At 35.9% G+C, this 72,089-nt stretch overlaps 2 protein-coding genes across 2 annotated transcripts; both read right to left on the bottom strand.

Moving 5' to 3' along the window:
- Positions 1–18,714: 18,714 nt before the first annotated feature.
- On the bottom strand, positions 18,715–32,513 carry LOC131077232 (protein HOTHEAD-like). The gene is made up of 4 exons (XM_058014687.2): positions 32,168–32,513; positions 19,727–20,076; positions 19,156–19,637; positions 18,715–18,797 (listed from the first exon to the last, which is right to left on the bottom strand). The coding sequence occupies exons 1-4, from the start codon at positions 32,511–32,513 to the stop codon at positions 18,743–18,745; spliced, it is 1,233 nt and encodes a 410-aa protein (XP_057870670.2). The 3' UTR covers positions 18,715–18,742.
- A 16,164-nt stretch (positions 32,514–48,677) lies between these two features.
- Positions 48,678–55,388, bottom strand: LOC131077255 (protein HOTHEAD-like). The gene is made up of 6 exons (XM_059210015.1): positions 55,302–55,388; positions 54,822–55,084; positions 53,138–53,528; positions 49,976–50,325; positions 49,405–49,886; positions 48,678–49,080 (listed from the first exon to the last, which is right to left on the bottom strand). Exons 1-6 carry the CDS (start codon positions 55,369–55,371, stop codon positions 49,026–49,028), a joined length of 1,611 nt encoding a protein of 536 aa, XP_059065998.1. The 5' UTR covers positions 55,372–55,388; the 3' UTR covers positions 48,678–49,025.
- Positions 55,389–72,089: the final 16,701 nt, after the last annotated feature.

Genomic DNA, 72,089 nt, shown 5'->3' on the forward strand with positions numbered 1-72,089 from the left:
TTCATTAGGGGGGGTCAACTGACTTCTCCTTCCTCTCTTATGAGGGGGACTTTTTCCTCTTTGAGGTTTTGTCCTTCTTCTTTGAGAGTCTCTTTGTACATCTATCTCTCTTTTGGGGGGGGAGTTTTTTCCCATTGGGTTTTCTCCCTTTCTCCATTTGTGAGAGGTTGCATTGCATAGGTTTGCTTGCATTTCCATATTGTACATGGTTACCTATCATGGCCTTGTAGCCGAGACCCATCTTGCATTGTTGACTTGAGTCTTCATTCCCCTAACTTGCACTTAAGGGGGGTGTTGGTGTAATTATTTATTCTTATAGGATATAATTACACTTTACTTAAGTTGACTTAGGATAATGCATCTCATTGTAGTTTGGATATGTGGCACTTAGGGAAGTGTGCACATAGGGATGTAGCTTGCAGGAGAAATTCCAACTTTTGTGGTCTTATCTTTCTTTTACATTCCACATTCGGTGGGTCATCCACCTCTTGTGGAATATTATATTATTTCTCCTACCTACCCCTACTTTTTCTTACCTACCCTTGTTTCTCATTGAGCCACATGTCATGATTGTGTACTCACATATCCATTTGGCCTTGCCTATATAAGCAGGCCCATATTCATTATATTGGTTAATCTAGTTGATCATTTGTATATTGATGAGAATACAGTTTGTTCTTGTTATACTATTGTCACTCTTTTATGTGCTTTTCATTGTGCTCTTGATCTTGGCAAAATCTCACAATTAATTAGAATGATGCAGAAGTTTGGACAATTAATAATGATTTGAATTGATTAGAAGAATAGGTTAGTTTAATTAAATAGACGAATAATTAGTGTAAGATCGATGAGGCATTTTTAAGTGTCTACACATATCACGATCAATGCATTGGGAAGATTCTTATAGGGCAACCTTTCAAAACATAGTGTAGGTCATGAATACGAGATGATGGGAATCTCAATTAAATATATATTTAACATATAAAATTTAAATTAATTATATAAAAAAAATAAAAATTGCGTGTTAACTTTACTATAGATTCAAATATTTAACATATCCATATGAATTATAATTAAAGTTGATGATTGTTATAAATGTAAATAAATAAATTTAATAAAATTAAAATGGTAAATAATTATATTATAAATAATGGAGAATTTTTATAATAGATGTCACAAAAAAGAATTATTTTTTGATAAATTTTAAAAGAAAACAACATATTTTAAAAATCGATTATTTGTCATATTGAATCACCTATGCAATTTCAAATTTGATTTCTAAGACCAATGCGATATTTTATTGGAGTGAAAGGGAAATAACAATAAAAAGATAATTATTTCTCAAATTCAATCTATAATAGATTTATTAGAGAAGTTTAGAATAAAGATATGCATGATAGTGTCAACTCATTCAACACTTGTTGAAATATTGACTATGAAATATACATGTACCATGATAGATGCTACTTTGTATAAAAAGTTGATTAGAAGTCTAATTATGTATCTCATGACCCAATATTATATATGGAATGGATGTAATCTCTTAATTGATGCAAGATCTAAGATCTACATAAGTCTCATTTTAGTGCCAACAAAAAATAGTATTACAGTACATGTAATTGATATACAAAACTTTAAGGTAAATTATTTTGACAAAAAATATAAACTAATAGATTACCTAGACTTTGATTGGGATGATTTATTTAGATATGAAATTGTACCTTGACTAGTAGGAAACCAAACAATAATGACTCTTACTACTACAAACAAAAGTAAATAAATTTTTTATTATAATCTTACTAATGCTTAATTATATCTTATAGATTTTATAAAACTATTATTTTTCTCTAACAAAATAATTTTCTAATAAAGATAAACCTCATACTATATATATATATATATATATATATAAAAGTTAAAGTATTGTTGAAGAACAAGAAATACAATAACTAACAACATTTCCTTATTTTTTATGTTTATTTCTAAGCATTCATCTTTTTTGTTATATTTCAGTAAAGTTTAAGTGTTGTTTATTATTCTTTTCTTTCAAATTTCACCATAACAAGTATATGAACATATACAAATACACATTTATTTGAAAAAAATCTATTTATATATATAAAAATGAACTATGGAAGTATATCTCACTTACAGGTGACTGAAACATTGAAATCATGTATTATGTTCAAGAAGTAATGAAGAGAGACCATGAAACTGTTGAGCTATTGGAAAAACACAAATATCTGGATATGACAAGAGAGTTATAAAATTAGTCCGATGATTTGATTCTCTATATTAAAGAAAAAACAAAAATAAATTTGTCATGTTATAGGGTGTTATAGATCAAATCTTTAAAGTTTAAAAAAAACATATTGTATCTGATGCTCTGCAAACTGGACAACGTTAGACAAAAGCCTGTGGTTGTATAACACAAAACACAAGAAGAAAAGATAAACGTTAGTGTTAATCAACCAAAAACTAGTCTAAGCAGGCATATAAAAAGAGACACTAAAAACATGATAAGATATTTAACTATGGAAGTAAATACAACAAGGCATCTCCAAATGCCTTCTAACATGCTTTTAGCTCTTTCTCCCTTTTTCCTCTCCTCTCCAAGTTCCAAATTAGAGTAGCTCTCAGCAACGTTTTGCACTATGGATGCCTTATGGAGGTTCAAGATTGTAGATGATTATGAAAAGTATGCAAATGCAAGCTTAATAACCAAAGAAAGATGAGTTATCTAAATGCTATTTGTTAATTTTAACCAAAAGAGTGAATATGACTAAAATATGCTAAATGCTCTCTAAAATTCTCTATAACTTAGATGCATACAAGTTTTCAGGATCTGGATTATGAAGAAATGGGCTCTATTTATAGGAAAAATTGAGCAATGGATGGTTGAGATTGAGTAATCTCAACAAGGGCCAGGATTGAATGATATTCAATCCATGTAAGAGCTTTCAAACCAATCTCAGGATGACAAGTGTCAACATAAGAGGGGTTGAGAGGAGAGGGAATAAGCATTAAATGCTTGACATGACTTGAGAGTTAACTTGGGAGTTAAGGTCAAGGTTGGGTTGAGTAAATAAGTTCTTTATTTAAAGAATAAAGCTTTTATCCAATGGATAAACTCTTGTGCAAAGGTTAAAGGGATAACCGTGCTCAAAGCAATAGATGCTTGAGGAGACACATGAGTCACATGAGGGTTGAGTTAGGGGTTAACCATAAATGGTCATGTAAGAGCCATAAGTGGTTTGGAAGACTTTAGAGGTTAATTTGTTGAACACACAAAACATTTAATGCTTTTCAAAGACTTTGAAGTCTTTGAGAAGTGACTCCAAGTTGCTTAGGAATGTGACAATAATTAGGGGTTGGATTAGGCTAATTAGGAAGGGGTTAGAAGAATATAGAAGGGGGTTTAGGAGTGCAAGTGGATTTGGTGGGTGAGGGAAAATAAGATTTTAATTAAAATAAAATTAATTTATTACAACAAATAGGTGCAAGTTGCATTTGTAGGAAAATGCAAGTGGGGGGGAATAAATGATTTAAATAAATGTTTTATTTAATTTATTTAAAAGAAGAAAGGGGATTAAATGAACTAAATAGAATTTATTCATTTAAATGATTGTGAATTTGGTTTAATGAATTAATTAAAATAAATTGAATAATTTATTTAATTAATAGGAGAATGTTTGAAGATAAATTAATTAAATATTAATTTAATTAACTGATGGCTAGTGGGTTTTTAATCAAATAAATAGCAAATATTCATTTAATTAAAAAGGATAGATTTATGTGACTACATTTGCCCCTCTTTGAGACGATGCGGTTTATCGCATCGTTTCAAAGAAAGAGAAATAGGTGTGAAGAAATATGCCCCATAAATATTAATTTAATGGGTGGCATGCCCCCTCAAGAGATGGGCCGAATTTTTTTGAAAAATCGGGCGATTTCTTGAAAAAGAACGAGAAGTGGAGGGGAGGTAGAATAGAAGAAACGAGCAATAAGGGTGAAAGAATGGAAGAAATTGGAGTGAATATGGAGAAACAACAAGCCAGTGAGTACCCTTAGGTCATGCAGGAGATACAGTGAAAATGTGGTGTGTGCTTTTGATTGATACTATACAATTGATTAAAATTGGTTGAACAATATGGTGCAATTGGTTTAATTGCCCCGATCGAGTCAAAGCGTGACAGTTGATGTCAGTTGGTCGCTTGGACATGATAAAGTCTGAGTAAGTGAATCAAAGTGACCTAATGTGACTTAGACAATTGATGTAATTGTCCAATGAAGTCAAGGTATATGAAGCAAAATACTCGTTGAGACTTAGACAATTGGTGTAATTGTCTGTTGGATTATGTTTGATTGGTTGATCAATTGATAGTGTGTGCGTGTGATGGATGGTTGTGGTGAATCATAGCAGCCCCGTTGAGACTAGGTCATTATGATAAATGCCTGTTGTAGTCTAGGATTACCATGATCGATTACCTGTTGAGACCCAAAGATACTTGATCAGAGTATCTGTTGATAGTCTAGGTGTGCGTGTGTCGATGTACTTATGCAGATAGAATAACTTGATTGATTGGCTTGACTTAGGATGGGAAACACAGTCCATCCTATTTAGAGATGGATGGTTATGAATGTGGCTTGATTGGGTTGATGGGAAATGATGAAGGGATTATGATGATGACCAAGATAGGGAGGGTGAGGGGGGGATTCAGTGTTAGATAGAAGATATGGAGGACCTAGGACCGAGTCTTATGGAAGAAGATGAGTAAAATAGAGTATGCATTGTTATGACTATGTATGCATGATATGCAGCTATTGTGAATGTATGGATGGGTGGAATGCAATATATACAGATGAGATGAAATGATGATCCATAGTGCTTTATTTTCATCATTGAGCTTTAAAATGTTGTAAGAAAATACAAGCAACTTGACATAATGATTCAAGATGACCTGAGTATTCCTTACATGGATTTTGATATAGCAAGTTAATACAAGCAACTTGATATAATGGATCAAGTTGACCTGAGTAGTGCTTGCATAACAGACAAGGATTATCTCCTTTCATGCATGACTTGGAATGTCCTCCTTGATCTTTTGCCAATCATAGCCTGAGACAAGTTCATACCGTAGTAAGAGATAAACCATTATCGAGATTGGATGAGGCAGTAGGAACCAAAGATGGAGCATTGTACCTGCAAGCAAACAACATATATAAAGAATTAAGAATATGGACCCTCGATAATGGTTCATGCTGATATGGTCGAGGTATACGCTGTAGTCAGCAAGCCATAGTGATCTATGACTGTAGTTTGCATATGATCACGTAACTTAGTGAACTTCCCACGTAGACACCATTAGTACATGCCCCATTACTTCATTGGAATTATTCGAAGAAATCATACAAACAATGTTGTAGGAACCATCTCGACCACTCTAGTCACTTGTGGATATCCTGGAGTAGCATAGGAATCTGATATATATAAATGAATGAATAACCTACAAATCAACCAAGTATTTGATATCTTAAACAGAATTTTCTTGTCAAAGAAAATGTCATCTTGTCTTTGTTTTGGTAAGGAAGGATGCATCCTTGTTTAGACAGTTTGCGTGTTTGATGTTGATTGTTTGGTTGATCAGATAAGTGGCCATTGTTTGAGTATTTCACAATGTTTGTTTGGTATCTGCTTTGAAAAAAAACGTATGTACAATGCGTTGCCATGTTTTTGATTGATTTTGATTTTTTCAAAATGTTTTTGGATTTTGTGAGATAGTCTTCCTATGTTTTTGGTATTTTGATGATTGTTTTGAATGTTTTTGGAATTTTGTGAGACAATTTTCTGAATGTTTTTGGTATTTTGTGAGATAGTTTTCCAATGTTTTTGGATTTTGATGATTGTTTTGAATGTTTTTGGATTTTGTGAGACAGTTTTGAATGAAGAACTCAATGAATTACAAGTAATGCATAATCCACTTCCATCAAATAGATTAAGGGCATTGCCCCCAGTTTATACATGACTATGAAAAAGTGGGATGCAAGACGCATGAAGTACTATCCTTGATTGCAGATCAATAACAAGCCATGGTTTGGACAGATGGATGAATGGATGAAATGAATGTGATCGCAACAAGTCTGAAAGACAATGGAGCCATAGCCTTTACGAGTGGTGCCTGTTTGCCAGGTTTTCACCATCGCACTTACCCAAGGTGCCACCGGAGTGGTTATTCACCGTTTGGATGCATGATTTTTCTTTACTATTTTGATGTTTTTGTATTTTCTTTAGGACATTTATCTGAATGTTTTTTTGGTGTTTTTCCGGTATGAATGGGAGCCTGATGCTCTGTGCAGCTTATGTATTAAACCGTTTGAGGTGCATGTTGTTGATCGGATCTGCTAGTGGTTCTCCTTCGGACGTAGCCAACTGATATGCCCCAAACCCAAATACAGCAGTGATAACATATGGACCCAGCTAGTTTGATTCAAACTTTCCCTGATGTTTTTTGTTTGGTTGGTTACAGGGATTCTCTCAAAGAACAAGATCACCTACCTCAAATGTACTAGGTCTAACCCGATGATTATAGCTTATGCTCATGCGTTGCTGATAGGCTTTGAGGTGGTTGTATGTAGCTTGTTGTTGCTCATCAAGTAGCTCTAAATCTTGGAGACATGAGACTCTGTAGGCTTCATCGTCAGCAGCTCAATTCTGATCTCGGGGTATCTGCTCAATGGTGATAGTAGTGAATGATGCCTTTAATTTGTTCACCATTTGTTTGTACGGCATGAGTTTGTCATCCTTCGTCTGATATTCATCTGTTGCTTGTCAAATGACCAGTTGGGAGTTGCCATATACTTGTAGTTCTTGTAACTTCCATTGTATGGCTAGTCTGAGTCCTATGATCAGGGTTTCATATTCATCTATGTTGTTTGTGCATGGAAATGTGAGCCTATAAGACTTCAGGATGATGTCACCTTGAGGTGTGATAAACAGAATGCCTTCCCCCGAGCCATGCCTAGTGTATGAACCATCAAAGTATAGTTTCCATGGTTGTGTTGCTGTGATCATGAATATCTCTTCATCTGGAAAATTGGAAATGAGAGGATGATCGCCTATGAGTGGTGCATCGACCAACTGATTTGCAATGACTTGTCCTTTGATAGCCTTACGGTCCACATACTCGATGTCAAGTTCACTTAGAATCATCACCCATTTGGCCAAGCGGCCTGTCAATGCTGCTTTGCTGAGTAAGTATTTGAGTGGATCAATCTTTGCAATTAGCTATACTTTATGTGTCAACAGATAGTGCCTCACTTTAGTGGCTGCCAAGATTACTGCTAGGCAAGATCGCACAATAGGGGTGTAATTGAGGTCATAGCCAACAGTGTGCGAGAGATGTAGTAAACAACACACTCTTTCCCTTCTGCATTATGTTGTGCCAGTAGTACACCCAATGCTGTACTTGTTGCTGAAATATAGAGTAATAGAGGCTTACTCGGATCTGGTGGGATCAGTAATGGTGTATTCATGAGATAGTCTTTAAGCATCTGGAATGCTTGCTGACATCTGGTATCCCATTGAAAGCGGATGTTTTTGTGTAATAGGTGTGTAAAGGGGTGACACTTATCTTCCAGTTGTGCAATGAATCTTCAGATGGATTGAAGCCATCCTTGTAATATCCTTAGCTGACTGATGTTCTTTGGAGGTGGCATGTCCATGATTGCTTTGACCTTTGCAGGATTGACCTTAAAGCCTTTTCTTGAGACAATGTATCCTAGAAGCTTCCCTGAGGTTACTCCAAAGACACATTTCTTTGGGTTGAGTCGAACATGATATTGTTCTAGTCTGTCAAAAATTTGCTCTAATATGTCTAGATGACCTTCTCTTGTGAGTGATTTTGCCAATAAGTCATCAACATAATCTTCCATTATGGTATGCATCATGTCATGAAAGATGGTGGTCATTTCTCTTTGATAGGTCGCTCCTGCATTCTTTAGACCAAAAGGCATTACATTCCAACAGTATGTGCCTCATGGACATGTGAAGGCCATCTTATGTTGATCCTCTGGTGCAATCTTTATCTGATTGTACCCTGAAAAGCCATCCATGAGTGAAAGCATGGCATGTCCTGCTGTTAGGTCCACTATTATGTCGATGTTTGGTAGGGGGAAGTCATCTTTAGGACATGCTTTGTTCATATCTCTGAATTCAATACATATACAGATGCCCCCATTTGGTTTGCCGATAGGCACAATGTTGGATATCCAATTTGCATAATCAATTGGTCTAATAAAACCAAAATCTAGAAGTTTCTTAAGTTCTGCTTTAACTAGTACCGCGATCTGAGGATGCATCTTATGAAGCTTCTGCTTGACAGGCTTAGCTCCTTCTGCTATGGCAAGATGATGCATGAATAAATCAGGATCAAGACCAGGCATGTCTGCATAGGACCATGCAAAGTTGATCTGGTGTTGTTTAAAGAATTTGATAAACTTAGGTTGTTCCTCTGGAGTTAATAGAGATGCCAGATGTATGTGGTGAGGAGTTTTAGGAGTCCCCATGTTGTATTCTTTTGTTTCATCCATAAGGATTGTTGACTGTTCCTGTTGTGTATTAGAGCAGAGAATGTCAAACCTTTCATCCTTAGGCGCCTTAGAGAGGTTTTCACCATTGGATACGCTCTTTCTTTTTACTTTTGTGGGATCAAACAGTGCCATAGTGTGGTTTTCACTGGAAGATCCATGTTTTATTGTTATATTTTTGCAACTGAAAGCTTTGGCATCCACCCTAAAGTATGTTGCGCTATTAAGTTCAATGGCGAATCCAGCTTTGTGATCCCCGCTTGGTATGTTATCCCGTAGTTCCAAAAAGTCAATGATCGCCTCATCATTTTGGAAGTGGTCAAGGCATGGGGGATTAGGTTTGTTCCATTCGATGAGTTTAGGATGGATAATGGGAATTACCTCATTGATTAGGTTAAGTTCGTTAGATGTGTCAGTGAGGGTTAAGACGTTGTGGTGAAGGTCGTTGATGGTACTTTCCCTGTCAAAATCAGGCATAGGATGTGACGTAGGGTCTGTGGAAGAAGTTTCCAACTCAGGAACCCAAGAGGTCTTTATCTGTGCTTCTCCGTAAACAGGGATGTCTTTGTGAGGTGGAGGTAGTGATGTGTCTTCCTCATCTGAAGTATTAAGCTGAACGGAATCAAATTCCCACTCATGCGAGTCGGTCTCTGAGTCGCTTTCCAGTATCCGATTACTATACCATACTGGGATATCCTTTGAGTTAAAAACTGCAGGTGTGATCGGTTGATGTACCATTGTAGATGAAATGATCAGTGTTGCAGGAAGATTTATGGGAATCAAAGAATCCAATATAGGGATTATTGGTAGTGTTGAATTTGTTGCTTCTGCTGGAATTACCAGTGTTGTCGATACTATTGGGAATTGTGATATAGTTGCCACTGCTAAGGGTGCTATTGATGTTATTGCTGCTGCTGATGGGGTTGTTGGTTTGATTGGGGGGATGATTGGTGCTGCAGATGGTTTTGTTACGATTTTTAGCCTCGATGGGGCAGTTGCTATGGTGTTTGATGCTGCTTTTATAATCAAAGGTGGCCTCTTTGTAGTCGGTTGATATAGAGGTTTGCTGGGTTTCCCTTTAAATCTGAGCTTAGGAAGGATCTCCTTTTGAAAGCCTAGGCCAGTGTTATCTTTGGGCTTTAATTCCGGCTGCAGCGGTTCATGTCTTCCTTACTTGCAAGGTCCCAAAGCACTTTGACCATCATAACCCATTCTTTGCATAATGAGAAGGCCTTTTCCATATTGATCTGTGGGAAGCTTAGCTTGTGAGATTTTTGTGGTGATAGGATCTTTATAGATCCATTCTGCTAAGTCCTCATGTATGGTCTCTTCCTCTTGAATCTTTCCAAGGATGAACGATGTCAAAGTACATGCTGGCTTGATCAGTGGTTGTTGAAGTAACCATTGAGGTTTACCATGAGTTCTAGGAGAAGTAGGCATTTGTCCAACACGAAAGAGTTGGCTCAAATTGTACTCCCCATGACCTTCCTCTGCTATTTTCATTTTGAGCTTCTCTTGCTTGGGTATATTGGTGTTTGAACTGGAAAGAGAGGCTAGACTTACGTATGATGTGGAGGAGATGTAGAGACACTCTAAAAGTGATGTGTTTGTGTTTGATTCAAGCAATATTGAGAATAAAACTTAGGACAAAAACCTCTTGATGTTTTGAGAGTTGGAAGTGGATTTGATGAGATATGAATATGATAATGGATGAAATGTGAACTTCAATAAAAGTTGTGTCATATATGGGACAAATTCTTCCTCTTCTCTTTTGGGAGTTGGTGGTTCTTCCCGAGCTACATTATATGTGATGCAAATGTCAAGAAAGAAGTTAGGATTGATTTTGCCTCCTTTGTTCTTGTGATAACTCAAAGCTTGATATTGCATAAAAGCTCTGTGGTTTAATGACTCTTGATCAAATTCGTTTGATTTCCCATGAAGATATAGATGCATGCGACTTAGGAAGGTTCTATGAGAGACAAAGATTTGTCTATTAAGATAGAAGAATTTCCTCCTTTTGATAAGAGCCTTTGAGCTCAATGGTCTTTTCTTGAAGTTGATGTGTTGATGAAGATTTTGCTTTCTCAAGATGTGAAGAATGGTCATATAATTCGACACTTTTGTTGTTGCTCTTGGTTTTTGATCTTTTGTTTTTGAAAATGTTTGTGTTGGATGAATACTTGTTTTAGATTTTGGTTTTATGATGTTTGTTTGACAAGAAAACAAAGCAAGCACACAAACACAAGAATGTTGCCTCAAAAGGAACAAGTAAGTATGGGTCTAGATCAACCCAATCTTTTGAACTTTTTATGACCCTTTCCTTCAAATGTATTTTAGGTGTTTCCCAAAGCCTAAAGTCGGCTCAATTTGCACTAGTCTTGACTCAAAAATGAAAACACTTCAAACACTCTTTATCCCTAAGGTCAAATGGCTAGTTGCGATAATTTCAGCCCACATCTTGATATTTCTTTGACTTTGGTACTACATACCTTATGAATCCCGCTGTGGCAGGTAAAGATGTGATATACTAAGTCTTGCACGAGCATAACAAATAGATGATCCCTATGATGGGGGAGTCACCACTTTTATCGGGTTACAAGTAACCTTTCAAAAAGCTATGTTTCTACTCAAGGAAATATGTATGGTGAGTATCTTGGGAGCAAAACCATCTATGCTCTTGCATTGAATTTATCACAAATATCCTCAATCAATAGAATGGGTGGGCTACTACATAAAGGTGTTTAGTAATTTTCAATGTCTTTGGACATAAGTTCATTCTGCAGTGACTCACTTAAGAGCCTTGTACCTTGTGGTGGGGCCCATTTGTCCTTTCGACAAGTTACACTATAGGAACAGCTATACCCAAGGCTACAACTTTTGCTCTCACTTGATTTCTATAGCAGCTTGAAGGATTTACCGCACGAGGTCGTTCCCAAGAGTGATGTGTCTCTTGGCAGGCCTCTCTTAAAAAGGTAAAATTTTGAGTGTTACTAACACTTTTCTCTTGCACCTAGGACCATGAAATCCAAGGGAGAGGATAGTGTGTGTTAGAAGTAGGACCACTCGACAAACTCTTTTGCACAAGTGTGCCAAACACAAAATACACTTGTTCTTTTTAACTTGTCATTGCAATGATGTTCTATCTATTTGGAGATGTTGCTCCAACATTCATGATGTTCTTTTTAACTCCAAAGGCAATATGTTTGAGTAAACTAGAATTTGAAATCCTGGTCAACTGAAATTAAAACACGTATGCATGAAGTAAAATCATTTTGCAAAAATGAGACATGTTGATTTTTCTTTTTACTTGCACAACAAGTTGAAGTGTTGATTGTGAATTTTCTTAAATTTCATGCAAGAAATGAGATTTTGCCTTGTCTTGTTTTAAGCACCAAAATAGAGATTTGTTTCCTAACTTGCAAGTAAACAAAATTGTGTTGTGATTTTTAGAGCACCAAATGAAGTGTTTTTTGATTGTTAAGGAACAAAAGGGTTATAGTTTAAAACCTGCACACGAAACGAAAAGTTAGTAAAATCTAAAAATATGGTGGGCTTCCACAAGCCTAAAAAAATAATATTATCGGTTACAAGGCCTTTTTTTACAACGTTCTGTTATAATAGTGCTACTCTGTGTGACAACAGAAGCGCTACTTAACACAAACGCACTAAAGTATAGACAAACGCGCTAAAGTAAAATATTTAAACAGTAATACAAGTGTGCTAAAATATGGACAAAAGTGCTACTTTTGAGTCAAAAGTGCAAATATATGGACAATAGCGCTAAATTTGAGACAATAGGGCTATTGTAAAAACAATAGCGCTAAAAGATCAAATTGCAAAAGCGCCAAAGCGTGAACAAAAGTGCCAAAGTGCGACCCGTGTGTCAAGCTAAGCAGTCAAAAAGTTAGTTTGTTTAAAAAAAAATTGTTGTTGGATTCACATCGGGTTCACCAAATGATGCTCTGCAAAATGGACAACGTTAGGCAAAAGTCTGCGGTCGTATAACACAAAACACAAGAAGCAAAGACAAATGTTAGTGTTAATCAAGCAAAAATTAGTCTAAGCAGGCATATAAAAAGAGACACTAAAAACACGATAAAATATTTAACCATGGAAGCAAATACAACAAGGCATCTCCAAATGCCTTCTAACATGCTTTTAGCTCCTTCTCCATTGTTCCTCTCCTCTCCAAGTTCCAAATTAGTGTAGCTCTCAACAGCTTTTTGCACTATGGATGTCTTATGGAGGTTCAAGATTGTAGATGATTATGAAAAGTATGCAAATGCAAGCTTAATAACCAAAGAAAGATGAGTTATCTAAATGCTATTTGTTAATTTTAACCAAAAGAGTGAATATGACTAAAATATGCTAATGCTCTCTAAAATTCTCTATAACTTAGATGCATACAAGTTTTCAGGATCTGAATTATGAAGAAATGAGCTCTATTTATAGGAAAAATGGAGCAATGGATGGTTGAGATCGAGTAATCTCAACAAGGGTCAGGATTGAATGATATTCAATCCGTGCGAGGGCTTTCAAACCAATCCCAGGATGACAAGTGTCAACATGAGAGGGGTTGAGAGGAGAGGGAATAAACATTAAATGCTTGACATGACCTGAGAGTTAACTTGGGAGTTAAGGTCAAGGTTGGGTTGAGTAAATAATTTCTTTATTCAAAGAATAAAGCTTTTATCCAATGGATAAACTCTTGTGCAAAGGTTAAAGGGATAACCATATTCAAAACAATAAATGCTTGAGGAGGCACATGAGTCACATGAGGGTTGAGTTAGGGGCTAACCATAAATGGTCATGTAAGAGCCATAAGTGGTTTGGAAGACTTTAGAGGTTAATTTGTTGAACACACAAAGCATTTAATGCTTTTCAAAGTCTTTGAAGTCTTTGAGAAGTGACTCCAAGTTGCTTAGGAATGTGACAATAATTAGGGGATGAATTAGGCTAATTAGGAAGGGGTTAGAAGAATCTAGAAGGGGGTTTAGGAGTGCAAGTGGATTTGGTGGGTGAGGGAAAATAGGATTTTAATTAAAATAAAATTAATTTATTTCAACAAATAGGTGCAAGTTGCATTTGTAGGAAAATGCAAGTGGGTGGGAATAAATGTTTTATTTAATTTATTTAAAAGAAGAAAGGGGATTAAATGAACTAAATAGAATTTATTCATTTAATTGATTGTGAATTTGGTTTAATGAATTAATTAAAATAAATTGAATAATTTATTTAATTAATAGGAGAATGTTTGAAGATAAATTAATTAAATATTAATTTAATTAACTGATGGCTAGTGGGTTTTTAATCAAATAAATAGCAAATAATCATTTAATTAAAATGGACAGATTTATGTGACTACGGTATCAAATCATTGTTCGGCAAAAAAAATGTAAGCCTTAAAATAACAGGATCTAAATCAAAAGATAGCTTAATATTTGGAATTCTTCATTTCCTAATTTGAGAATAAAATTGTTTTAAAAATTCTTTGTGACAAACATTCTTGTGATTTTCGTACTTTGATGGTGGTGTTCTTCTTGAGCCATCTCCTTTGTTTCTTTTGCTTTTCTAAAAATCAATATAAACATAAATTTTATGGATTGAAACATGTCTATGATTTGCACTTTGCTTATAACTGGTTTGTTCGTGACTGTACCAATGCTTTGTTTTCTGTTATGATTAATTTCGATTTTTCTCCTTTTCAACAAACAGTTATCCATAGCACATTAATCACCCATATCGACTCAAATGCTTTTAACCAATGAAATTAAAAATAAATAAATTTTTAAATATATTTATTTTAAAAAATTGCATGTAATATATTCACTTGAAAACAACATAAATTTTATAGAACGAAACATGTCTATGATTTGCACTTTTCTTATAACTGGTTTGTTCATGATTGTAACAATGCTTTGTTTTCCGTTATGATTAATTTCGATTTTTCTCATTTTCAACAAATAGTTATCCGTAGCACATTAATCACCCATGTCGACTCAAATGCTTTCAGCCAATGAAATTAAAAATAAATAATTTTTCAAATATATTTATTTAAAAAACTACTATATTCACTTGAAAACACCACCTTTTCTCATGAAAAACCCACCTCAATAAAATCTTTCACTATCGCAATGACTCAATTGTCTTCAATACAATAATGAATATCCCTTTCTTTTCATTCAAGGATGTGTAGATATGAATAGACACATTATATGACGTTCACACTCACACAATACATAAATAATTCAAATGATAAGATGAATCCTTTAATACATGAGCAACTTTTTTTCAACAAAAAGGTGAAAATTTATTAACAAGAGAAAAAAATTACAAATCAAAAATGACCCTTTTTTTAAATAAAAAAATTACAATACTTGTCGTTAACTCTCCTTCAAATTTTTATATGACAAGTTTTAAGTTTCACAAAATATTAAGCACCACTTTTTGTAGATAAGTTTAAAATAATTTTTAAATAGATTGAGAATGCTTTTTATGTTAACTTTATAAGAGTTAGGGAGACTAATTCCTTGGGTATCCATTGGCCAAGCCAACTCTCCTACCCATTGCAGGCTAACTTTATAAGAGATTTTTAATACATAAACACTTTCAATATTTGGCATGGACTATAAAAATATTATATTTCACTTTTTAAATTGTAAAATTAATTTTTCACTTCTCAATTTATTATAAGAAAATGATTTAGTAGTGTGTAATTTAACTTTGTGTTTTTGAAACTTCTTTAATAGTAACACATTTATAATAAATTAAGAGTTTAAAGCTCTTGCTTCAGAGTCTAGCTTTCAATGATATATGTGAGATAATTCTAAAATAGATTAAGACAAAAGCACATTAGATTTAATTGTACATAAAAATAGTCTAAGACTCCGAAATAGTAAAAATTGTTTGTTATTTGTGAAATTAACATATGAAGAGGATTTGATTATTTGTACTTTAACTTTGTATATTGTAAGATTTTAAATGGTAAATTTGAATCACAAAAAATGTAACATGTTTTACAAATAAGTTAAGGGTTTAAAGCTATTGTTTAAGATTCATAGTATCAAATATAATAGTTACTAACTACATAATTATACAAATATAATAGTTACTAGTATATAAATTTACAAATAATAAAAAAGTACAAAAACACCCACTACAATATGCCACACCAACTATTATGAGTGTCTTTTTAACCATGTCCTCTAAATAACTTTATTTAATATAAAAAATAAATAAAAGTAGCTGTAAAATAATTTAATATGCATTGACAATTACTTGCAAAAATTCATGAGATGTTTATTTACATAAAGTTAAATGTTCTATCTTTATAACAAAAGATAATATGTTTTAATATCTAGTACTATTTTCAATCATTTTAAAAGGGGAGTTAATAAGTTGGGGGATAAAAAGTGATCAAATCAATAATTTTGAAAGGAATGTGATCATGTTGTGTTGAAACTAGCATAATGAACATACATTATGACTTGATAATGTAATATTGTAAATTGCACCCCGTGCAATTCCATACTACATGGATGCCTTCGCTTTATGCTGATTGGAGATCATCTTCACCTTTTTGTCCTGTTTGTTTGCCTTGCCTAGTCAACTTTCACCTTGGCTTTTTTCTGACTTCATTGACTGTTGACTCGTGGATACTAACACATTGTGGAGACGTCCGTGCACCACATTATCATCTCGTGAATCTGTAGATTGGAGGTGGCCATTTGAGTGTTATACCTGCAATAGGCAAGGTTTGTAATGCCTATGTATGCGCCCATCGACGTCAAATTCGAACCAAGTTGGTTTATCTTCCCTTGAGAACTTCACTTTTACCTCTCTAGAAATAGATTTAATTCTCCCTTGAGCATTTTGAGACTCTTTCTAACATCTTGATTATTCTTCTTGCATTCCACCATCGTTATATGCCATTTGTCTTGCCACCACCTTTGTAACTGTGTATTAGAGGATTCTTGATGCTTACCTTGATGTTGGTAGACTCTTATTCTCTTGGTGTTGGAGGGGAGTTACTTCACCTTTATTTCCATTGTTGCATTGTATCTTCATAGCATATCTTTTGTTATCTTTCTTTCATAATTGGTTTTGTCATTTATCAATCTATCATCTTGGCTATCCATTGAGGTGAAAACACCAAATAGGAGGTTTTACTGTAGCAGATTTATCTACACAACCCCAACATTTTTCTCTCTATTATGTGTGTAGGTTTTCGAGATAAGCTCAGGAGCTAGTGGTAGGCTTCAATCTTGGATTGGTTGTAAGACACCTTTTATATTTTCTCTTAGTTTATACTTAGTATTATTCTCTTTTCTTATTTCTATCATTCCTTCATTTAGCTCAGAAGCATGTTTATTGCATATATGTGTCACTCAATACTTTCTGTTTATGTTTCTACATTTTATCTGTATGGGACGTTAGCTCGTGACATTTTCATCTTCAAACCATACATGCATCCTTGAGTAGAGACTATGCAAAGAACACTAGAGAGTCTTTGTGACCTGCCTTTTCAAGCTTGATAGTCTGACAAACCATCTAGCTAGTAAAACTCCATTTTAGGTTTGGGTAGTTAAGTAGTCTGTATCTCCTAGCTCACCAAAGGGATAATTTAGTGAGGTGGAGTAGGATTATTTGCTCCAATGGGATTTCATCACCTAGAGAGTGTCAAATTTCCACCACATTTTTGGTGAGCCTGATGTGAAGCATTTGAATGTTGATTGGTTGTGTGTTCTTGTGTGCTTGGTCTATTTTAAAAACTTGTTTAAAAAAAGGAACTTAATCTTTATTAAATTTTCCTAAATCAAACAGTGTGATACTTTGTTTTTAAGTCCTTTATTGCACACTTGTATTGTGGTCAAAGTGTTGTAGATCCCATCTATGAGCTTTACAACCTAGATTACCATTGGGGTTGTTGTGAGGAAGACCTCTAGATAGAGTATCCATCCTCATCATTATAGTCCTACTTGGCTTGGTCTAATGTTCACAGAAATGCTAGATCCAAGTGATTTCTTTGCCTCTCGTCCCATTAAGGGTGTCAGGATTGGGGACTCTTCTACATTTAAATCACAAAATACAACCCCTATAAATAGTCCCTAGGATCTCCTCCCACTATTAACCATGATTCTACAATGATTGTTTAGTTTGAATGAATCCAATCATTAGAGGAGAACCTAAGAGACTTTGAAGGGTTCTTGAATTGAGAGAATGTTCTCCCCTAGGTCAGAGACTTTGAAGGGTTATAGTTGTTCAAAATTGCATTTTTTTTGTCTTGATCACGTTGTAATATTCTTTTAATCCTAGTAAGCTTAATGAGAATATAGACATTTTCAATATATTAGGTTGTATACATAGACAACATTCTAATTCTAATGCTCTTAAAATTAGTTAAATTTTCATCATTTAAATATGATTTTATAATTTAAAGAAAAATATATATATAATATTAAGTAAATTTACAATAAATAATTTAGAAATGATATATAAGAAGTATGTACAAATAAAAAACCTGACGTGAATATCCACCCATCTTTTTTGTGAATGTATGCAGTATTATTTTTTTCATAAATGATAACGTTGCCACCAACTCAAAAAGAAAAATGACATTTGAAATAGAAAAAGTATGGCGAGCCTATTAAAGAACCATGTTGCTTTCACATAGTGATGCATTTCTATTTGAAAGTATAAATTATATTAATAGTTGAACTAAATTCACATCCACTTAGAGAGCCTAACTTTAGTAAGCTATTAAGTGGCGAGCCTATTAAAGAACCATGTTGCCATTCACATAGTGATGTACTGCTCTTTAAAGGTATAAATTATATTAATTGTTGAACTAAAAATACATCCACCAAGAAGCATAACTTTGACACACTATAGTATTAAGTGGTAAGCCTATCAAATAACCATGTTGCCTTTAGCCAGAGACCCCTAAAGAGAAGGCAACTTCTATGCAACACCTCTAATGCACTTTTGATCATATTTATTAATTAATTAAAAATTAAAATACAACAATTTTTCTATTTTTAATTAATTAATAAATACGACCAAATGTACTTCCAAGATGTTGCATAGGCATTTTGTAAAGCGAATGCCATAAATGAATAAGAAAATTAAGGAGGCGCTCTATGTTGGGTACTGCAAATTATACTTCGGTAGATCTGCCCAATCGTTCTCTCAGGATCCTCACTCCCATGTATCTGCACAATCACAAAACCATAGATTATATATAAAAAATTACAAATATCATAAGAACATATCAAGATTTTGTTTCTGAATTTGACTATGTATGCTTTTTTTTGTTGCTAGCCATTTCAAATCAAATTTGATGATTCATTTTTTTTTTCTAACTATCAACCCTTATTTTTTTCTAACTATCAACCCTTATGAATCATAAAGTTTAATCAAAAACATTGACAGAAAAAAACATACATAATCAAATCCAAAAACAAAATCTTGATATCATTATGAACTGTAGCAACCTCGTGAATTTGATTGGAAGAACATCTGTCCAAAAGTAAAGTAAAGAAATTAAAATAAAATAAAATTCAAACACACCTTCCAAGCATCAATACAGTGGCCTGAGGATTAGTTCCTGGAGAGAAAAGAAATGTGGATCCATCAATGACTCGAACACCATCTGCTCCAATGAGTTTATACTCTCCATCAACAACACTACCCACCTGACATCCTCCATGGTAATGCCAAATTGTTGTCACCTTATCCTTACAGAACTGTTTTAATGAATCCCAATCCCCTGTTTTCCTTGGTATCAAGTTTATAGGATGTTGAAAGGTTGAACTCATGATCTGGGTCAGGTTTACATTGGGGGGTATGAATTGTTTCATAGGACGGGATATTATGATCTTTTCAATGGTCCTTATTCCTTTCACACACCTCTGCAGATCCACTGGGTGCTCAAAATAATTGAATTTCACAACTGGGTTGTCTCCAGCATTGGTGCTGTTCAATCTCAGATAACCCCTGGAATGTGGACCGCTCACCTTCTCTAGAATAATTCCTCCCTTAGTCATTATATTCTGCTTTCCACCACAGGGTGCAAATTAGTCGTAGCATAGACAGACATACATCTATCTATACATGAAATGAATAATGTTTGAATACATACCTCAGAAGATAATCCATATCCACTGAATGCCTCTATGAAGGATCCAAATTTGGTGATACCTACTACTTGTATGAGAGAGAGCTCGAGAGGAACTGCAGATGGAACAAAAATGGGATTCATGGGGTTGTCGGCCATATTCTTCCCAACTTCAGGCTGGTCCATTATCACTCGTATTCCCATGTTCTTCAATTCTTCTGCAGGCCCGATTCCGCTGAGCATAAGCAGCTGTGGGCTTCCTAGAGCCCCTGCAGAGATTATAACCTCACTGTTACCTTTCTTCAACAGGACTCGATGCTCAGCTCCATCTCTATCTCTGAAAACAACCCCATACGCTTTTGGCCTTGATTTTTCTGTAGAGCATACCCACCAAACTTCCAAATCAAATTATAAAAAGGTTCAAACTCTGCAGGGGTAGGGTATCTACACTTTCTATTAGAAGCGTGGTTAGATGTCTAATTTATTGGGATTATAGGGTAATTTCATATACTACAAATTATCTGTAAATTATAGGTTATAACCACAATTGAATCGGGGTGAACTGCATCTCGATCAGTTGCTGTAGACTCCACCTTAAGTGGATTCAGAAAACGGAGCAGGGGGCTATGCCCCTCAAACTGAAAACAGATTTAGTATTGATTCTATTGAAGACTATAAATCAACCTCAAAGCAGAAAACGAGTTTGAAATTTTTTAAGGCTAAGGTGTTTTGAATGGGGTCTTTTTGAAAATTTCAGTGGTCATTTGAGATTTTTTAGAAATATTTTGAAGTCAAAAGTTACTAAATTTAGGTGAATTGGTAAAATTAACTGTAATTAGAATGGAATAGAGTAGTTTATAATGGGCATTGATTGAATGTAAGGTTGAAATATTGGAGATATAAGACATTTGTCTTTGGATTTATCTGGTGGAGGATAGGAATGTGTAATTCATTGTTTTTGGCAGGGTTGTTGGGTATTCTTGCTTTCTAATTTTGGTTTGGCATTACTAAATTTTTACTCCTTTTGTGAAAAAAAAAAGCAAAACAAGCAAAGCCATTTTTTCGTAATTTTTTTATTTTATTTTATCGTGGGAGTCTAAAACTTGGGATGAATGACAAATGCCAAAAAAACACAAAAAAAAACTTTCTAATTTGGTGGAACAATTTGTATTCCCACCCTAATTTCACTGCCCAAATCTCGAGCTTCAAAAAAGTATGGCCTTTTTTTTTCACGAATCCATGCTCTTTAAAAAAAATCCCCAAAAGAATGGTTTTAAAGTGTGTTTTAAAAATATGGTTTTAAAGTGTGTTTTAAAAATATAATAGGAGAAGAGTACCAATAGTTGTTATAACTAACTTTGCACACCCACTGATCCTAAAATGTACATCGAATTTCAACAAATAATAGGAGAAGAGCACCAATAGTTGTTATAACTAACTTTGCACACCCACTGATCCTAAAATGTACATCGAATTTCAACAATTGCTTTTTGGTTGTCTTCCTATGCAACTTAACTACTTATAGCTATTGTTCTGGCTTCTAGATAGTTGAGGCAAATGCTATGGGATTTGTTATGCACACAAGGATTAAAAAATGGTCATTTATGTTATGCACACACAAGGGTAAAAAAAAAGATCATTTACGTTATGCACACAAAGGGACAAAAAATGGTCATTTGGAAGTGTCACCTATAATGCCCCAATTGATCGTGCACTAAAACCACCTCCTATTTATCTCATATGTTTGAGTAATTAGTTGGGGAAGATAAGATTGTTTAATTGACTAAGGTTTGAACAATTAGTTGGAGAAGATAACTTGTTTAATTGGTTGTTTTTTGTTGGCCATTTGGTATGTAATTTTCTCATGTGCATTAATACATTTTTATGCTCTTTTGAAATTTTTCTTTTTACCAATACTTATCCACATGAATACAAATAAAGTTGCACAACTCCTATTAAAGTTAATAATTGAAATGTTGGATAAGGAAGAAGCTCGCGACCATTAAAACATTAAAAAAATCTACAAAATTTCCTCTTCATGTGGAACCCAATTGGCATCAAGAATTTTAAAACCATGTAAGCCCATTATTTCCTCCTCCAACTACTCACAATCAGCTGTGTCTCTCCTAATATTACATTCATGATGATGTTAGCGAACGGATTTTTGCCTTCCTTCAAATTAATTAATTTCACACTTTGTCACCTTCTTTAAAAGACAAAGTTCGACTAAACAGTTGGGTAAGTGTAGCATATACTACTTCCCTCTAAATTTTTGATAGGTACAACTCCCTCCATTAGTTATTCAGGGAATAATCTAATTAATTTTGATTGGTATGCTTTTAACCTGAAAGCACGTAAGGCAATTCTTAGATGAGAGGCTAATGATTTATACATATTTCAGAGAAAAACTGCTGTTCAAAATGCTTCAACATAAGAAATGGAAATGATCGAAACAAAGTTCAAATCACTAGCTTAACAGTTCAAAAATAAAAACAGACGAGGGAAATAAAATCTCTTTTCAAACACATATCTTTTAAAATCTCATAGGAAGGAGTCTCAGAATAATAATAATATTCTGCATTGGAAAGGTGATCATTGTCATTTGATTAGATCAATATATGCAAAGATATATCACTACACAGATTCAAAACTCAAAGGTTTTCCTTCTCCCAAAAACAACACGATCTTATATATATATATATATATATATATATATATATATATATATATCTTATGTGACAAAGACACAACAATATATGTATAAATCCTTTTCAATTCCATATTTCTAAAGTCTGATGACTTCCTTCAACAAAACAAAACTTTTGAAACCAGAAAGAAAACTAAGTAAACTAACAAAATTCTAACCAAAATCTAACCCCTATTCCGTCTATCTTAATCTAATTTATAGTCTTTAGAACAGAGGAGGTTTCCCTGAAAACTTGACCTCCTCTGAATCAGTTATGAAAACCAACAAAGTATATTTGGGACAGATGTCCCGAAGTCATTTGCATAATCATAAAAAATACATAAAAACAAAGCCTTAATCAACACGTTATGTTGCTTTCCCATCGTCATCTTCTCCTCCGCTTTCTTGGGCATCGTGGGCAGTTGCAAGTTCCTGGATTATTGATTGGTTCAGATTCTTCATAGCGTTGAGTTTTACCTTTGCAGCTTCTTTGTTCCATCTGTGCTTCACCATCTTTTCGGTATGCTTCGGTAACTGATTGTTATCGACAAACGTCATGGACTCGATCTAGGCGACTTGTGTTATATCTTTAGGGGTGAAATTGCCTTTAGCTTTAATTTTTTCCATGTATAGCCTGAAAGCCTTTATCGCATCCTGCGTGTTCAGCCTGCAAATCCCCAACTGCCAATCGTGGTTCGGATTAACCACTTTGTTGTCATTAACTAAACTGCATTGGAGGTCCTGAAGTTCATACACAGAAGTCTTCGCATCGGTAATCACAGATTTGAAGGTAAGTACCTGCCACATTATGGTCTTCTTTAATACGAAGAGTTGGCATTCATCTGTTACCAACTTGATTGAATGCTATGTCAGGAATCTGGTAGCTCCATACTCTTCTATTTTAGTGAGCATAGGCAAGACATTCTCCCATTTATGTTCCTCTTTCTCCCATGGCGAAATCTGGTTCTGAATTTCTGCAATGAGGTTATGTATCTCATCACATAACTTTCGGGAGCTTGTGATATATTTTTCTCCGTCTTTAATTACTCCTTCGATCTATCTCTCCGCAGCCTCTACAATGCTTTTATTTCGTTTAACTTAACTCATTAGCTTTTTATTCTTTGGTGAAGTAGGATCAAATTTCTCTGTAGCATGGGATATGGGGAGTTCTCCGAAGCAACCGATGCTATCAATGATTTGAGTGAGAATTTTTATATGTCACTTTAGCTCTCTCTTCTCCCGCCCGTCTTTTTCCGACCTGGTGAGCATTTTCTTAGCCGATACCTGGAAGAAATGATTATCCGAATCCCTACTGATGTTTCCGAGCTCCACCTTGGTGATTTCAAAATCCTCTGCATTGACCTCTTTATCTTTGTCCTTGGGCTTGTATGAGGCAATCTCAGCAACCCACTTTCCAGTTCCTTCATCGTTATCCAGTCGAGCAGTTGTTTTGAACCTTTTTGGCTTGGGGCCCTTCTCTATGTACTTAACTACCATGTCCTGAATTGGAATGGTCACGGGAATGAAACTTCATTTTTTGTTTACCAAAGTGGTCAGCCACTTAGGAGTTGCACTTGAACTGGATGTTTCCCCGATCACTTTACAGGGTGGCGTCATGGCTATGGTAACCGCATGGGAATCCATGGTGTTAACAATATCACTGTCAAGATATTCAACTTCAACTATCTGAGCATCAAGAATTTTGTCCTTCGCATTTGTATCTTTGGTTTGGTCCATTCTTTTCTGCGCAGCACTTCGTGACCTGGTATGTCAAGGAGTAGGGAAGTCCAAAGCCGGATTAGGCTTGTGCTTAATGTGAGATGGCTTTTTATCCTTACCTACATGAACATGCATAGAAGCAAGATTAGAAAAATACTTTGGTGAACGTAGAGTGACCTCACTATTTCTCACAGATTTAGACTTGGCACCTAATTTCGCTGCTTTCTTCCTTCCAACCCATTCTGTGGTTCTCTCCAAAACCCTTTTTTTTTTTAGCTATATATCGTCCTCTTTTTCCCCATCCCAGTTGATACAGGACACTTCGGTTTCAGCTTGGACTAAGTATCCAGGTTCAAGCAGCTCTAGATAATCTTCTTCAAGCCCATTTATGTCAAGCTTTACTTGCAGCGAAATGACTTGCTCCAACACCATTCTCATGTTTTCCCTTTTGAACACCTCGATTTCATCACTGCAATCCTCCCAGAAGTCCTCTAATTGTGGAATTGGGAGATACAGCATTAGACCAAGACTTTGGGAGAAACCCTTATTGTCAAAGCCTTTTCTTTCATGGTACAATGAGAAATTGAAGTTTTTCAAGTCCGCTCCAATTCTCAAAGCATCTGACATTGAACTACAGGATAAAATCCCCAACTAAATAAGAAAATGATCCTCCCATCTATCCCTGGGATGAGCCTTCTTAATCACGGTAGCCAGCTGCCCACAAATCTCTACTAAAACAAAACAATATGAACAAAAATGAGGAAGCTTGAAGGGCTCTTCCTCAAAACCGCCTACTCTTATGTAGCAAAAGCGAGGGAACTGGATAAAGAAGTTACCAAATCTCTTCACCAATGCCTGTGCATCCTCAAACATCCTCTTGTTTTTCATGTTCTTTAATTCGTAACACAAATCTCCCAGGAAGCCATTATGTACCCTCCTAAAGTCTTGCAAGGCATTATCCTTTTATAACATAGGGTAAAAATCATATACAGAGACCTCTTCCTCAGTGAGCTGCCTAGGTATTCCTACCATCTCCTTAACACATGCCAAACAATATATAAGATATGAGAACATGAAGAAATTCTGCTTAAACTGTTTGGCCATACTCGGCTGCTCCCTCATGGAATCGACAATCAGCTCTGCCCTATCGAGGTATTGCTTTCCTTGTAATACCAACTGCACATAGCAATAAATCCAATCGTCGAAACTGTAGGCTTCCACCAAGCCTCTGACTTGGTGCAACAGTAACATGACATCATGAATGTGAGGAAGCATATGGTTCTTGTTGGGATTCTTGAACAATCTAGAACCACCCCTTTGGGGAACCTTCAACCAATATTTTGCAACATTATTCCGATGCCTGATTCTATTTGCATTGAACTCAGTGATTGACTGGGCGGGAGAAAAGTTCGAGAACTGGTAATTAGGGAGTTTGAAAACAGATTAAATTACCTCGTGGTTAATGGCAAGGAGGGTTTCACCATTATCTCTCCTGATGGTTTCGGAAACAGGATCGTACCTAGCAATACATTCTCTAACCAGTTCTGGGCAAGGGATAGCTGGGGGAAAGGCTGCCGCCTCTATGAGACCACTACTCAGAACTTCCACACCATAGGAACCTTCAATTCCCTTGAACACCCTTTCCTTTAAAACTTCAAGATTTTCCCCTTTTAAGTCTGTATCACTGACTATGGGCTCTCTGCATGTAAGACTAAAAACGTTCCCAAAAAGGTGCAATGTGGACTTCATAATTCATAAATGACAAGCCTTGTTTTTCTCAACAAATTCTATTATGAGAGAGGAAAAGCAGGTAAAAATCACTGGAGAGGACAGGAAACAAACTCACCTTCACAACTGAGAGCAATCTAACGACTACTAGCAAACAAACCTTCTATCCAAGAAAAGTGAATCCGTAGCAATGAAGAACAAATTTTTCAGAGGATTAATCCCTTCATACCTTATAGCAAAAGAAATGATACGTACTTATTAAGTGCATTAATTCCAATCGTCACTTTAAATGTGCTGAGCTTGTGGATTGGACATCGCACGCACGCATTGAATGCATGACGGCATTTTTGAAGTAACCACCAGTTCCCAAATGATTACTTGCCTCAAAAAATTAAACAGTTGACATCACCCGAGATATGGTTTGCCCTTCCTCATACTTGGCAATAAGTGCACCATCAAATCTTTTAGCTCATGGGGCCCACCGGATTTGAACACACATGAACATTCTGAACGGACTTCACTGGGGTTCAAGTAGCTCAAGGCGTACACCACGCCCAGGAAAACTCTCTTCTAAAAGGATTAACTATGTTAAGTGTTGTTGACCCTTTGAACCGTGTTCAACATGTTGAACACGCCCAAACCATTTGAACTAGGTTCAAAGAGTTCAACGCTTGGAGAGAGATGATATAACACATTACTGAGCACAACCAATAAAAGAACCGCTGCAAAACACTTTGAGTGAATATTAGTATGAAAACCTCCTAGACACCTAAGAACCTGCAGAACCTAAATGAACCTACTTCAAAATGGTTCAATGAGTTCACAGGGTTATAACCGATCATTAAAACTTGGTGTTTCAGATTTAAAGACAATCTACAAATGGATTAAGGATTTGAACCGATGAATTCCAAGAAAGACAAGGACTTCGAATAAAATTTTATAGGGTGATTTACTCTTGTTATGAAGGATAAATGACGCAGTAACAGATGAAAACAACAAATGGGCAGAATTTAATGCCAATTGAAAAGAGCCGACAAAAGAAAATAATTTTTATGTGTTGTACTCATTGAATTTTTATGTGATTGGATTTAATTGTTTGGGTGTTTTTTAATATTTTTTAAGTTTTTAATAAAATTAGATATAAAATCTTAATGATTTTAATTTTTTACATAGTAAAATTAATTTATGATTTTTTAATCTATTGAAAAAATTTCAGTAGTATGCAATTTTTAAGAGAAGAGAATTCTCATTTACTTATATAACAAAAGAAGTAAATGTACAATTAGCAATCAGAAATAGAGTAATGAAATCTTCAATAGTATGTATGTAATATTTTCATTTGAAAACACCACCTTTTCTCATCAAAAACCCACCTCAATAAAATCTTTCACTATTGCAATGACTCAATTGTTCTCATTACAATAATGAATATCCATTTTCTTCCCATTCCTGTATGTGTAGATATAAATAGACACATTATACATCGTTTCACACTCACACAATACATAAACAAGGTCGTGTTGCTACGAAGCTACGAAGTTCATGCCATGCATTGTGTTCAATAGTTTTTTTTTTAATAAAAAGGTGGTAGTGCCACTTAATATATTTTATTTATATAAAGCTGATTCAAAGAACTCCCGGAGAAAAGAACCAGTAAGAAAAACTCTGATCCTTTCTCTACAATACATAGAAAGCTTGTGAGATTTAAATCTCAAATATGCCAAAAAATACAATATCTTATAATGTCCAGAATATTCAGTGCCACAAAACATCCCCCAGTATCGAGTGCTTTCTGGAATATATTGAACAAGGTGCAGTCCGAACTAAAACATCACGAGAGTTGTACACATTTACATAGTAGTCCACAATCTGTCTCACTTATGCATTTATCCAACTTACAATCCAGCACGCTTCTCAAATCGACATCCATTCACAACATATGGATACAATAGAACCACAGGACCCTGCACTTAGAATACCACACATACCAATTTATATCATTATGAAAAAGACCACTGCATAGTTATATGTAATATTATCCTGTACCCATATCCTCCAAAAGTTTCCCTTTGAGAATTGGAATAAGAATCGAAATCACAATTTGGACCCATCATATTAAGTTCCTCCTTGGAACTTCCCATATTTGCCAAATGATCTGCAACCCAGTTCCCTTCTCTATACACATGTGAAATAGTAAAGTTTGTAAATGTATCAATTAGTGTTCATGCTTGTTCAAGTAAATATCTTATCTGTCAATTATCAATATTTCTCTTTATGCAAGCGTTGATAATAATAGTTGAATCGTCTTCAATGTGAATATAAGAGATGTTCAGTTTTTTTACTAGTAGAATGCCTTCAAGTAAAGCATACGCCTCTACAAAGTTGTTAGTACCTGGTGGAATAAAACAAGATTTCAAAGACAAAACACATCCTGTGTGATCCCTTATGCATACTTCTATCCCTGCATCACCCGGGTTCCCTTTAAAGGAGCCATCAAAATTTAATTTGAAATGCATTGAATCCGGAGGACACCATTTCACTTTATTTCTATCAATTTTACTAGTTCTCACTCTCGGAAGACAAGGTGATACAGGAATAGAGATGCCCTTCCAGCAATTAATAACTTGACCATCCCAAGAAGTAAATTCCCTATTTGAATTGAATTGATTTGAAACATGATCATTAACTAGTTCTGATACTAATTTTTCAATATAATTGAAAACATCAGAAAGAGGAGATGTTTACTTTCTAAAAGTACACTTATTTCTTTCTCACCAAAGTGACCATACTACTATGGATGGGATCACTTTCCAAATACATGCAAAAAGAGAGGATGAGAATAAGACTGGCCATGACTGGAACAAATCCCATAAATTATTTGGAAGAGGGGTGCTAAAGGAAAGCTTATCAAGAACAAACATCCAACAATAGTGAGCAAAATCATATTGGAGGAGGAGATGATGTAGCGTTTCACTGTGCTCACCATTAGTATTCTCTTATGTAGAGCAAGCCAGGAAAACATCCCTGCCTTGGGAAGAACACTATTGTTCCAACAGAAATTGTAGGCTATTTGTGAATAGGATTGAAGAAACATCTGATGAATTGCCTTATACCCTTCCTTGATAGAGTACTTTCCATTCTTCGCAAGGCACCATATCAATTTGTCCAAACCATTAGAGATAAAGATAATGCGGTTCTTGAGAATCAAAGAAAACTTTACCTTTTAACCCGGGGAGATTGGGAGTAGAGTTGGCTTCTTCCAAATGACACAATTTGAAGGATTCTCAAGATCATCTGTGTAATCATAAAGGTGAGAACCCCAATGAGCAGTAAATATAGGGATCACATCTACTAGGGATTCCTCGAGACTAAGCGGGGGGAGACCACTCCATGAATCATGCCAGAAGTTGACTTCTTTGCCACTATGTACTTGCCATGATAAGTATCTAGTAATCACATTCCTAGAGTCCATCATGAAGTTCCAAACTGCAAACCCTGATGAAGGATCAACGATAGTAAATATACGTGAAGGGGTAGGTGTATCTAAATACTTTGCTTGCATAATTTGACACCACAAAGCATGTGGTTTTTCATATATATTCCAAACTAGCTTTCCCCCAAAGGCCTTATTCCTTTTTGAAAGATCGTGCAGACCCACCCCGCCCATAGATTTGCTTGGAGTCATTTTATTGAGAGAGACAAGCGGAATCTTTTTATCTTCTAAAAGATTACCTTTCCAAATAAAATTCCGAATAATTTTCTCAATGTGAGAGACAATAGATTTCGGGGCTTGAAGGAATGAAATGTAGTAGTTTGGAATTGTAGCCAAAACAGTTTTGACAAGAAGAATTCTGCTTGACAAAGATAACCATCTAGCTTTCCACACATAAATTTTTCTTTTTAATTTGTCAATCACATAATTCCAAAAAGAGGGTTTCCCTGCTCCCATAAAGAAAGGGATACCCAAGTACGATGATGGAAGAGAATCCACTGGAAATCCCAATGTCTGGATAATACTATTGGACACCATTTCAGAAGTATTGAATATGAATAGTTTAGATTTTTGCACATTGATTTTCTGTCCAGATCCAGAAAAATATATGTCCAATATTTTCTTAATATGCCTTGCTTCTTGTATATTGGAACAACCAAATAAAAGTGTATCATATGCAAATAAAGTATGGGTGATAGAAATTGAGGTATTAGGGAGCATACACCCTTCCAAAGACCTAGACTCAACTGCTTATTGACCAATCTGCTAAAAGCTTCTGCCATGATAATGAAGAGAAAAGGTGATAGTGGGTCACCTTGTCGAACTCCTTGGGTGGCTCGAAAAAAACCAGACGGATTACCATTAACAATTACTGAAAAATGTGCCCCAGAGAGGCAATTTTTGATCCATTTGCATCACTTATCGGAAAAGACAAACTTTTTAAGCACTCTCAAAAGAAAGGACCAACATACTTTATCATATGCTTTCAACATATCTAATTTACCTATAAAAGCAGGGGACTGTGAAGAATTAAATGAGTGCAAAACTTCATGAGCCACAAGCGCACCTTCTGATGTTTCCCTACCAGGAACAAAACCTCCTTGTTGAAGAGATATTACTTTAGGTATCAAGGATTTTAACCGGAGATAGATAGCTTTTGTGAAAATCTTGTACACTGAATTACACAAGGAGATAGGCCTAAAATATGCAAAAGATTGAGGGTTATTAGATTTGGGGATAAGAGCAAGATGGGTTAGATTGAAGTTCTTGAGAATAAAAGCTTTTTGTCTTGACTCCTCCAAAGCCATTAAAAGATCAAAGCCTAAAACGTCCAACACTTTTGAAAGAATAGTATGGTGAAACCATCAGGGCTTGGAAACTTATCATGAGCCATTGAAACTACCTCCTCTTGTAGTTCAGCAAGAGAGAAAGGTTGCATCAGATAATCATTATCACATTGTGAAATTAGACAAGGAATGGAGTCTAGCAATATGTCGACACTGGACTCCTCAGGAACGAAAGGAGGGGAGGGAGCAAGAAGATTTTTATAGAAGAGTTCACCCTCTTCCCTAATTTCTTGTTCATTAGTTAATTTTACCCCCGAAGAAGAGGCATTTATAGAAAAGATAGTAGATGTAGCTTGCTTAATCTTTGCAGATGCCTGGAAGAATTTAGTATTTTTATGCCCTTCTTTTAGCCATAGTTCCCTTGATTTTTGTCTCCAAAATTCCTCCTCTCTAGAGCACAATTCTTCCCAATAGCTTTGTAAATGCTTCTTCTTTGAGAAAGTTTCTGGATTAATCTCAGTAGAAAAGATAAGTTCATTGACATCCTTTAATTCCTTCTCTACCTTTGTTTTTTTTGCAAACATATTTTTGAATACTTCCCTATTCCAGACATTGATATTTGCTTTTACAGACTGCATTTTCATATAAAGTTGAATCATTTCCTTCCCCCTGTAGAAGGGGGCGCTCACCCACAATTGACAAAGAAGAGCATGAAAGTGTGGGTGCCGAAACCACATTCTTTCAATCTTAAAAGAAGATCTATGATGAGAAACTTCTTGTTTATCTAGGATAATGAGATAGGAAAATGGTCATAACCAGAGAACGACAAAATTTTAGAGCTGAAAGTATATTTCTGAAGGATCCATTCATATGAAGTGAACACCCTTTGCAATCTACTTGCAATTTGAAGGGAAGTTCTCCGGTTTGTCCATGTAAATTGACCATTAGAAGGTGAAATGTCAGAAAGGGTGTTATTAGACACAAAAGATCTAAAGTCTTCAATCACCTTAGACGCTGTAGGATTGCCTCTTTATTTCTCATCCTGAGACAAGATGGCATTAAAATCACCTCCTAAAATGATTTTTTGTATTCCCTGTTGTTGAATCTGACAAGTTATAGTATTCCAAAGAGCATGCTTCTGTTGAGGAGCTGTTGGGCCATAGATATTAAAGAGAACAAAGGATAAATCAAATTTTTTTATAAGAATAAGATGCCAATTTGTCCCTTGGCTCAAATTTTTTGCTTTGATTGTCCTGGTATTCCACAAGGTCAGGATACCACCGGAAGCACCTACTGTAGGAATATGTGTGAAATCCCATAAAGTCCATTTTTTAAAAATATTTTGGGAGACTTCATCTGAAAGCTTTGTTTCTTGTAATAAAATGATGTCTGCCTGGGAGGAATCCAACTGCTGCTTGATCCGTCCCCTTTTGTCAGAGGCATTCAAACCTCTGACATTCCAAGATATGATCCTCATTACATTCGAGAAGAACAACATGTTCTTCTCAATCTTGCGTGGGTTGAAAACTTATCTACAATTGTAGTATGGATACCTGTTGCGATCTCTTCTTGGGTTTTAAGAATCTTTGGCTTCTGACCTCTTTTCTTAGGTGTTTTGTATAACAGAGGAGATGAAGAAATTGTTTGAACAAGAGAGAGATGTTGAGCAAAATCAAAGTCAAGCTGTGTGGGAGGCTGAAAGAGCTGATATGAATTATCTTCAGCCACAAGGTGTTCAACATGAATAGATTCTAATAAGGATGAGGAAATGGGTGGTGAAGTATTGAGAATAAGAGTCATAGCATCAACAATAGGGACTCCCTGAATTTCCGGAAATTCCTCAAGAGCAGTTTTATCTATCAAGTTCGATGCAACAGAGATAAGGATATCATGTGCCATTAATTCAATATTTGGAGTATTCGATGAGGATCCAACAATGGGAGGACTGCGATGAACCACATGGAAAGGTTGGCAATTAAACATCAAGCTGTTAATCAGGTTGACCTTTGCATTTTGTGATAAATAGATTTCCTAGAATTGAGTATCTGACGTTCCCACAAAAGTTAGACTCAAAAAAGAAGAAGTGGGCTGCCTAAAGAGAGAGGAAGCAAATATTTTCTTATAGAACCAATCAACCATAATTGAAGAGCAGTGCATGTTAAAAGATACTTTCTTGTATCTACCCCCAAATTTTTGCAAAGAACTTAAACCATCAATAGCAACTTGATAGTGAGGAGATTTCTTCAAATTGGAGGGCTTTGTTCTTAAGTCTGTTGGAAGTAAAGCATCGGTGATAGATCCCAAAAAGGATTGAGAAGGAATCAGAGAGAGAGGAGGAACATCCTGGAACTGAACACCCTAGAAAGGTCTTGCAATACTATCAACATTGTTTAGAGGTACGGAGCTCTCTGTTTAGTCAACTACACTTGCTGTCCCATTTGGTGCAGAAGGAGGAGATGGAGCAGATTGATAAAAGGAGCATTTATGGTAATCAGTCACAAAGTCCTTGTAGACCCTAACATCATCAATGCCCGATCCTTGACACTGCGAATTAAAATGACCCAATTTATCTATTAGGTCATCAATATCTCTAGTACCATGTATGCAAATGTCTTGATTACATTTCCCTATGCAGCAAGTCATTATAATGGACTTGGGAAGTGGCTTTGTGAGGTTTAGAAATAAGCATACCTTGACGGTTAAATGGGCAAGTGCATATGGGATAAGATCACGCTTGATAAAAATACCCATTTGGTTAGCCAAAATTTCCACAATATCTGGATCACGATATTCAAGTGGGAGCCCCAGGAGAGTAATCCAAAAAGGCATGAAAAGAGGGGGAACTGACTCCAGGCTCAAATTTGGAACCCACGCCAAAGTGATAATTCCAACACCCTTACAAAACCATCCCTTATATCTATGAACACAATTTCTATGTTCTTTAGAATAAAAAATGGCAATAAAAAAGAGAGACTGCTTATCCTTAAAAAAATATCCTTCAAGCCCAGCCAATTCTGTTTAGCCCAAAATCAAAGTTGCATAAAGGAAATAGTAGAAGTAAGTTTACCAATGAGGGTTGTGGCACATAGAAAATCTATTTGAGGCTGAATAAGGTGGTCTGAGGAAACGATCTCATACACAGCTTCAGATTTCCCTGATTTTCCAGTATTAACAACAATCTTGTTCTTTGGCGAGACTGGAGCCCGACTACCCTCTTTAGCTGTATTATTTAGACATTGCCCATTACCTTCTGCATCTGAATTTTGTGCTTGTGGACTGGGAAGAAATATGCAAGGGGTTTTCTTTCTCCAGCTTTGTGTAATCTGTTTTGGTTTGAAGGGTGCTGCTTGGCGCAAGTTGTTTATTGGGAGATTGTTTGGGGTTGAAAGAAATTTGGGGCTTATCAACTGGGTATTGTTTGGCCAAGTCACATATGATGGAAGATAAGAAGGATTAGCCTACGACTCAGATGGAGAACGATGTGAGAACGGTGGTGTCCCCTCGTAAATGTCAAATGGGGGCTGTGGTGTTTGATCTAATCGACATGCAAAACGACATTGCAAGAATCTTCTTTCTCTCCCCTTATCTTGAAGCCTGTCTGGAAACTACTGGTCTCCATCAAAAGAGCATCTATTCTCTGATATATCATTGTGTAGCTGCCACGTAGCCTGCCTAACTCCCACAGGTCCAGGTCCTAGTAACCTTGGTTGCATGTTTTGCTGCATCACTCCGAGTTACTCAATGCTCAACTTCCTCTCACCATGCACGATCTCGCTGCCTCACGGTGGAATCCAATTTTAAAGTGCCAATTGTAGTTTTTGGTAAATTTCTAAAGCCCTTCCAACAACAAATCTATTTTGTGCATATCCTACAATTTTGCAGTCAACAATAATAGATCTCTGAGGCATTTTGTCAAACATATCACGTGCATCGTCTTATTGTCATATATCTTAATCTGGGGTATTCAGTTAAACAGATATGAGGTATGCTTTTAACTTCCCTGGTGAGTCAGTCTATCAACAGTCGTTCTCTGTTCCACGCTGGAAATGTTTAAGTAGACAATGTTGCCATTTTCTCATTCATTTCAGATTTCACCTTCCTTTGCATGTGTTGAGCCAGTGGAATGATAAATAAGAGATGTTGGAGGCAGATCTGACAGAATGGTTAGTGCAGTCACGTCAGTCGTCTAGTTATGCTCAAGATTAGATTGGCATAGGTGGTTGTGCCTCCCTGGCATTGCAAAAGCATCAGTCAAGAGGACTAGAGCCCATGTTTTGGTTGTGCTAAGACGGGGATTGACAACGTGTCGTGTTTTTGAGTGAATGCCACAAGGACTTAACCACTGCTGCAAATCCTAGCCCTCGTGATGAGTAGCTCTACATAAACCCTAACATAAACAAGGTCGTGTTGCTACGAAGCTACTAAGTTCATGCCATGCATTGTGTTCAATAGTTAATTTGTTGAATTCTTGATTATGCTTCACAAAATCTTGATTTGTAGAAAGCTTTGATGCTAGCAAGAGGTACATATATATAACAATTCAAACATGTCACATCAATTTTTTATGAAAAATAAACTTTTCAAATATCAAAATAAAAATTGTCACAATTTTAAATTTATTAGATATAAAAAATATAATAGTAAATTTTAAAATCAATAAATAGATTATTTATTTTAAACCTTAACTCTTCATCAAATCTATTAATTCAAAGACATGAAATATTGTTGGCCTCCATATTAGGTGAACATATTGTTATCTAGGGGTAAAGTAAGTGTAAATTGCATAATCAAATATCAAAGAGCGAATCACAACTGTAATCTAATTATTATTACTCCTAAATTACAATGGAATGCTGCAAAATCAATTGAAATGAAAGAAAGATCTATCTAAAACTCCCTCTATTGACATAGCAAGGCTTCCATTGCTCTTCTCCATTGTTGTTAGTGTAGGTGGCTCTCAGGTATTGCACTTGATTTCCTGCATAAGATGGACAACAATTTTGAAAACTGTGATTCTAGATTGATTTGAGAAAATAGATTGAATTTATAGATTTTCAACACAAAGGGGGTGAGAAATATAACTCAAGTGTTGATTGATAGATAACTGATTTAGATTGATCAGTTAACATAGTTGATTGATTTGTTAACTCAATAGATTCAAGAATGAACTAAATAGATTGGCTAGTGAACTCAATTGATTGATTAGTAGACTGAATTGACTAGCTAGTTGACTGGATTGATTAGGGAGATGACTGATTAGATGGATTGGTTAGAAAAAGGTGAATGCGAGTTAAAAAGGATGATTGATGAGTTAACTGATTAGATAACTGATTTGATCAATCAGTTCTTATTTAGCATGTGTTGTAGGATTTTGAAATTGAATTTGATTTTTCATTTTCAATTTGGGTTTGAATTTAGACTTTCGAATGCTGAAATGCACATGAAATTAATTGAAATTCAGATTTGGTGAAATGTGAATTTGGAATAAATGAAATTAATTGGAATTAGAATTTGGGAGAAATGAAATGAAATTAGATGGAACTATAATTTGGGGAATTGGAGGAATTTAATTAATTAATTTAAATAATTTAAATAAAATTATTTAAACATAGAAAATTGAATTAATAAAATAATAAAGATTATTTAACTAAGGAAAAGGTTGCAATTAATTAAATAATTGATATTTAATTAATAATTGAGATAGGGTTTGTTGGTGTAACTATTTATTCTTATAGGATATAATTATACTTTACTTAAGTTGACTTAGGATAATGCATCTCATTGTAGTTTGGATATGAGGCACTTAGAGAAGTGTGCACATAGGGATGTAGCTTGTAGGAGAAATTCCACCTTTTGTGGTCTTATCTTACTTTTACATTCCACATCCGCTGGGTCATCCACCTCTTGTGGAATATTATATTATTTCTCCTACCTACCCCTACTTTTTCTTACCTACCCTTGTTTCTCATTGAGCCACATGTCATGATTGTGTGCTCACACATCCATTTGGCCTTGCCTATATAAGCAGGCTCATATTCATTGTATTGGTTAATCCAGTTGATCATTTTTATATTGATGAGAATACAGTTTGTTCTTGTCATACTATTGTCTCTCTTTTATATGCTTTTCATTGTGCCCTTGATCTTGGCAAAATATCACATGGTACATGTCATGATTGTGTGCTCACATATCCATTTGGCCTTGCCTATATAAGAAGACCCATATTCATTATATTGTTTAATCCACTTGATCATTTGTATATTGATGAGAATACAGTTTGTTCTTGTCATACTATTGTCTCTCTTTTATGTGCTTTTGATTGTGCCCTTGATCTTGGCAAAATCTCACATGGTATAAGAGCCATTGGGGCTTCATTGATTGGTTTTGGGAGACATCTTGGAAGGCTTCTAATTTCGGATATGAGGTACTGCACATTTTGGAGGCATCCTAGAGCGTTTTTGACCTCACCATTACGTCAAGGAGGCCGTTTCCATAAAAATTGAGTATAAACTCAACCTATATTGGTGAAAGTCGAATTTTAGGTGTTGGAGGAATTTTTTACCCAATTCGGGTAGTATGATACAAATTTTTGAAAAAGATTTTTTTATTCTGCGAATTTTTTTTTATTAGATTGATTTAAGAAAAAAATTTTAAAAAAAACATTTTTTTTGGGTTTCGGGGGGATTAATTAACCCCACCCCCGAACCACATCGTACCCACCTGCAAGTTTTTTCTGTAGGGCTTGTACCCTGCGGAACACGCAGGGCCGTACCACCTACAGATGCCTCTGCTCGCCGATTGCCCCGCTCCGGGTGTAGCCCTGCCAACATCACCGGCCACTCGTCCGTCCGAACACTGGCCATAGGGGACCTCTGCCTCACTCCTATCGGTAACCCCTGCCTTTCAACCGAGCCACCGTTGCCACTTTGCCTTCGAGCCGCCTCTGCCACACGAGACCCCGCCACCCAAGCAAACCCTGCCCAGTCAACAGGTTGACTCTTTGCACACTCAACAGACCATACTATGCCACGACAGCTTACTGTAACTACCACGTCTGATTTTGTATAGTACGGAATCCAATCAAATTTTGCCACGTCAACATTTTCTGTACGGTCAGCTAGGGGGTGCGACAACCATTTTGACGGTCATACGACCATCAAATTTAACATAGAGAATTGCTGACATTAGCCTACGTCAGCCATTTTTTGAAAATTTTAGACCTCTCTCTGTTGAGCAGTTTGGTTTTGGGGTTCAACTTTGGAGGCTCATAACTTGCTCAATTTTGATCCTTTTTGGGTGCAATTTTTTTTTATTTAGGCTAATTTTTCATGCTCTCCATAGTGGTGTGGTTATTTTCTGATTTTGGTACACAAGTTTTTCAGAATTTTTAGATTCTCTCGACAGTACTTATCCAATCCTCAATTTTGCAACTTCAAAGGTTTCGTTTGGGCTCATACAACCTCCTTTTTAGGTGCTTTTTTTTGAAAGTGCATAATTTTTTGTCTACTTTCATAATCTGTCATCAGTTTGTAGAAATTTTGAGTGGATATTGTACTTTCAAAAATTGGTCTTTTTTGGCCTACTTGGTACTTGTAATTTGCTTGGATCTTAGTTTAGATCTCTTGCATTTTTAGTTTGAGTATCCTTTGGCCTCTTTGAGGCAGTTGTAAAGTTAAAATCAAAATTCCACTTTGTCATTTTTTGCAAGTGACCCATTATGCACACACTAATTATAAAGTGCGAAATCATCATTTTTTATTTTTTTTTTGGGGGGGGGGGTGGGGTTCTTTGATTGAGTGAATTTCGGCGGGTGTCTTGTGTGATTGTGCCTCTCTTTCCTTGTGCTCTTTCATTTTTGTTGTTATGAGTCCTCATAAAGTTCCACCTTTAAATCCTCATAACTATGCATCTTGGAAAATTAAAGCATGGAGCAAACTAATGGAAAAATGACTCACGCATTATATAGATGGAACAATAGCAGCACCAACTGATCCTAAGGCTGATCCTAATGCTTAGTTAGAATGGCTCACTAATAATTGCATGGCTCTTGGAGCTTTGCGTAAGTATGTATCAGATGACCTCATTTTTCACATTGAGAAGTGTTCTATAATCAAAGAGGCTTGGGATATCTTTTAGAAATTGCATGGTCAAGTTGATGAAATCAAAGGCTACAAAATTGACAATGAGCTCACCAACTTGGATCCCAAGAGTTTTGATACAATCCAAGATTATGTCATCAAAGCAAATGAGCTAAGAGCAAAGCTTAAGGATTGTGGAATTGACAAAAAGGATGCTCGGTTGATATTCAACTTGTTGGACAAGCTTTTACCTGAATATTGAAACATTTATTTCTAGCTTCCAAACTCATTGTTTGATAGTGGGGAGTTCCCACACTATGCCTACATTTGATGTTTTCACATAAATGTTGATGTTGGAACAATCTAAGTTGTTGAACATGGGGATTCTCAAGTCTTCAAAGTCCAAGGCTTTGGTGGCTAATCAAGGGAGTCAAGGCAAAGATTCCAACAAGAAGAAGAAGCAATCTAAGTCAAAGCCACAACAGGAAAAAGGACAATCATCTTCTCCATCACAATGTGATTCTTCATCCTCTTCCATGAAGGAGACTCCACCTAAGAAGGACAAACCAACTTGTGCTTATTGCAAGAAGTAAGGTCATGATGAGCATCGATGCCACACCAAGCAAGTTGATCAGTTGACATATCTTCTTAAGAAGAACAACATCAATTTTCCATTTGCCTACAACAAGAAGGAATCATCTCCTTCCACTTCCTCATAGTCTAAGGGAAAAGTGCAAGCATTTGTGGCTAAAACAGGTTCTTCACAGCAATGGATACTTGACTTGGGTCCCTCTTATCACATGGGTTCTACAAAGGAGTAGTTTTCTTCATTGGAGCCATCAAAGGTACCTCACATTTACATAGGTGATGATACACAAGTTCAGGTTGAAGGGAAAGGTTCGGTTTCCATGGATGATGGAACATTTGAGAATGTTCTTTATGTTCCTAACTTGTTTACCAATCTTCTCTCTATCTACCAAATCACTCACTATGGGAATGGGAAAAAGTTGAGTTTACACCTGATCCAGTTGTGGTAAAAGAACTTGATAATGATGCCTTGTAAGCAATGGGACAAGTCAATGACAACTCAATGCTTTATTCATTCTCCCACTTTGTGCCAAGTTGTCCTTCTAGGGCCTTGCTTACTCATTCAAACTCAGAAAGTAAGCTATGTCATGAGCGGTTTGGGCACCTGAACTACCGCTATTTCAGCAGCTTAGCACTAAAGACATGGTCACTTGTCTACCTCAAATCGGTTTTTTAGAGGGTGTATGCTCAAGATGTTCCATGGGCAAGCATCCCGAAGAAAAGTTTGATAAGGAGAAAGCTTGTAGAGCTTTGGAAGTTCTTCAACTTGTTCACAATGATGTAGCAGGTTTGTTTCCATCACCTTCAATTAGTAGGGCCCGCTATGTCCTCACCTTCATTGATGACTACTCCCACTTCACTTGGGTCTATTTTCTTGTTCATAAGAGTGAAGTGTTTGACAAATTTCTTGACTTCAAGGCTCATGTGGAGAAGCAATAAGGGAAATTGGTCAAGATTCTTTGCACAGATAATGGAAGGGAATATGTGAACAAAAGACTTGAGGATTTTTCTACATTTGAGGGGATTGAGTTTCAACATTAAGTTGCATACACTCCACAATAGAATGGAGTTGCAGAACACAAGAATAGATCTCTCAAAGAAATGGTTAGTTATATGATACATGCATGTTCTCTTGATCCCGTTTTTTGGGCAGAGGCTATCAGTTGTGCCACACACATCCAAAATCGGGTTTCTCACAAAGCTTTGACATGTATTACTCCTTTTGAGGCTTGGGTTGGTACGAAACTGATTGTGAGACATTTCAGAGTCTTTGGGTGTCCAACATGGGCTCACATTCCTCCGTAGAAACGCAAGGCAATGGAACCTCAGAGTAGGCCTTATATTTTTGTTGGATATCCCGAGGGTGTTAAGGCATATCGATTGATGGATCCAGAGACACATGAGGTGTTTATTGAGAGGAATGTTCATTTTGAGGAAAGATCTCCTAGCTTAGCCTCCCTTCCTCCTCTACCTTCCTCCATTATGGATAGTGATGAGAGTGATTCAGATGGTGAGACTCCTTCAACTCTGACTTGCAGGGTTACACCTCTGTAGGGTCCACTTGCAGTTGAGTAGCCTCATTCTCCACCTCCACCTAGACCTCGTTGGGCTCGACAGACACTTGAGTCAGCGGGTTCTCTTGTTGCGGATCCTTCAGATACACGGAGGACTCGATCACAACATTAGGACCTTCCACATGCATACATTGCTACAGCTTCTGATCCACAGACATTTCAGGAAGCATCGGGGGTTCCCGAGTGGGACCAAGCTATGGAGGAAGAGTATAGTTTGTTGATGAGGAACAACACATGGGAGTTAGTCCCTCTCCCTAAGGGGAGAAAGATGGCTTGACTTGTTGCGAAAGATTTCTTTCAGGTTCCAGGTGTTGACTATACTGAGACCTTTGCGTCTGTAGCCAAGATGAACTCCATTCGCTTGACACTTGCTATTGCTACAACTCATGGTTGGGTTGTACATCAGATGGATGTGAAGAGTGATTTTCTTCATGGGGATCTTGATGAGGAGATATATATGAAGCAACCACAGGGTTTCATCCAGGATTCTTCATTGGTTTTTAGATTGAGGAAATCTCTCTATGGCCATAAGCAGGCCCCTAGGGCTTGGTACACCAAGATTGATTCCTTCCTTCTCTCAGCAGGGTTCACCAGGTGTCATTCTGATCCGAATGTTTACATTTTGCGACAGGATGACTCACACTTGATACTTGTGCTCTATGTTGATGATTTGATCATTACAGGGAGTACCTCATCCATCATTAGCAGTGTCAAATCTGCTTTGCATGACATATTTGCTATGACTGACTTGGGACTTTTGCACTACTTTCTCATGATAGAGATTTCACAGTCACCTTTCGGGATTACACTTTCGCAGACCAAGTATGCTCTTGATCTACTTGCACACTTTCATATGGCTGATTGCAAGCCTGCATCGACTCCCTTTCTTTCAGGAGTCAAGCTTGAGGCTAAGTGCTCTTCTGGGTATTCTCATCTACTTGACTCACACATGCCCTGACATTTCATTTCCGGCATGCCACATGAGCTTCATTGGAAAGCCACCAAATGCATCCTACATTACATCCAGGGTACACATCATGTTATTGCTCTCTCTTCCACTAAGGTTGAGTATCGTGGGGTTGTTAACGCAACGATTGAGACTATTTGGCTTCAGCATATTCTCATAGAGTTTGGGTTCTCCAGTCCACGACCGATAGTTCTACATTGTGACAATCAGAGTGATGTTGCAATCTCGAAGAACCTGGTTCAACATCAATGGACCAAACACATCGAGATTCATATGCACTACATTCGAGAGTTGATTCAGGAGCAGGTCATTGATTTGGAGTATTGTCCTACAATGAAGCAGGTTGCAAACATATTCACCAAACCCTTCACTGAGAGTAAGTTCCAGCAGTTGCAAGCTCTCTTAGGGGTGCAATATGTTTCATTAGGGGGGGTCAGCTGACTTCTCCTTCCTCTCTTATGAGGGGGACTTTTTCCTCTTTGAGGTTTTGTCCTCCTTCTTTAAGAGTCTCTTTGTACATCTATCTCTCTATTGAGGCGGAGTTTTTTCCCACTAGGTTTTCTCCCTTTCTCCATTTGTGAGAGATTGCATTGCATAGGTTTGCTTGCATTTGCATATTGTACATGGGTACCTATCATGGCCTTGTAGTCGAGACCCATCTTGCATTGTTGACTTGAGTCTTCATTCCCCTAAGTTGCACTTAAGGGGGGTGTTGGTGTAATTATTTATTCTTATAGGATATAATTACACTTTACTTAAGTTGACTTAGGATAATGCATCTCATTGTAGTTTGGATATGAGGCACTTAGGGAAGTGTGCACATAGGGATGTAGCCTGTAGGAGAAATTCCACCTTTTGTGGTCTTATCTTGCTTTTACATTCCACATCCGGTGGGTCATCCACCTCTTGTGGAATATTATATTATTTCTCCTACCTACCCCTACTTTTTCTTACCTACCCTTGTTTCTCATTGAGCCACATGTCATGATTGTGTGCTCACATATCCATTTGGCCTTGCCTATATAAGCATGCCCATATTCATTATATTTGTTAATCTAGTTGATCATTTGTATATTGATGAGAATACAGTTTGTTCTTGTCATATTAGTGTCTCTCTTTTATATGCTTTTCATTGTGCCCTTGATCTTGGCAAAATCTCACAATTAATTAGAATGATGCAAAAGTTTGGACAGTTAATAATGATTTGAATTGATTAGAAGAATAGGTTAGTTTAATTAAATAGATGAATAATTAGTGTAAGATCGATGAGACATTTTTATGTGTCTACACATATCACGATCAATGCATTGGAAAGATTCTTACAGGGCAACCTTTCAAAACATAGTGTAGGTCATGAATATAAGATGATGGGAATCTCAATTAAATATATATTTAACATATAAAATTTAAATTAATTATATATAAAAAAGAAAATTTGCGTCTTAACTTTACTATAGATTCAAATATTTAACATATCCATATGAATAATAATTAAAGTTGATGATTGTTATAAATTTAAATAAATAAATTTAATAAAATTAAAATGGTAAATAATTATATTATAAATAATGGAGAATTTTTATAATAGATGTCACAAAAAGAATTGTTTTTTGATAAATTTTAAATGAAAACAACATATTTTAAAGGTTGATTATTTGTCATATTGAATTAGCTATGCAATTTCAAATTTGATTTCTAAGACCAATGCATTATTTTATTGGAGTGAAGTTTAGAATAAAGATATGCATGATAGTGTCAACTCATTCAACACTTGTTGAAATATTGACTATGAAATATACATGTACCAATATTATATATGGAATGGATGCAATCTCTTAACTCATGTAAGATCTAAGATCTACATAAGTCTCATTTTAGTGCCAACAAAAAATAGTATTACAATACATGTAATTGATATACAAAACTTTGAGGTAAATTATTTTGACAAAAAATATAATCTAATAGATTACCTAGACTTTGACTGGGATGATTTATTCAGATATGAAATTGTACCTTGACTAATAAGAAACCAAACAATAATGACTCTTACTACAACAAACAAAATTAAATAATTTTTTTATTATAATCTTACTAATGCTTAATTATATCTTACAGATTTTATAAAACTATTATTTTTCTCTAACAAAATAATTTTCTAATAAAGACAAACCTCATACTAATTATATATATATAAAAGTTAAAGTATTGTTGAAGAACAAGAAAAACAATAACTAATAACATTTCCTTATTTTTAATGTTTATTTCTAAGCGTTCATCTTTTTTGTTATATTTCAGTAAAGTTTAAGTGTTGTTTATTATAATTTTTTTTCAAATTTCACCATAACAAGTATATGAACATATACAAATACACATTTATTTGAAAAAAATCTATTTACATATATAAAAATGAACTATGGAAGTATACCTCACTTACAGGTGACTGAAACATTGAAATCACGTATTATGTTCAAGAAGTAATGAAGAGAGACCATGAAACTGTTGAGCTATTGGAAAAACACAACTATCTCGATATGGCAAGAGAGTTATAAATTTAGTCCGATGATTTGATTCTCTATATTAAGGAAAAAACAAAAATAAATCTGTCAAGTTATAGGGTGTTATAGATCAAATCTTTAAAGTTCAAAAATTACATATTGTATCAAATCATTGTTCGGCAAACAAAATGTAAGCCTTAAAATAACAGGATCTAAACCAAAAGATAGCTTAATATTTGCAATTCTTCATTTCCTAATTTGAGAATAAAATTGTTTTAAAAAATCTCTGTGACAAACATTCTTGTGATTTGCGTACTTTAATGGTGGTGTTCTTCTTGAGCCATCTCCTTTGTTTCTTCTACTTTTCTAAAATTCAATATAAACATAAATTTTATGGAATGAAACATGTCTATGATTTGCACTTTGCTTATAATTGGTTTTTTCGTGACTGTACCAATGCTTTGTTTTCTGTTATGATTAATTTCGATTTTTCTCCTTTTCAACAAACAGTTATCCATAGCACATTAATCACCCATATCGACTCAAATGCTTTTAACCAATGAAATTAAAAATAAATAATTTTTTACATAAATTTTATGGAACGAAACATGTCTATGATTTGCACTTTTCTTATAACTGGTTTGTTCGTGACTGTACCAATGCTTTGTTTTCCGTTATGATTAATTTCGATTTTTCTCGTTTTCAACAAGCAGTTATCCGTAGCACATTAATCACCCATGTCGACTCAAATGCTTTCAGCCAATGAAATTAAAAATAAATAATTTTTCAAATATATTTATTTAAAAAACTACTATATTCACTTGAAAACACCACCTTTTCTCATGAAAAACGCACCTCAATAAAATCTTTCAGTATCGCAATGACTCAATTGTCTTCAATACAATAATGAATATCCCTTTCTTTTCATGAATAGACACATTATATGATGTTTCACACTCACACAATACATAAATAATTCAAATGAAAAAACTACAACACTTGTCGTTAACTCTCCTTCAAATTTTTCTATGACAAGTTTTAAGTTTTACAAAATATTAAGCACCACTTTTTGTAGATAAGTTTAAAATAATTTTTAAATAGATTGAGAATGCTTTTGAAGTTAATTTTATAAGAGATTTTTAATACATAAACACTTTCAATATTTGGAATGGACTTTAAAAATATTATATTTCACTTTTTAAATAGTAAAATTAATTTTTCACTTCTTAATGTATTATAAGAAAATGATTTAGTAGTGTGTAATTTAACTTTGTGTTTTTGAAATTTCTTTAATAGTAACACATTTATAATAAGTTAAGAGTTTAAAGCTCTTGCTTCAGAGTCTAGCTTTCAATGATACATGTGAGATAATTCCAAAATAGATTAAGACAAAAGCACATTAGATTTAATTGTACATAAAAATAGTCTAAGACTCTGGAATAGTAAAATTAGTTTTTTATTTGTTAAATTAACATATGAAGAGGATTTGATTATTTGTACTTTAACTTTGTATATTGTAAGATTTTAAATGGTAAATTTGAATGTCACAAAAAAATTAACATGTTTTACAAATAAGTTAAGGGTTTAAAGCTATTCTTTAAGATTCATACTATCAAATATAATAGTTACTAACTACATAACTAAACAAATATAATAATTACTAGTATATAAATTTACAAATAATAAAAAAGTACAAAAACACCCACTATAATATGCCCCACCAACTATTATGAGTGTCTTTTTAACCATGTCCTCTAAATAACTTTATTTAATATTAAAAATAAATAAAAGTAGCTGTAAAATAATTTAATATGCATTGACAATTACTTGCAAAAATTCATGAGATGTTTATTCACATAAACTTAAATGTTCTAACTTTATAACAAAAGATAATATGTTTTAATATCTAGTAAGTTATTTTCTATCATTTTAAAAGGTGAGTTAATAAATTGGGGGATAAAAAGTGATCAAATCAATAATTTTGAAAGGAATGTGATCATGTTGTGTTGAAACTAGCATAATGAACATACATTATGACTTGATAATGTAATATCATAAATTGCACCTCATGCAATTCCATACTACGTGGATGCCTTTGCTTTATGTTGATTGGAGATCATCTTCACCTTTTTGTCCTTTTTGTCTGCATGCCTTGCCTAGTCAACTTTCACCTTGGCTTTTTTCTGACTTCATTGACTGTTGACTCGTGGATACTAACACATTGTGGAGACATCCGTGCACCACATTATCATCTCATGAATATGTAGATTGGAGGTGGTCATTTGAGTGTTATACCTGCAATTGGCAAGGTTCGTAATGCCTATGTACGCTCCCATCGACGTCAAATTTAACCGAGTTGGTTTATCTTCCCCTGAGAACTTCACTTTAACCTCTCTAGAAACAGATTCAATTCTCCCTTGAGCATTTTGAGACTCTTTGCAACATCTTGATTATTCTTCTTGCATTCCACCATCGTTATATGCCATTTGTCTCGCCACCACCTTTGTAACTGTGTATTAGAGGATTCTTGGTGCTTACCTTCATGCTGGTAGACTCTTATTCTCTTGGTGTTGGAGGGGAGTTACTTCACCTTTATTTCCATTGCTGCATTGTATCTTCGTAGCATATCTTTTGTTATCTTTCTTTCATAATTGGTTTTGTCATTTATCAATCTATCATCTTGGCTATCCATTGAGGTGAAAACACCAAAATAGGAGGTTTTACTGTAGCAGATTTATCTACACAATCCCAACATTTTTCTCTCTGTTATGTTTGTAGGTTTTCGAGATATGCTCAGGAGCTCGTGGTAGGCTTCAATCTTGGATTGGTTGTAAGGCATCTTTTATTTTTTTCTCTTAGTTTATATTTAGTATTATTCTCTTTTTTTGTTTCCATCATTCCTTCATTTAGCTCAGAAGCATGTTTATTGCATATGTGTGTCACTTAGTACTTTCTATGTATGTTTCTACATTCTATCCATATGGGACATTAGCTCGTGGCATTCTCATCTTCAATCCATACATGCATCCTTGAGTAGAGACTATGCAAAGAACACTAGAGAGGCTTTGTGACTTGTCTTTTCAAGCTTGATAGTCTGACAAACCATCTAGCTAGTAAAAATCCATTTTAGGTTGGGTAGTTAAGTAGTCTGTATCTCCTAGCTCACCAAAGGGATAGTTTAGTGAGGTGGAGTAGGATTATTTGCTCCAATGGGATTCCATCACCTAGAGAGTGTCAAATTTCCACCACATTTTTGGCGAGCCTGATGTGAAGCATTTGAATGTTGTTTGGTTGTGTGTTCTTGTGTGCTTGGTGTATTTTAAAAAATTGTTTAAAAAAAAGCAACTTAATCTTTATTAAATTTTCCTAAATCAAACAGTGTGATACTTTGTTTTTAAGTCCTTTATTACACACTCGTAGTGTGGTCAGAGTGTTGTAGATCCTATCTATGAGCTTTACAACCTAGATTACCATTGGGGTTGTTGTGAGGAAGACCTCTAGATAGAGTATCCATCTTGAACATTATAGTCCTACTTGGCTTGGTCTAATGTTCACAGAAATGCTAGATCCAAGTGATCTCTTTGCCTCTAGTCCCCTTAAGGGTGTCAGGAGTGGGGACTTTTCTACATTTAAATCACAAAATACAACCCCTATAAATAGTCCCTAGGATGTCCTCCCGCTATTAACCATGATTCTACAATCATTGTTTAGTTTGAATGAATCCAATCATTAGAGGAGAACCTAAGAGACTTTGAAGGGTTCTTGAATCGAGAGAATGTTCTCCCCTAGGTTATAGACTTTGAAGGGTTATAGTTGTTGAAAATTGCATTTTTTTGTCTTGATCACGTTGTAATATTCCTTTAATCCTAGTAAGCTTAATGAGAATATAGACATTTTCAATATATTAGGTTGTATGCATAGACAACATTCTAATTCTAATGCTCTTAAAATTAGTTAAATTTTCATCATTTAAATATGATTTTATAATTTAAAGAAAAAAATATATATAATATTAAGTAAATTTACAATAAATAATATAGAAATGATATATAAGAAGTATGTACAAATAAAAAACCTGACATGAATATCCACCCATCTTTTTTGTGAATGTATGTATTATTTTTTTCATAAATGATAACGTTGCCACCAACTCAAAAAGAAAAATGATATTTGAAATAGAAAAAGTATGGCAAGCCTATTAAAGAACCATGTTGCTTTTCACATAGTGATGTTTTTCTATTTAAAGGTATAAATTATATTAATAGTTGAACTAAATTCACATCCACTTAGAGAGCCTAACTTTAGTAAGCTATTAAGTGGCGAGCCTATTAAAGAACCATGTTGCCTTTCACATAGTGATGTACTGCTCTTTAAAGGTATAAATTATATTAATAGTTGAACTAAAAATACATCCACTAAGAAGCATAACTTTGGCACACTATAGTATTAAGTGGGAAGCCTATCAAATAACAATGTTGCCTTTAGCCACAGACCCCTAAAGAGAAGGCAAGGCCCATGCAACACCTCTGATGCACTTTTGGTCATATTTATTAATTAATTGAAAATTAAAATACAACAATTTTTCTATTTTTAATTAATTAATAAATACGACCAAATGTAGTTCCTAGATGTTGCATGGACATTTTGTAAAGAGAATGCCATAAATGAATAAGAGAATTAGGGAGGCGCTCTATGTTAGGTACTGTAAATTATACTTTGGTAGATTTGCCCAATTGTTCTCTCAGGATCCTCACTCCCATGTATCTGCACAATCACAAAACCATAGATTATATATAAAAAATTACAAATATCAGAAGAACATATCAAGATTTTGTTTCTGAATTTGACTCTATGTTTTTTTTTGTTGCTAGCCATTTCAAATCAAATTTCATGATTCATTTCTTTTTTCTAACTATCAGCCCTTATGAATCATAGAGTTTAATCAGAAACATTGACAAAAAAACATAAATAATCAAATCCAGAAACAAAATCTTGATATCATTATGAACTGTAGCAACCTAGTGAATTTGATTGGAAGAACATCTGTCCAAAAATAAAGAAATTAAAAAATAAATAAATCAAACACACCTTCCAAGCATCAATACAGTGGCCTGAGGATTAGTTCCTGGAGAGAAAAGAAATGTGGATCCATCAATGACTCGAACACCATCTGCTCCAATGAGTTTATAGTCTCCATCAACAACACTACCCACCTGACATCCTCCGTGGTAATGCCAAATTGTTGTCACTCTATCCTTACAGAACTGTTTTAATGAATCCCAATCCCCTGTTTTTCTTGGTATCAAGTTTATAGGATGTTGAAAGGTTGAACTCATGATCTGGGTCAGGTTTACATTGTGGGGTATGAATTGTTTCATAGGGCGGGATATTATGATCTTTTCAATAGTCCTTATTCCTTTCACACACCTCTGCAGATCCACTGGGTTCTCAAAATAATTGAATTTCACAACTGGGTTGTCTCCAGCATTGGTGCTGTTCAATGTCAGATAACCCCTGGAATGTGGACCGCTCACCTTCTCTAGAATAATTCCTCCCTTATTCATTATATTCTGTTTTCCACGAAAGGGTGCAAATTAGTCGCAGCATAGACAGACATACATCTATCTATACATGAAATGAATAATGTTTGAATACATACCTCAGAAGATAATCCATATCCACTGGATGCCTCTATGAAGGATCCAAATTTGGTGATACCTACTACTTGTATGAGAGAGAGCTCGAGAGGAACTGCAGATGGAACAAAAATGGGATTCATGGGGTTGTCAGCCATATTCTTCCCAACTTCAGGCTGGTCCATTATCACTCGTATTCCCATGTTCTTCAATTCTTCTGCAGGCCCGATTCCGCTGAGCATAAGCAGCTGTGGGCTTCCTAGAGCCCCTGCAGAGATTATAACCTCACTGTTACCTTTCTTCAACAGGACTCGATGCTCAGCTCCATCTCTATCTCTGAAAACAACCCCATACGCTTTTGGCCTTGATTTTCCTGTAGAGCATACCCACCAAACTTCCAAATCAAATTATAAGAAGGTTCAAACTCTGCAGGGGCAGGGTATCTACACTTTCTATTAGAAGCGTGGTTAGATGTCTTTTATTTATTGGGATTATAGGGTAATTTCATATACTACAAGTTATCTGTAAATTATATATTATAACCACAATTGAATCGGGGTGAACTGCATCTCGATCAGTTTCTGTAGACTCCACCTTAAGTGGATTCAGAACCGGAGCAGCGGGCTATGCCCCTCAAACTGAAAACAGATTTAGTATTGATTCTATTGAAGACTATAAACGAATTCTATTTATAGAAATTCAAGTTCTGCAAAGGTAGGGTATATACACTTTTTATTAAAAGTACAGTTAATGGGAGTACAGGATAGTCTTATATACTATAAGTCTTATATATTATAAGTCATCTGTAGACCAAAAACAGAATGACTATCCAAAATTATAAGAAAATTCTGTGTAAAGAAATTCAAATTTTACAAGGGTTGGTATGGATACTTTCTATTAGAAATACTGGGTATATTGGGAGTTCAGGGTAGTTTCATACTATAAGACATTTGTAGATCACAAACAGATTGAGTATTGAATACTATAAGAAAAATTTATTCAAAGAAATTCAAATTCTGCAGGAGTAGGATATGTACACTTCCTATTAGAAGCACAATTGGATGCCTCCTGTATATGGGGAGTATAGGATAGCCTCATTATCATATACTATCAGTCATTTGTTCAAAAACAGATCGAGTATCAAAAACTATAAGAGAATTTCATTTAAAGAAATTCAAATTCTGCAGGAATAGGGTATGCACACTTTTTATTAGAAGCACAGTTAGACGCCTACTGTATATTGGGAGTATAGGATAGCCTCATATACTATAAGTCGATTGAGTATAAAAAACTATACGAAAATTTCATTCAAAGAAATCCAATTTCTATAGAAGTAGGGTATGTACACTTCCTAAGAGAAGCACAGTTAGATGTCTTCTATATATTAGAAGTGTAGATTGTAAGGGGCCGGTGTCTCAAGCGTGGGGAGCACAAGGAGTCAGGTAGTCTTGTGGGGTGTAAGTCCCTATCTGATTCTCATGAGGCGTGCATTGTGGTGGAAGATCGTGGGGAGGTCTCAAACTTCAAATGTGGGGGTATTGGACGAAAAACTTATATATGGGGGATCGGTTGAAAGAATAGCCGAGTGCCAGGAGTGCCACCAAGGTGTTCTGAGGCAGACACCTCCTCCTAGGGGTGAAGAAGAGTAACCCTGCCCTCTAGTCTCAGGGAGATAGAAGTTATACATGGATATTAAGGGTGAAGTAGAGTAACCCCGCCTTACCATTAGATGGTGAGGTTGATTGGTGGATGCATACTCATGGTCCCTATTTTAGTGAAGCGGAGTAGCTGAGCCAATGTTGGGGATGACTCCCAAGGAGTCGCCTATGATCCGAGGACTAGCGAAGCGGAGTACCTAGGCCCTTGCGAGATGGATTGTCTCGGTTGGGGAAAGGGAGTACCCAAGATCTTGTAAGGGGGATGGCCGCGCAATTGGCTATCTATGTGAGAATGTTGGAGCTCAAGAGTTGGGCAAGCTATGTGGGTTGAGTTGTAGAGCCAAATGCCCATGTGTCTTGTGGAACAAGTGGGGTGATGTGTTGGGCACGCACCTAGGTTACCTGAAGTGGAATTTGCATTGAGGTCTGAGATCTCAAGGCCCTAAAGTGGGAGTCAAATGTGGCAATAGGGACAAGGTTTCGAAAGTGTGCTCAGGTTGAGCCGAGCCATGAGGCGAGTCCAAGAGGGTGACGAAGATGGATGAGTTGCATGACTGAAAAGAGGACATGGTCCATAGGTGAGTTGTTCTAGGAGCACAGCCGAGTTGAAGGAGAGTTCAACGACCAAGGATATTGGGTTGGATCATGAAGCTACAAGCTTGGAGCCCAAGTAGGAGTGCAAGGTGATTTGTGAGTCCGAGGAGCTTAGATTGGGTGTTTGCATGGAGTTGGTTAGTGTGCACAGGATGTACATGGAACAGGGTTCCCCAGCGAAGTCATGTAGTCATAGGCCAGGGGTCCAATGTAGTCGGAGCTTGGAAGGATGAACATGAAGCTAGCTCAGGGAGTCTAGTCGTCCCATAAGGTATGGTTGGTGCTTGAGGGTTCTAAGGAGCTGAGGGAGGCCAACATGGGGTGCCAGTGCTGTGGGAGTACTGGGCATGCTCACAGAGTGTGCAAAGTTGGAACCGGAGGACTTAAGGAGTTCCGGATGTGGTCAGTGTTATTAGTCAAGGTCTTATGGGGGACTTGGGAGATGAAGGCATGGAGAAGACCTGTAAGCTTGTATTGAGGGTGCAAGGGCAGTGCGACAAGATAGTACTAGAGTAGAGTCAGGGACTTGAAGGGAGTGCTAGGAGCATCGGGACAAAGGAGACCTGCGAGAGGATTGGCATGCACTTTTATTCCGCAGGGGTGTGTGTTAATGTGGTCTGGTGGTGGATACTTGAAAAAGGAAGGCGTAGTCTGGGAGCAAGAAAGGGCTTGTCCGCAATGGGAGTCACGAGTAAGTTTTGCCAGTGCCGCATGAGGTTGGACCTCCTTTGGAAGGAAAAAGCTTGTTTGGGCAGCAGGTCAGTCTAGCCCCGTGACATAGATGTAGTCTCATATACTATGAGTCATCTATAGACTAAAAATAAATTGAATATCGAGAACTTAAAAAAATTCCATTTCCATTCCCATTCCATATTTAAGTTGTTACTATATTCTTTCATATGAAAATTGCTGAAAGCAAAACATGTAAAATACCTTTGGTAGAAAAAAGAAGGCGTTGAACAGTTGCATACAGCAAAACTGTAAGTTTTCTCGGATTGGCATGTTTAACAAGAATATCAGCAGCTGTAGAGCGATGTCCGGTGCTATTAAAAATTGTCCCACCAAGCTTGGTGCCAGGGATGTGGTCATATGTGAAGCCATTGTAAGGAGAAACCCCTGCCTCCGTGAGAGCTTCCGCTACTGCATTCTGCCATTCGTTTGGGGCTGGTCGATGAGCTATTGTACTTTCCACCCATTGATAAGACTGCTCCACCAAGTTTGGCTCCAATCCCATGCTCCTCACCTCACTTGAACTCGCTCGGGTGTAAAATCCTGCATTGAGGCAGGTGCCTCCTCCCAACACTCTTGCTCTTGCATTGATCACCTGGCACATACTCAAATTAGCTATTACTCAGTTCAATCACCAGTGCAGCTCTTACTGAATTCAACTCACAAAAAAATGCGGATATTGATAGGCATGACACTTATTGAAAACTACACCTTTACTGTGAGCAGCAAGCCTATTATTATTCAAAAATAGTGTGGTCACATTGAAACAACTAATCTACTGGATTATTATTACCCAAATATTAAACAACTGTTCTTTCTCCTTTTGATTTAACCCTTTTGGGATTCTTGCTTTTTTTTCTTTTGGTCTTTTTAGAGGGTAAACACTTTTGATTGGAGCTATGAACTGGTTAGATCATATATGTAGGACCCCATCCCTAATATGAACACTAAAAAATATCATTTGAAGGTCATATATGGGAGACCTTATTCCCAACATGAACACTCGAAAATATCATCCCAAGGTCACATATGGAAGACCTCATCTCTAACACGAACATTCAATAATACCACCCCAAAACAAGTTTAGACCTTGGTGGTAAGAATCACAACACCATAATTCAAGCATCACACTATGCCATTAACAACTTTCATTACTTAACTTCTTCCCCCTACTTTTATTAAGACTTTTTTTTTGCAATCTAATCCATCACTCTCCTCTTCTTCACGATTAATCGCTAACTGTAATCCAAAATGTCAATTGAGAAAACATATACAATTAAAATTTAAAACTACCATACATTTAATCATTTAAAACTTCTTCTGCAATCTAATCAATCACTTTCGTCTTCTTGACAACAAAACATAAAATATAAACCCAAATGCAACTGAAAAATCACTATCTAAAAAACTGAAAAATCACTATCTAAAAACTTGATGTTGATTTAATCTGTTTCTGACAGTTCTACAAAACAATTAGTCACTAAAAAGAAAACAAGTCAAGAATCAGAATATCATAACTTATCCATCACACTATGCCATTATCAACTGTCATTACTTAACTTCTTCCCTTTACTTTTATTAAAACTTTTTTGACTGTCTAATACATCACTCTCCTTTTCTTGATGTCTAATACATCACTCTCCTTTTCTTGATGATTGATCATTAAGTTGATCCAAAATATTCTACAATCTAATCCATCACTCTCATGACAAAAGATCACCAAATCTAATCCCAAATATCAGTTCAAAATCATACACGATTAAAATCAAAGGCTATCAATACACATTACATCTTATAAATGTTTCTGCATATCTTAAAATTGGACGTTCTGTTATTGAAACTTCTACAAAATAATTAGTTATTAAAAGGAAAACGAGTTGAGTCTCACCCCATCCTCAGATATAAATTCCTGAGTGGGCGTGTGGGGCGATTCATAGTCACGCAAATTTGCATAAAAATTATGAATGTCAGTTATATTTGAGTTCTCAAATGGAGATCCCCCTCTTTCCAAGAGAAGAACAGACATATTCTGAGACAGAGTGGCAGCAAGAGGACACCCTGCTGTTCCTCCCCCAACAATTATATAGTCATAATCTGACCTCTTCCAATGCGCATTCTTCATTGCTTCTTTAATAAATAACTGCTTTCTTCCTGGCCCAATAACATAAAACGAAAGATTTTCAAATGCTTCAATTCTATTTGACTTAATCACAACTATCAGGGACATAATATTTAGTTGAATCAAATAAAAAAGTTTAGTAGAATAATCTACTTTTATTGAAAAAAAAAAATTTAAGTTGAATCTAAAAACATAACACTATTTAATCAGAACTATTTGAAATAATGTTACATAGTATAAGACACTAACCTTCTGCAGGGATGCAGAGAAAGGTATAGAGGACAAAACAGATGAACACTGTGTTTGCTTTGACACCCATCTGAGCTGGCTTCAGTTTTTGCACCCAAACAGTTAATCATATCAAACTATAGGGACATATAAATAGCAATTAGTTTTGCCTTAATTGATCAGTAAACTAGTATGATCAGTATACTCGGGGTAGCTGGATGTTGTACCGAACCGACTAGGTAGATGATAGTTTAAACCATGGAGAGTGACCTGTAAATAAGTAAACACATGGCCAGTAAAGCAATCTCTTTCTCCTCAATGTTTGCCTTAAATTCTGCTCTTGCATGCACCGCCGAATTGAATGCTGAATGCATTCAACTGGATAGGTTGCCCAGTAAAAATTGAAAGCAAATTGATCATGGAATCCACCTCAAAGCTAACTGACATCTCCTTCAATTATTCATGGGTCCCATAGCAGGAAATGAGTTTGAAATTTTTTAAGGCTCAGGTGTTTTGAATGGGGTCTTTTTTAAAATTTCAGTGGACATTTGAGATTTTTTAGAAATATTTTGAAGTCAAAAGTTATCAAATTTAGGTGAATTGGTAAAATTAACTGTAATTAGAATGGAGTAGAGTAGTTCATAATGGGCATTGATGGAATGGAAATATTGGAGATATAAGACATTTTTCTTTGGATTTATCTCGTGGAGGATAGGAATGTGTAATTCATTGTTTTTGGCAGGGTTGTTGGGTATTCTTGCTTTCTAATTTTGGTTTGGGATTACTAAATTTTTACTCCTTTTGTGAAAAAAATAAAAATAAATAAACAAAGCCAATTTTTCGTATTTTATTTATTTTATTTTATTGTGGGAGTATAAAACTTGGGATGAATGACAAATGCCAAAAAAAAAAAAAAAAAAAAAACTTTCTAATTTGGTGGAACAATTTGTATTCCCACCCTAATTTCACTGCCCAAATGTGGAGCTTCAAAAAAGTATGGCCTTTTTTTTTTCACGAATCCATGCTCTTTAAAAAAAATCCCAAAAAGAATGGTTTTAAAGTTTGTTTTAAAAATTTAATAGGAGAAGAGCACCAAATAGTTGTTATAACTAACTTTGCACACCCACTGATCCTAAAATGTACATTGAATTTCAACAATTGCTTTTTGGTTGTCTTCCTATGCAACTTAACTACTTATAGCTATTGTTCTGGCTTCTAGATAGTCGAGGCAAATGCTATGGGATTTGTTATGCACACAATGATTAAAAAATGGTCATTTATGTTATGCACACACAAGGGTCAAAAAAATGATCATTTCCGTTATGCACACAAAGGGACAAAAAATGGTCATTTGGAAGTGTCACCTATAATGCCCCAATTGATCGTGCACTAAAACCACCTCCTATTTACCTCATATGTTTGAGTAATTAGTTGGGGAAGATAAGATTGTTTAATTGACTAAGGTTTGAACAATTAGTTGGAGAAGATAACTTGTTTAATTGGTTGTTTTTTGTTGGCCATTTGGTATGTAATTTTCTCATGTGCATTAATACATTTTTATGCTTTTTTGAATTTTTTCTTTTTACCAATACTTATCCACATGAATACAAATAAAGTTGCACAACTCCTTCAATTAAAGTTAATAATTGAAATGTTGGATAAGGAAGAAGCTCACAAAGTTGCACAACTCCTCCAATTCAAGTTAATAATTGAAATGTTGGATAAGGAAGAAGCTCAAAAAGTTGCACAACTCCTCCAATTAAAGTTAATAATTGAAATGTTGGATTAGGAAGAAGCTCACAAAGTTGCACAACTCCTCCAATTAAAGTTAATAATTGAAATGTTGGATAAGGAAGAAGCTCACGACCATTAAAACATTAAAAAAATCTACAAAATTTCCTCTTCATGGTACCCAATTGGCATCAAGAATTTTAAAACCATGGAAGCCCATTATTTCCTCCTCCAACTACTCACAATCGACTGTGCCTCTCCTAATATTACGTTCATGATGAAAACAACAAATGGGCAAAATTTAATGCCAATTGAAAAGAGCCGACAAAAGAAAATAATTTTTATGTGTTGTACTCATTGAATTTTTATATGATTGGATTTAATTGTTTGGGAGTTTTTTAATATTTTTTAATTTTTTAATAAATTAGATATAAAATCTTAATGATTTTAATTTTTTACATAGTAAAATTCATTTGTGATTTTTTAATCTATTGAAAAAATTTCAGTAGTATGCAATTTTTAAGAGAAGAGAATTCTCATTTACTTATATAACAAAAGAAGTAAATGTACAATTAGCAATCAGAAATAGAGTAATGAAATCTTCAATACTATGTATGTAATATTTTCATTTGAAAACACCACCTTTTCTCATGAAAAACCCACCTCAATAAAATCTTTCACTATTGCAATGACTCAATTGTTCTCAATACAATAATGAATATCCATTTTCTTCCCATTCAAGTATGTGTAGATATAGATAGACACATTATACATCGTTTCACACTCACACAATACATAAACAAGGTCGTGTTGCTACAAAGCTACGAAGTTCATGCCATGCATTGTGTTCAATAGTTTTTTTTTTTAATAAAAAGGTGGTAGTGCCACTTAATATATTTTATTTATATAAAGTTGATTCAAAGAGCTCCCAGAGAAAAGAACCAGTAAGAAAAACTCCGATCCTTGCTCTACAATACATAGAAAGGTTGTGAGATTTAAATCTCAAATATGCCAAAAAATACAATATCTTATAATGTCCAGAATACCGAGTGCCACAAAACATCCCCCAGTATCAAGTGCTATCTAGAATATATTGAACAAGGTACAGTCCGAACCAAAACATCACGAGAGTTGTACACATTTACATAGAAGTCCACAATCTGTCTCACTTATGCATTTATCCAACTTACAATCCAGCACGCTTCTTAAATCGACATCCATTCACAACATATAGATACAACAGAACCACAGGACCCTGCACTTATAATACCACACATACTAATTTATATCATTATGAAAAATACCACTGCATAGCTATATGTAATATTATCCTATACCCATATCCTCCAAAATTTTCCCCTTGAGAATTGGATAAGAATCGAAATCACAATTTGGACCCATCATATTAGGTTCCTCCTTGGAACTTCCCATATTTGCCAAATGATCTGCAACCCGGTTCCCTTCTCTATACACATGTGAAATAGTAAAGTTTGTAAATGTATCAAATAGTGTCCATGCTTGTTCAAGTAAATATCTTATCTGCCATTTATCAATATTTCTTTTTACGCAAGCGCTGATAATAATAGCTGAATCGTCTTCAATGTGAATATAAGAGATGCTCAATTTTTTTTAGTAGTAGAATGCCTTCAAGTAAAGCATACGCCTCTGCAAAGTTGTTAGTACCCGGTGGAATAAAAGAAGATTTCAAAGCAAAAACAAATCCTATGTGATCCCTTATGCATACTCCTATCCCTGCATCACTCGGGTTCCCTTCAGAGGAGCCATCCAAATTTAATTTGAAATGCATTGAATCCGGAGGACACCATTTCACTTTATTTCTATCAATTTTACTAGTTCTCACTCTCGGAAGACAAGGTAATACAGGAATAGAGATGCCCTTCCAACAATTAATAACTTGACCATCCCAAGAAGTAAATTCCTTATTTGAATTGAATTGATTTGAAACATGAGCATTAACCAGTTTTGATACTGATTTTTCAATATAATTGGAAACATCAGAAAGAGGAGATGTTTGCTTTCTAAAAATACGCTTATTTATTCCCCACCAAAGTGACCATACTACTATGGATGGGATCACTTTCCAAATACATGCAAAAAGAGAGGATGAGTATAAGACTGGCCATGACTGGAACAAATCCCATACATTATTTGGAAGAGGGGTGCTAAAGGAAAGCTTATCAAGCACAAACATCCAACAATAGTGAGCAAAATCACATTGGAGGAGGAGATGATCTAGCGTTTCACTATGTTCACCATTAAGTACACAAGCAAATGGATGTGCTATATTCAATTTAACAAGTCTCTCACTGGTGAGTGTTCTCTTATGTAGAGCAAGCCAAGCAAACATCCCTGCCTTGGGAAGAACACTGTTGTTCCAACAGAAATTGTAAGCTCTTTGTGAATAGGATTGAACAGACATCTGATGAATTGCCTTATACCCTTCCTTGATAGAGTACTTTCCATTCTTCGCAGGGCACCATATCAATTTGTCCAAACCATTAGAGATAAAGATAATGCAGTTCTTGAGAATCAAAGAAAATTTTACCTTTTGACTCGGGGAGATTGGGAGTAGAGTTGGCTTCTTCGAAATGACAGGATTTGAAGAATTCTCAAGATCATCTATGTAATCATAAAGGTGAGAACCCCAATGAGCAATAAATATAGGGATCACATCTACTAGGGATTCCTCAAGATTAAGAGGGGGGAGACCACTCCATGAATCATGCCAAAAGTTGACTTATTTGCCACTCTGTACTTTCCACGATAAGTATCTAGTAATCACATTCCTAGAGTCCATCATGAGGTTCCAAACTGCAAACCCTGATGGAGGATCAAGGATAGTAAATATACGTGAAGGGGTAGGAGTATCTAAATACTTTGCTTGCATAATTTGACACCACAAAGCATGTTGTTTTTCATATATATTCCAAACTAGCTTTCCCCCAAAGGCCTTATTCCTTTTTGAAAGATCGTGTAGACCCACCTTGCTCGTAGATTTGCTTGTAGTCGTTTTATTGAGAGACACAAGCATGATCTTTTTATCTTCTAAAAGATTACCTTTCCAAATAAAATTTCAAATAATTTTCTCGATATGAGAGACAATAGATTTTGGGGCTTGAAGGACTGAAATGTAGTAGTTTGGAATTGTAGCTAGAACAGTTTTGACAAGAAGGATTCTGCCTGACAAAGATAACCATCTAGCTTTCCACACAGAAAATTTTCTTTTTAATTTGTTAAGCACATAATTCCAAAAAGAGGGTTTCCCTGCTCCCATAAAGAAAGGGATACCCAAGTACGATGATGGAAGAGAATCCACTGGAAAGCCCAGTGTCTGGATAATGCTGTTGGACACTATTTTAGAAGTATTGAATATGAATAGTTTAGGTTTCTGCGCACTGATTTTCTGTCCAGATCCAGAAGTATATATGTCCAATATTTTCTTAATATGCCTTGCTTCTTGTATATTGGAACAACCAAATAAAAGTGTATCATATGCAAATAAAGTATGGGTGATAGAAATTGAGGTATAAGGGATGCATACCCCCTTCCAAAGACCCAGACTCAACTGCTTATTGACCAATCTGCTAAAAGCTTCTGCCATGATAATGAAGAGAAAAGGTGATAGTGGGTCAACTTGTCGAACTCCTTGGGTGGCTCGAAAAAAACCAGATGGGTTACCATTAACAATAACTGAAAAATGTGCCCCAGAGAGGCAATTTTTGATTCATTTGCACCACTTATCCGAAAAGACAAACTTTTTAAGCACTCTCAAAAGAAAGAACCAACATACTTTATCATAGTCTTTCAACATATCTAATTTAGCTATAAAAGCAGGGGACTGTGAAGAGTTAATTGAGTGCAAAACTTCATGGACCACAAGCGCACCTTCTGATGTTTCCCTACCAGGACCAAAACCTCCTTGTTGAAGAGATATTACTTTAGGTATCAAGGATTTTAACTGGAGATAGATAGCTTTTGTGAAAATCTTGTACACCGAATTACAAAAAGGAGATAGGCCTAAAATTTGCAAAAGATTGAGGGTTATTAGATTTGGGGATAAGAGCAAGATGGGTTAGATTGAAGTTCTTCAGAATAAAATCTTTTTGTCTTGACTCCTCCAAAGCCATTAAAAGATAAAAGCCTAAAACGTCCCAACACTTTTGAAAGAATAGTATGGTGAAACCATTAGGGCCTGGAGACTTGTCAAGAGCCATTGAAACTACCACCTCTTGTAATTCAGCAAGAGAGAAAGGTTGCATCAGATAATCATTATCTTGTTGTGAAATTAGACAAGGAATGGAGTCTAGCAATATGTCGACACTAGACTTCTCAGGAACAAAAGGAGTGGAGGGAGCAAGAAGATTTTTATAGAAGAGTTCACCCTCTTCCTAATTTCTTGTTCATTAGTTAATTTTACCCTCGAAGAAGAGGCATTTATAGAAAAGATAGTAGATGTAGCTTGCTTAATCTTTGTAGATGCCTAGAAGAATTTAGTATTTTTATCCCCTTATTTTAGCCATAGTTCCCTTGATTTTTGTCTCCAAAATTCCTCCTCTCTAGAGCACAATTCTTCCCAGTAGCTTTGTAAATGCTTCTTCTTTGAGAAAGTTTCTGGATTAATCCCAGTAGAAAAGATAAGTTCATTGATGTCCTTTAATTCTTTCTCTACCTTTGTCTTTTCTGCAAATATATTTTTGAATACTTCCCTATTCCAGACTTTGATATTTGATTTTACAAACTGCATTTTCATATAAAGTTGAATCATTTTGTTCCCCCTATAGAAGGGGGCACTCACCCACCATTGACGAAGTAGAGCATGAAAGTGTGGGTGCCGAAACCACATTCTTTCAAACTTAAAAGAAGATCTATGATGAGAAAATTCTTGTTTATCTAGGCATAATGAGATAGGAAAATGGTCAGAACCAGAGAACGACAAAATTTTAGTGCTGAAAGTATATTTTTGAAGGATCCATTCATATGAAGTGAAAAACCTGTCCAATCTACTTGCAATTTGAAGGGAAGTTCTCCTATTTGTCCATGTAAATTGACCATTAGAAGGTGAAATGTCAGAAAGGGCATTATTAGACACAAAAGATCTAAAGTCTTCAATCACTTTAGACGCTGTAGGATTGCCTCCCTATTTCTCATCCTGAGACAAGATGGCATTAAAATCACCTCCTAAGATGATTTGCTGAATTCCCTGTTGTTGAATCTAACAAGTTATAGTATTCCAGAGAGCATGTTTCTCTTGAGGAGCTGTTGGGCCATAGATATTAAAGAGAACAAAGGATAAATCAAAAATTTTAATAAGAATAAGATGCCAATTTGTCCCTTGGCTCAAAGTTTTTTCTTTGATTGTCCTAGTATTCCACAAGGTCAGAATACCAGTAGAAGCCCCTACTGCAGGAATATGTGTGAAATCCCATAAAGTCCATTTTTTAAAAATCTTTTGAGAGGCTTCATCTGAAAGCTTTGTTTCTTGTAATAAAATGATGTCTGCCTGGGAGGAATCCAGCTGCTGCCTGATCCGTCCCCTCTTGTCAGAGGCATTCAAACCTCTGACATTCCAAGATATTATCCTCATTGCATCCAAGAAGAACAACATGTTCTTCTCGGTCTTGTGTGGGTTGAAAACTTATCTACAATTGTAGTATGGATACCTGCTGCGATCTCTTCTTGGGTTTTAAGAATCTTTGGCTTCTGACCTCTTTTCTTAGATGTTTTATATAACAAAGGAGATGAAGAAACTGTTTGAACAAGAGAGAGATGTTGAGCAAAATCAAAGTCAAGTTGTGTGGGAGGCTGAAAGGGCTAATATGAATTATCTTCAGCCACAAGGTGTTCAACATGACTAGATTCTAATAAGGATGAGGAAATGGGTGGTGAAGTATTGAGAACAAGAGGCATAGCATCAACAGCAGGGACTCCCTGAATTTCTGGAAATTCCTCAAGAGCAATTTTATCTATCAAGTTCGATGCAACATAGATAAGGATATCATGTGCCATTAATCCAATATTTGGAGTATCCGATGAGGATCCAACAATGGGAGGATTGCGATGAATCACATCGAAAGGTTGGCAATCAAACATCAAGCTATTAATCAGGTTGACCTTTGCATTTTGTGATGTATAGATTTCCTGGAATTGAGTATCTGAGGTTCCCACGGAAGTTAGACTCAAAAAAGAAGAAGTGGGCTGCCTCAAGAGAGAGGAAGAAAATATTTTCTTATACAACCAATCAACCAGGATTTAAGAGCAGTGGATCTTAAAAGATACTTTCTTGTATCTACCCACAAATTTTTGCAGAGAACTTAAACCAGATATAGCAACCTGATAGTGAGGAGATTTCTTCAAAATTGGAGGGCTTTGTTCTTATTTCTGCTGGAAGTAAAGCGTCAGTCATAGATCCCAAAATGGATTGAGAAGGAATCAGAGAGAGAGGAGGAACATCCTGAAACTGAACACCCTGGAAAGGTCTTGCAATATTATCAGCATTGTTCAGAGGTATGAAGCTCTTTGTTGAGTCAACTACACTTGCTATCCCATGTGGTGTAGAAGGAGGAGATGGAGTAGATTGATAAAAGGAGCATTTATGGTAATCAGTCACAAAGTCCTTGCAGACCCTAACATCATCAATGTCCAATCCTTGACACTGTGAATTAAAATGACCCAATTTATCTATTCGGTCATCAATCTCTCTAGTACCCTGTATGCAAATGTCTTGATTCCATTTCCCTATGGAGGAAGTCATTATAATGGACTTGGGAAGTGGCTTTGTGAGGTTTAGCAATAAGCATACCTTGACGGTTAAATGGGCAAGTTCATATGGGATAAGATCATGCTTGATAAAAATACCCATTTGGTTAGCCAAAATTTCCACAATATCTGGATCACGATATTCAAGCGGGAGCCCCGGGAGAGTAATCCAAAAAGGCATGAAAAGAGGGGGAACTAACTCCAGGCTAAAATTTGGAACCCATGCCAAAGTGATAATACCAACACCCTTACAGAACCATCCCTTATATCTATGAACACAATTTCTATGTTCTTTAGAATAAAAAATGACAATAAAAAAGAGAGACTGCTTATCCATCAAAAAAATATCCTTCAAGCCCAACCAATTCTGTTTAGCCCAAAATGAAAGTTGCATAAAGGAAATAGTAGAATGAAGTTTACCAATGAGGGCTGTGGCTTGGAGAAAATCTATTTGAGGCTGAATAAGGTGGTCCGACAAAACAATCTTATACACACCTTCAAATTTGCCTGATTTTCTAGTATTAACAACAATCTTGTTCTTTGGCGAGACTGGAGCCCGACTACCCTCTTTAGCTATATCATTTAGACATTTCCCATTACCTTCTGTATCCGAATTTTGTGCTTGTGGATCGAGAAGAAATATGCAAGGGGTTTTCTTTCTCCAGCTCTGTGTAATCTATTTTTGTTTGAAGGGTGCTCCTTGGCGCAAGTTGTTTATTAGGAGATTGTTTGGGGTTGAAAGAAATTTGGGGTTTATCAACTGGGTATTGTTTGGCCAAGTCAAATATGATGGAAGATTAGCAGGATTAGCCTACGATTCATATAGAGAACGATGTGAGAACGGTCGTGTCTCCTCGCAAATGTCAAACGGGGGCTGTGGTGTTCGATCTAATCGACATGCAAAACGACATTGCGAGAATCTTCTTTCTCTCCCCTTATCCTGAAGCCTGTCTGGAAATTGCTGGTCTCCATCAAAAGAGCATCTATTCTCTGATATATCATCGTGTATCTGCCACAAAGCCCGCCTAACTCCCATAGGTCCAGGTCCTAGTAACCCTGGTTGCATGTTTTGCTGCATCACTCCGAGTTACTCAATGCTCAACTTCCTCTCACCATGCACGATCTCGCTGCCTCAAGGTGGAATTTACCTTTAAAGTGCCAATTGTAGTTTTTGGTAAATTTCTAAAGCCCTTCCAACAACAAATCCATTTTGTGCATATCCTACAATTTTGCAGTCGACAATAACAGATCTCTGAGGCATTTTGTCAAACATATCATGTGCATCGTCTTCTTGTCATATATCTTAATCTGGGGTATTCTGTCAAACAGATATGAGGCATGCTTTTAACTTCCCTGGTGAGTGAGTCTGTCAACAGTCGTCCTCTGTTCCACGTCAAAATTGTTTAAGTAGACAGTGTTGCCATTTTCTCATTCATTTGAGATTTCACCTTCCTCTGCAAGTGTTGAGCCAGTAGAATGATAAAGAAGAGATGTTGGAGGCAGATTTGATAGAATGGTTAGTGCAGTCACGTCAATCATCTAGTTATGCTCAAGATTAGATTGGTGTAGGTGGTTGTGCCTCTCTGGCATTGCAAAAGCATCAGTCAAGACGACTAGAGCCCAAGTTGAGGCTTTGCTAAGACGAGGATTGACGGCGTGTTGTGTCCTTGAGTGAATTCCACAAGGACTTAACCACTGCTGCAATCCCTAGCCCTCGTGATGAGTAGCTTTACATAAACCCTAACATAAACAAGGTCGTGTTGCTACGAAGCTACGAAGTTCATGCCATGCATTGTGTTCAATAGTTAATTTGTTAAATTCTTGATTATGCTTCACAAAATCTTGATTTGTAGAAAGCTTTGTTGCTCGCAAGAGGTACATATATATAACAATTCAAACATGTCACGTCAATTTTTTATGAAAAATAAACTTTTCAAATATCAAAATAAAAATTGTCACAATTATAAATTTATTAGATAGAAAAAATATAATAGTAAATTTTAAAATCAATAAATAGATTATTTATTTTAAACCTTAACTCTTCATCAAATCTATTAATTCAAAGACATGAAATATTGTTGGCCTCCATATTAGGTGAACATATTGTTATCTAGGGGTAAAATAAGTGTAAATTGCATAATCGGATATCAAAGAGCGAATCACAACTCTAATCTAATTATTATTACTCCTAAATTACAATGGAATGCTGCAAAATCAATTGAAATGAAAAGAAAGGTCTATCTAAAACTCCCTCAATTGACATAGCAAGGCTTCCATTGCTCTTCTCCATTGTTGTTAGTGTAGGTGGCTCTCAGGTATTGCACTTGATTTCCTGCATAAGATGGACAACAATTTTGAAAACTGTGATTCTAGCTTGAATTGAGAAAATAGATTGAATTTATAGATTTTCAACACAAAGGGGGTGAGAAATAGAACTCAAGTGTTGATTGATAGATAACCGATTTAGATTGATCAATTAACATAGTTGATTGATTTGTTAACTCAATAGATTGGAGAGTGAACTAAATAGATTGGCTAGTGAACTCAATTGATTGATTAGTAGACTCAATTGACTAGCTAGTTGACTGGATTGATTAGGGAGATGACTGATTAGATGGATTAGTCAGAAAAAGGTGAATGAGAGTTAAAAAGGATGATTGATGAGTTAACTGAGTTAACTGATTAGATAACTGATTTGATCAATCAATTCTAATTTTAGCATGTGTTGTAGGATTTTGAAATTATTTTTGATTTTTCATTTTCAATATGGATTTGAATTTAGGCTTTCGAATGCTGAAATGCACATAAAATTAATTGAAATTCAGATTTGGTGAAATGTGAATTTGGAAGAAATGAAATTAATTGGAATTATAATTTGGGAGAAATGAAATGAAATTAGATGGAATTATAATTTGGCGAATTGGAGGAATTTAATTAATTAATTTAAATAATTTAAATAAAATTATTTAAACATAGGAAATTGAATTAATTAAATAATAAAAATTATTTAACTAAGGAAAAGGTCGCAATCAATTAAATAATTGATATTTAATTAATAATTGAGATAGGGTTTGTTGGTGTAACTATTTATTCTTATAGGATATAATTATACTTTACTTAAGTTGACTTAGGATAATGCATCTTATTGTAGTTTGGATATGAGGCACTTAGGGAAGTGTGCACATAGGGATGTAGCTTGTAGGAGAAATTCCACCTTTTGTGGTCTTATCTTGCTTTTACATTTCACATTCAGTGGGTCATCCACCTCTTGTGGAATATTATATTATTTCTCCTACCTACCCCTACTTTTTCTTACCTACCCTTGTTTCTCATTGAGCCACATGTCATGATTGTGTGCTCACACATCCATTTGGCCTTGCCTATATAAGAAAACCCATATTCATTGTATTGGTTAATCTAGTTGATCATTTTTATATTGATGAGAATACAGTTTGTTCTTGTCATACTATTGTCTGTCTTTTATATGCTTTTCATTGTGCCCTTGATCTTGGTAAAATATCACATGGTACATGTCAGGATTGTGTGCTCACATATCCATTTGGCCTTGCCTATATAAGCAGACCCATATTCATTGTATTGTTTAATCCACATGATCATTTGTATATTGATGATAATACAATTTGTTCTTGTCATACTATTGTCTCTCTTTTATGTGCTTTTGATTGTGCCCTTGATCTTGGCAAAATCTCACATGGTATAAGAGCCATTGGGGCTTCATTGATTGGTTTTGGGAGACATCTTTGAAGGCTTCTAATTTTGGATATGAGGTACTGCATGTTTTGGAGGCATCCTAGAGCATTTTTGACCTCACTATTCCGTCCAGGAGGCCGTTTCCATAAAAATCGAGTATAAACTCGACCTATTTTGGCGAAAGTCAAATTTTGGGTGTTGGCGGAATTTTTTACCCAATTCGGGTAGTACGATACGAAATTTTGAAAAATATTTTTTTAATCTGTGAATTTTTTATTTTTTTTAAAAAAAATAAAAAAAATAAAAAAAAGGTTTTTTTTGGGGTTTCGGGGGGGTTAATTAGCCCCACCCCCGAACCACATCGTACCCACCTGCAAGTTTTTTTGCAGTGCTTATACCCTGTGGAACACGCAGGGCCATACCACTTGCAGATGCCTCTGCTCGCCGACTGCCCTGCTCCGGCTGCAGCCCCGCCGACATCGCCTGCCACTCGTCCGTCCGAACATTGGCCACAGGGGACCTCTGCCTCACTCCCATCGGTGCCGCCTCCTGCAGACACCCACCGACGACCTCTGTGACCAGCTCTGATACCTCCGCAGGATACCACACGACCGCCGACAACCCCCGCCTTTCGACCGAGCCACCGTTGCCACTTTGCCGTCGGGGCGCCTCTGCCACACGGGACCCCACCACCCAAGTGGACCCTGCCCATTTAGCAGGTTGACTCTCTGCACACTCAACAGACCATACTATGCCACGACAACTTACTATACCTGCCACGCCTGATTTCGTATAGTACGGAATCCAATCAAATTTTGCCACGTCAACATTTTTTGTATGGTCAGCCAGGGGGTGCGACAACCATTTTGACTGTCATACAATCGTCAAATTTAACATAGCGAATTGTTGACGTTAGCCTGCGTCAACCATTTTTTGAAAATTTTAGACCTCTCCATTGAGCAGTTTGGTTTTTGGGTTCAACTTTGGAGGCTCATAACTTGCTCAATTTTGCTCCTTTTTGGGTACAATTTTTTTTTATTTATGCTAATTTTTCGTTCTCTCCGTAGTGGTGTGGTTATTTTCTGATTTTGGTACACGGGTTTTTCAAAATTTTCAGATTCTCGACAGTACTTATCCAATCCTCAATTTTGCAACTTCAAAGGCTTCGTTTGGGCTCATACGACCTCCTTTTTAGGTGCTGTTTTTTTTGAAAGTGTATATTTTTTCGTCTACTTTCATAATCTGTCATTAGTTTGTATAAATTTTGAGTGGATATTGTACTTTCAAAAATTGGTCTTTTTTGGCCTACTTAGTACTTGTAATTTGCTTGGATCTTAGTTTAGATCTCTTGCATTTTCAGTTTGAGTCTCCTTTTGCCTCTTTGAGGCAGTTGTAAAGTTAAAATCAGAATTCCACTTTGTCATTTTTTGCAAGTGGCCCATTGTACACACACTAAGTATAAAGTGCCAAATCATCATTTTTTTTTGGCGGGGGGGGTGTTATTTGATTGAGTGAATTTCGGGGGGTGTCTTGTGTGATTGTGCCTCTCTTTCCTTGTGCTCTTTCATTTTTGTTGTTATGAGTCCTCATAAATTTTGACCTTTAACTCCTTATAACTATGCATCTTGGAAAATTAAAGAATGGAGCAAACTAATGGAAAAATGACTCACACATTACATAGATGGAACAATAGCAGCACCAACTGATCCTAAGGCTAATATTAATGCTTAGTTAGAATGGCTCACTAAGAATTGCATTGCTCTTGGAACTTTGCGTAAGTATGTATCCGATGACCTCATTTTTCACATTGAGAAGTGTTCTACAATCAAAGAGGCTTGGGATATCTTTCAGAAATTGCATGGTGAAGTTGATGAAATCAGAGGCTACAAAATTGACAATGAGCTCACCAAATTGGATCCCAAGGGTTTTTATACAATCCAAGATTATGTCACCAAAACAAATGAGCTAAGAGCAAAGCTTAAGGATTGTGGAATTGACAAAAAGGATGCTCAGTTGATATTCAACTTGTTGGACAAGCTTTCACCTGAATATTGAAACATTTATTTCTAGCTTCCAAACCTATCGTTTGACAGTGGGGAGTTCCCACACTATGCCTACATTTGATGCTTTCACATAAATGTTGATGTTGGAACAATCTAAGTTGTTGAACATGGGGATTCTAAAGTCTTCAAAGTCCAAGGCTTTGGTGGCTAATCAAGGGAGTCAAGGGAGTCAAGGCAAAGATTCCAACAAGAAGAAGCAATCTAAGTCAAAGGCACAACAAGAAGAAGCAATCTAAATCAAAGGCACAACAGGAAAAAGAACAATCATCTTCTCCACCACAAGGTGATTCTTCATCCTCTTCCAAGAAGGGGACTCCACTTAAGAAGGACAAACCAACTTGTGCTTATTGCAAGAAGTATGGTCATGATGAGCATCGACGCCACACCAAGCAAGTTGATGAGTTGACAAATCTTCTTAAGAAGAACAACATCAATTTTCCATCCGCCTACAACAAGAAGGAATCATCTCCTTCCACTTCCTCATAGTCTAAGGGAAAAGGGCAAGCATTTATGGCTAAAATAGGTTCTTCATAGCAGTGGATACTTGACTCGGGTGCCTCTTATCACATGGGTTCTACAAAGGAGCAATTTTCTTCATTGGAGCCATCAAAGGTACCTCACATTTACATAGGTGATGATACACAAGTTGAGGTTGAAGGGAAAGGTCCAGTTTCCATGGATGATGGAACATTTGAGAATGTTCTTTATGTTCCTAACTTGTTTACCAATCTTCTCTCTATCTACCAAATCACTCACTATGGGAATGGGAAAAAGGTTAAGTTTACACCTGATTCAGTTGTGGTAAAAGAACTTGATAATGATGCCTTGTAAGCAGTGGGACAAGTCAATGACAGCTCAAGGCTTTATTCATTCTCCCACTTTGTGCCAAGTTCTCCTTCTAGGGCGTTGCTTACTCATTCAAATTCAGAAAGTAAGCTATGACATGAGCGGTTTGGTCACCTCAACTACTGCTATCTTCAACAACTTAGCACTAAAGACATGGTTATAGGTCTACCTCGAATCAGTTTTTTAGAGGGTGTATGTTCAGGATGTTCCATGGGCAAGCATCCCGAGGAAAAGGTTGATAAGGGGAAAGCTTGGAGAGCTTTGGAAGTTGTTTAACTTGTTCACAACGATGTAGCAAGTCCGTTTCCATCACCTTCATTTAGTAGGGCCCGCTATGTCCTCACCTTCATTGATGACTACTCCCACTTCACTTGGGTCTATTTTCTTGTACATAAGAGTGAAGTGTTTGACAAATTTCTAGACTTCAAGGTTCATGTGGAGAAGCAATCGGGGAAACTGGTCAAGATTCTTTGCACAAATAATGGAAGGGAATCTGTGAACAAAAGACTTGAGGATTTTTGTACATTTGAGGCAATTGATCTTCAACAATAAGTTGCCTACACTCCACAACAGAATGGAGTTGCAGAATGCAAGAATAGAATTCTCAAAGAAATGGCTAGTTATATGATGCATGCACGTTCTCTTGATCCCGCTTTTTGGGCAGAGGCTATCAGTTGTGCCACACACATCCAAAATCAGGTTCCTCACAAAGATTTGACATGTATTACTCCTTTTGAGGGTTGGGTTGGTAGTAAACCGATTGTGAGACATTTTAGAGTCTTTGGGTGTCAAGCATGGGCTCCCATTCCTCCGTAGAAATGCAAGGCAATGGAACCTCAACGTAGGCCTTGTATTTTTGTTGGATATCTTGAGGGTGTTAAGGCATATCGATTGATGGATTCAGAGACACATGAGGTGTTTTTTGAGAGGAGTGTTCATTTTGAGGAAAGATCTCCTAGCTTAGCCTCCCTTCCTTCTCTACCTTCCTCCATTATGGATAGTGATGAGAGTGATTCAGATGGTGAGACTCCTTCACCTCCGTAGGGTCCACTTGCAATTGAGGAGCCTCATTCTCCACCTCCACCTAGACCTCGTTGGGCTCAACAGACACTTGAGTGAATGGGTTCTCTTGTTGGGGATCCTTCAGATACACGGAGGACTCAACCACAACATCAGGACCTTCCACATGCATACATTGCTACCACTTCCGATCCACAGACATTTCAGGAAGTGTAATGCCCCGCCAGGAAACCCCGATGGGATAAGCCAAAACACAAGAATAGAGTGCAATAATTTTTTTTTAAAAAAGTTACACCACATTAAGATACAACAAGATATCAAAGATTCAGATTACATAGCGGAAGACATCAACTAACACCTAAAGAGGTTCCCAACGAGATTACTTAAATTTCACAATTCACTTAACTCACACAATTAATCCAATAAGCTGATTATCTTAATAATGAGATAATTCTTAATTAGGATAATTTCTTTCAGAATATGGAAATATAAATCACAAGCAAAGATTCATCCATTAAGATCTATTCATAATCTTCATTCAAGCTTTTCATCAAAATACAAGCCATACATCTAATATTCTAACACACTAGAATTTCGTCATAAACATATGAGATCTTCCATACACACTTAATTTCTTTAACAACAACTGAATATATTCCAT

Source organism: Cryptomeria japonica, chromosome 8 (genome assembly GCF_030272615.1).
Source record: "Cryptomeria japonica chromosome 8, Sugi_1.0, whole genome shotgun sequence".
NCBI lineage: Eukaryota > Viridiplantae > Streptophyta > Pinopsida > Cupressales > Cupressaceae > Cryptomeria > Cryptomeria japonica.

Bases quoted from the DNA above. Each gene is read 5' to 3' on its own strand.
- LOC131077255 (XM_059210015.1), bottom strand. From the start codon at position 55,371: ATGGGTGTCAAAGCAAACACAGTGTTCATCTGTTTTGTCCTCTATACC. The intron at 53,529-54,821 runs GTGAGACTCAAC...AGTATGTGCCAG, and splicing joins AATTTATATCTGAGGATGGG to GTGATCAATGCAAGAGCAAG. The intron at 49,081-49,404 runs GTGTGTTTGATT...GTGATTGTGCAG, and splicing joins ACTGTATTGATGCTTGGAAG to ATACATGGGAGTGAGGATCC.
- LOC131077232 (XM_058014687.2), bottom strand. From the start codon at position 32,513: ATGGCACATGATATCCTTATCTCTGTTGCATCGAACTTGATAGATAAA. The intron at 19,638-19,726 runs GTATGTATTCAA...GGTGGAAAGCAG, and splicing joins GATATGGATTATCTTCTGAG to AATATAATGACTAAGGGAGG. The intron at 18,798-19,155 runs GTGTGTTTGAAT...GTGATTGTGCAG, and splicing joins ACTGTATTGATGCTTGGAAG to ATACATGGGAGTGAGGATCC.